We start from the raw sequence: 72,089 nt of genomic DNA on the forward strand, positions 1-72,089 counted from the left end.
CTGGATACAGAGGAATCTTTTCTCTGATTAGCAGGATGTCTTGGTAAGCTCATTACCTTATTGTAATGTAGTGCCTTCAGAAAGTATCCAGACCCCTTCACTTTTTCCACATTTTGTTACATTACAGTCTTATTCTAAAATGTATTAAATCTGTTTTTTTTCTCAGCAATCTACACCACACAATGACAAAGTGAAAACAAGTTTTTTGAAATCTTTTATTAAAAATATTATTTATTAAAAATGAAAAACAGAAATACCTTATTTACATAGGTATTCAGACCCTTTGCTCTGAGACTCGAAATTGAGCTCAGGTGCATCCTGTTTCCATTGATCATCCTTGATATTGTCACGTCCTGACCAGCAGAGGGAGTAGTTGTTTAGTATTTTGGTCGGGACGTGGCAGAGGGATGTTTGTTTTGTATGGTGGGGGTTTTGTGTGTGTTGTAAAGAGGTGTTTGATTTATGTGTTCCTGGGTTTTGGGTGTATGTTCTAGGTTAGTATATTCTAGGTTGTATTTCTGCATTCCGTCTAGTTTAGGTTTTCTATGTTTAGGTTTGGGTGCTGGACTCTCAATTGGAGGCAGGTGTTTAACGTTGCCTCTGATTGAGAGTCCTATATATGGGTAATTGTTTGGTGTAGTGTTTGTGGGAGATTGTTTCTTGTTTTGTTGAGTGTGCATGACAAGACTGTTTTGTTGTTCGTGAGTTCTTAGTTTTTGTTATTTTGGTGTTCACTTTATTTGATAATAAATACAAGATGAGCATCCACATTCCTGCTGCGTTTTGGTCCTCCGTTCCCGATGACAACCGTTACAGATATGCTTCAACAACTTGATTGGAGTCCACCTGTGGTAAATTCAATTGATTAGACATGATTTGAACATAACAAAATGTGGAAAATGTCAAGGGGTCTGAATACTTTCCGAAGGCACTGTATAACAGTAATAGCATTTCATATAATTAGGCTACTGACCCTTTCCCAATGTCTCAGTGAACCGTACTGGGGATAAAGGGATAAGCAGTGGCAAGGTCAGAGAACTGTCTCCCTGCCAGTAACCATCTTTAATTTAGTTTCTAGTGGAAATGTAATTATTGGGCCATCAACATTGTTAGTGACTACTGAAGCCAAGATTTACGACCTTATCGCAACAGGTCTCGGTAGTGCAGTAAGAAGATGCAATTAAATCATGTATGCATCTCAAGAACAGCAAATTTGCTGACAGCATATCTCCCCACGCCGTGCCGAGCTGCATGGCCGCCAGACAAATCAACGACAGCTCCACCACGGCCCAACCACAGACCACAGAAAGGGATTGATCACATTGCAAAATTATTTTATCAATCTGTCCGATTACTGTGCTATGTTTTGCTGTGTGCATGTCTTTTTTTCAATTTTTTTTTACTATCCTTGTGGGGACCAGAAGTCCTCAAAAGGATAGTAAAACAAGGAAAATTCGGACAAGTGGGGACATTTCGCCGCCCACAAGGAAAAAGGCTTTTTTAGGCTCATGGGTTAAATTTAGGGTTAGGGATTAGGGGTTATGGTTAGGGTTAGGAGTTATGGTTAAGTTCATGGCTAGGGTAATATTTAGGGTTATGTTAAGTGTGTGTGTGTGTGTGTGTGTGTGTGTGTGTGTGTGTGTGTGTGTGTGTGTGTGTGTGTGTCAAAACAGGTTCTCATATCCCAGGCCACCATACATACATGGCTATAACGGTTTAAATGTGTTCTTTATCTCAAATTAATCACAGCAAACCATAGGAAATCATTCAAAAGTATCAAATAAGGCACATACTATCTTAAATAAGGGATCTCTCTGTCTCTGCTTCTTGTTATTTTCTGTTGTCACTCGGTTTGTCTGTGCTTCTCCATGTTCTCCTCTGTTGTCACTCGGTTTGTCTGTGCTTCTCCTAGTTCTCCTCTGTTGTCACTCGGTTTGTCTGTGCTTCTCCTTGTTCTCCTCTGTTGTCACTCGGTTTGTCTGTGCTTCTCCTTGTTCTCCTCTGTTGTCACTCGGTTTGTCTGTGCTTCTCCTTGTTCTCCTCTGTTGTCACTCGGTTTGTCTGTGCTTCTCCATGTTCTCCTCTGTTGTCACTCGGTTTGTCTGTGCTTCTCCTTGTTCTCCTCTGTTGTCACTCGGTTTGTCTGTGCTTCTCCTAGTTCTCCTCTGTCACTCGGTTTGTCTGTGCTTCTCCTTGTTCTCCTCTGTTGTCACTCGGTTTGTCTGTGCTTCTCCTTGTTCTCCTCTGTTGTCACTCGGTTTGTCTGTGCTTCTCCTAGTTCTCCTCTGTTGTCACTCGGTTTGTCTGTGCTTCTCCTTGTTCTCCTCTGTTGTCACTCGGTTTGTCTGTGCTTCTCCTTGTTCTCCTCTGTTGTCACTCGGTTTGTCTGTGCTTCTCCTTGTTCTCCTCTGTTGTCACTCGGTTTGTCTGCGCTTCTTGTTCTCCTCTGCTTTCACTCTTGTCTGTCTGTGCTGAGCCCAGCCACATCCTCGTTGTGAATGAATAAACACATATATACTGTATGTTTTATTGTACTACATGATGACTTGTGTTTAATAAAAGCACTGTATTAATGTCTAGTAGATGTTTATTGGCTTCTGTGTTATAAAACTACTTTTTAGGCTATATTGCAAGTTAGTGCCTGTCATATGTGTTCCCCTGAATCCCCCTTCCTTAATTAAGTGTTAATTAGCCTCCTATTTCATACAATATACAGCCAAAATATGAACTGGCAGCAGTAGGCTACATCTGTGTCAGTTTGTGTGACAGTGTGCCCCCCTCTGTTTTCTTCCTACAGCGACTGCACTGTCCTGTGCTGCCACAGCAGCTGATGATCTGTCTGTGCTAAAGCCTGGCATCATTTCTCAGTCACAGCACTCAGACCAGCAGAATAACCAGAACTTTTAGAAAATAAGTTGTTCAATTTTACACACTCAGCAGTGTTGGCCTCAATAGCCATTTTTTGGTCTCTAACTTTTTTCGACACCACCTTTTACAATCCATGATCTTGGCTGACTAACTGATGACAGAGCGTCAGAGTGGGTCTCTTTTCTGATGAACTGTTTGACTGAATGTGAATTTGTGCAACATCAGTTCAGCCAATCAGAAAACCGGGGACCAGTCATTGCACACTGATCAGCCAAATGCTCATTATAGATTATGACAACAGAGAAAATGTGAAAAAATCATTAAAAAAAATCTTAACAGGCCCTTGGGCCATAGGCAATGACACTTTTTTGCCGGCCCATCTGGCATTTGCCAGAATTGCCAGGTGGCTAATCCGACCCTGTGTGTGTGTGTGTGTGTGTGTGTGTGTCTTCTATTTCAATCCCACTGCAGAGTGATGTGTCGCTGGACTCTCCTCATTCACCCCACCGGCCCTGCCAACCCATAACTCTCTCCATGGCACACGGACAACAGCGAATCAGTCATTCTGTGCCTTGGCTTGCGTACAGATGCAAAGGTTGATGTTTGCATGGCCACACATGCACTGTATACACACACGTGGGGAAGCTACTCTGAAAATCAAGTTTACCAAGCTACCAATTACTTCACACTGGAAGAAGTTAAGCTACATTAAAGCAACCCTTAAGATAACTATAGTTTACTTCACTAAAGTTACTTTGAAAAAGTAGCTCATTACATCCAAACTACTTTGTAAATATTTATCACATGTACAGTGGGGGAAAAAAGTATTTGATCCCCTGCTGATTTTGTACGTTTGCCCACTGACAAAGAAAGGATCAGTCTAATTTTAATGGTATGTTTATTTGAACAGTGAGAGACAATAACAACAAAAATATCCAGAAAAACGCATGTCAGAAATGTTATAAATTGGTTTGCATTTTTATGAGGGAAATAAGTATTTGACCCCTCTGTAAAACATGACTTAGTACTTGGTGGCAAAACCCATGTTTTGAGGTATGGACCAATGTCATAGATGACCAATTGCAAGAACAGTTCACTTTGGGGTCATAATGTTAACAGAATGTGTAATTTAGCCAATTAAAAGTGTGAGAAAAGAAGGTCTGATGCTGAAAAAGAAAGGAAATTATTGCCTACTTCACCCATATTTGATTTTTGCGAGAAAAAAAGTAGTGTGTAGTTCCAGTAGTTAGCTACACCACTACATGGCAAAAAAACTACTAAAAACACTACCTAGATTAGAATTTAGTTCAACTACCACCAAACTACTGCAAAATGTAGTTAAATTATTAGTTGAACTACATATAGTTCACTAATCCCCAACACTGACACACGCATACACAGAGAGAGCAAGAGACAGATGCATAGAGGAGTTGTTTTACAGTACATTTAGACTGTCGCTATAAGCGTTCTCACAGTACAGTTTACCATAATCTAGTTCATATGATACCAAGGTCTTACGTTTCCTCTTACAGGAGTCGTCTTGTTTTCTGTTTCATTGATCTGGCCTTTTTGCTGATGATGGCCTTTTGCCAATGCGCTGATGCCTATTTGCCCACACAGTATTACTGAGTGGCTGTGCAAGGAGTAAAGATTTCCGTTCTGAGATAAAGTATTTGCTTCTGACAGCAGCGCTGGTGGATACTCTGCTACTGTCATCCATCTTGCGTTCTCCTCCCATCCTATACCTTCGAGTCAGACAGGCAGCAGAGAAAGAGAATGCTGAGATGGGGAGATATCGTTTGCGTCCCAAATGGCACCCTATTCCCCATAGGCCCTGGTCAAAAGTAGTGCACTAAATAGGGAATATGGTGACATTTGGGACAAAGACATCCAACTCATCTAGAGACCCAACTGACTTCATACAATACATCACTTTAAGTTCGGTGGGGCAGTTTGTAGAACTTTCCCCCAACTAACTACACGACAGTAATACATCATGTCTACTTCACATTATCATAGCAACCTGTCAGTGAGTGATATGTAACTGTGATGTGTTATTGTATGGTATAGTCATTACTGGTTGGACAACCCAAATTGCTATATCATATCAGCTATTATAGTTTATTCTAGGTTTGCCTATTGCTCTCAGGTCAGTGAGTTGGTGAAATTAGTTGTCAGCAGCATGACTGCCAATAATATATGCTATGTCATCCTAATGGTTCAGCAAAGCAGGATGGGCAGGCAGTTCAAGTAAAGTCCATGTATTGATTTGTTCTTTTTGTGGACTATTATTTATCTCTTTTGCCATGTCCATTAGTGAAGTAATGAGTTGATATCATAGTATGTTTCACTTTACAGCTAGAATCCTGAGTTGCTACATCAATTTTTTTACTTTTAAATTAATAATATAGTACATACCCATCTATTCTTGAAGAATATAACTTAGAAATACTTCATGAGTTGAGAACCTACTCATTCAAGGGTTTTGTCTTTATTTGTACTATTTTCTACATTGTAGAATAATAGTGAAGACATCAAAACTATGAAATAACATATATGGAATCATGTAGAAACCAAAAAAGCGTTAAACAAATCAAAATATATTTTATATTTGAGATTCTTCAAAGTAGCCACCCATTGTCATGATGACAGCTTTACACACTCTTGGCATTCTCTCAACCAACTTCACCTGGAATGCTTTTCCAACAGTCTTGAAGGAGTTCCCACATATGCTGAGCAATTGTTGGCTGCTTTTTCTTCACTCATCCCAAACTATCTCAATTGGGTTGAGGTCGGATGATTGTGGAGGCCAGGTCATCTGATGCAGCATCACTCTCATTCTTGATCAAATTTCCCTTACGCAGCCTGGAGGTGTGTTGTGTCATTGTTCTGTTGAAAACAAATGATAGTCCCACTAAGCGCAAACCAGATGGGATGGCGTATCGCTGCAGAATGCTGTGTTAGCCATGCTGTTTAAGTGCGCCTTGAATTCTAAATAAATCACTGACAGTGTCACCAGCAAAGCACCCCCACACCATCACACCTCCTCCTCCATGCTTCACGGTGGGAACTACACATGCGGATATCATCCATTCACCTACTCCGCGTCTCACAAAGACACTGCGGTTGGTCATCTGACCAAAGGACAGATTTCCACTGGTCTAATGTCCATTAATTGTGTTTCTTGGCCCAAGCAAGTCTCTTCTTCTTATTGGCTAATACTATAATTCCTATATAATAGATGGTCAGTCCTTGCATCCATAGAATGAATTTGAGACAGGTTTGCTCCAGGTCCATACCTCAGCTTTTTACCAAACTGAGGTGGGATTAACGCTTTATTATTGTTTCAACAAAGGATTCTAGCTTTAACATTTGTCATGTATACTGCATGCATTTTCAATGCAAAATGCTACAAATATTATAGTATTGTTTTTCGATTTGCCCTTCTTGTTCTAACCTGGCTGTGCCCAGTCAGAAAATGTTTAAAGTTTTAATGTCACATATACTCTTAGAAAAAAAGTTGCTATCCATAACCTTAAAGGGTTCTTCGGCTGTCCCCATAGGAGAACCCTTTGAAGAACCCTTTTTGGTTGCAGGTAGAACCTGTTTGGGTCCATGTAGAACCCTTTCTACAGAAGGTTCTACCTGGAAACAAAAACAGGTCTACCTTGAACCAAAAGGGGTTCTACCTAGAACAAAAAAAGTGTTCTCCAATTGGGACAGCCAAAGAACCCTTTTGGAACCCTTTTTCTAGGAGTCTACACAAGTACAGTGGAATGTCTTTCTTGCAAGCTTTAACCCCAACAATGCAGTAATCACTAACAACGTAATACAAAAAAATAACAAGGTAGAACAAAAACACACAAGATCTAAAAGTAAGAAAGAAGAAGAATACAATGAAGTAAGTAAGAATACTATATACAGGGTCAGTTCCAGTACCACATGTACAATGTACAGAGAAACTGTAGCTTATGTAGTATGGTTTTGATGTTACCATAATAATTGAAGACACTGACGATGGTTGTGAGTGTTTGGTTAATAAATCGCTTTATTTGGCTTTGGGAGGAATATCACTGCATGAGACAGCAGCACATAGTCACAGTAGAGTAGCAGAATGAATGGTCTGTGTCAACACTCCTGAACCACCTCGGAAGCATGTGTACTGCAAGTGAAAAGGTTGTTTTATTGTTTTGATCATGGTTAAGGCAATTATCTTTTTTTACACTCAACAAGCAAAATCTATCCCATCCCCAGTTTTCAAGCTCCCAAGAATCAGGCCATGCAGTCAATGCTTGTCAATTGATTCATTTCTCAAGGAAAGGAAAAAGGAGTGATATCTACAACGGTTAAGGATAAGGCCTTCCACAGTGTGTGCCAGTCTCAAAAAAAGAACATTTAACATTCTGTGAAGCTATACATTTGCCCATGGTAAGTTTACAAAAATTTTGGAGGACAGGTAATTTTACTACAGTATAGGATTCTAGAGTACATTCCATTTGGGGTTTTCCATGTATTTTTCTTTCCCTAAACATACTTCCTGCAACACTATTCCTTTTATCACTGTAAATCATAAATGTCTCCTTCTTTAACATTTTCACTCATTCTTTATGACCTTACATATCCGTGCAGTCACTCACTGTATCCTGACCCACAGATAGTCCTGATATCGATAGCTTAGCACCATGATGGAAGCTAGCCAGCCATACAACTTACAGTATGCTATTATGGTCCTTCTCGTGCAGCTATGATATGTCTGCCTAGGGTACCCTGTGTACATACTGTTGCTGTCCATCTCAGACTGCAGTGGTGGTTGTGGTAGTGGTGCTGGTGGGGGGGGTTATATGGTGATAATAGCCCTTATCTGTGGCGCAGCACCATGTGACCGCCCATGACCCCAGTGGCGTCTGCACCGTCTGCCACTTGGTCCTGCAGTCCACATGAGGCTGCTTAAGGGGAGGACGGCTCATACTGACTGGAATGGAGTGAATGGAATGGTATCAACCACATGGAAACCATGTGTTTGGTGTGTTTGATACCATTCCATTCCAGGCATTACTATGAGACCGTACTCCCCAATTAAGGTGCCACCGGCCGGCCGCCTGTGATGCAGTCAGAATGGAGGCCTGTCTCTCACTCATTGTCACCTCCAGCTGTCCTTCACAGCAGCCACAGGCCTCTTAACTGTCTGGAGCAGAGCACACTGCTAAAAGCAAACACAGGCTGCATCCCGATGGGCTCTGATCAAAAGTAGTGCAGAAAATACGGAATATGGTACCGTTTGGGACTTAACAACACACACTCTACCACTCAAACCACCAGCCAGAAGGTTGAAGGGTACAGAGCACTAAACGACCACAGATAGTAAACAAACAAGACTTAGACCACTCTGGGGAAAGGAAGGGACTAGGAGAGACATTTACCTCAGGTTTAGAGAGAGTTATCTTACTTTGAGGGCATATCTATTCAGTGACAAATGAATCAATCAAGAGAGGGTATTTCAACATCAAATATAAGGGTATAGTGTGATAAATAGCAGCATTTTAAAACTCTAAATTTTTCATTCCTGAAAGGTGTGCTTCTGAACACAGAAGAGGTGCTGCACAATGCACTTATCTCCTACCTTTGAAATTAGAACCCTCCCAAATAAACGCTATGATTTCATGTACTTTTTTCTAGAATCCATGTTGTCATGCCGTGCTATGACATTCGCAGTGACAGAGAGAGGGGGGAAGGTGAGCGGTGAAATATTTACTTTTCTGGTGATGAAAAGTGATGGAAAAGAAAGTGGGTCAATGGACAGAACATTCTATATCTTTCTCCTGTGAATGAAAAAGAGAGGAGGGAGGAGCATTCAGTGTGCCAGTTTGTATCTTCAGCTCAGAATACGGTATTGCACCCATGGGCATAATGTGGATTTCTGTGTCCCCAATATTATACGCTAACATTCATGAAAAGGTTTAAAGGGCATTTTCTACAATGAAATTCCCTTAGATGTTTCCAACTTTTTTTTAAATGTATTTCTTCAAAAAGCACCTTAAATGTTGGACTGGTAAAAGTTGGTAAAGCTCTATGCTCTAGACCTCTGTGCATATAGTAGGCATAGTCTGTGTGCTGCTACCAGTATCCTACTATTACTTTCAAGATTACAATTGAATTGCTCTTAATAACCACATCTCATATCATTAATGGCACATAAAGCCGGGACCTTACTGGGCGATATCATCCCTGACTTCTTAATCTGACGTCATACTTGCTTTAAGGCATTCTCTTTTGCTGACTGATTGGCTTAATACTGTAATGTTGACCACCTTCTCTCTGCTCCCTGTGGTAACCATCATCTATGGAGTAAAACCGTGACATAGAATCCTGGGAAAATGTAGCTACAGATTTATCTTCTGGCAGGGTAATACACCTCTCTGCATTGTCTGTCTTTCTATTTTCCACCACACAGCTGATTATTGATACCCAGAGAACGAGAGGAGAAGGTACATGTGTATGAGGCATCTGGCGTGAGTACGGTGTGTGTGCGTGTGTGTCCTTGTGAATCAGAAATGAGGTGACAGCGAAGGGATCCATATGAGTGAATGAGTGGACTGTAGTAGGGCAAAAGGCATTGATGATCAATGACACAACCAGTTTAGCTCTTGGTGCTCTTGCTGGGAGCACCCCCCTTCTCTTCCTTCTTCTTTTGAACATCCTCCTCCTCTTCCTCATCTTCCTCCTCATCTCCCTCTCCATTCTCCACCGCATTCTCATCTCCATTCTCCTCTCCATCCCCTCCCTCCTCTCCTTCCTCCTCTTCCTCCTTCTCTTCCTCATCCTCCTCCTTCTCTGGTTCCTCAGGCTTGGCTCCCCTCATCCTGTAAGGGGCGGAGGAACCCAGGGCGTAGGAGCGGCTGGACGAATACGAGAAGCCAGAGTAGCCTGACTGCAAGATATTTCCGCCAACTGTACTCAGACGGCACTCTTCACCTTCCAGCAGCTTCCTGAAGAGGGGGGTGAAGATGGAGAGATGTAGAGGAAGAGAGAGTCAGTTTACAAACATTTATTAAATTCTATTGCTGTGCTGACTAGGTATTCAAATGTTTAGAAAAGGGGGGGTGCTCATAAATCTTTTCAAAGAGACACTGTGGTGCATCAACAGTGGCCTGATTGCTGAGCTGACTAAAATACTGACTAAATCAGAGGAAGAGAGTCAGTTTACAAATGTATCAAACTCCAACCGTTCATACTTTTCAAAGCACTCTGCTGACTTGGAATTCAGATGTTTAAAAGGTGTTCAGAGTACAGGAAAGGCACTGTGGTTTGGATCAACGATATGCTGAATGCAGACTTAACATTATCAGACATATAGACTCAGACTAGGTGATGACTAACCTGTAAGCAGCGATCTCAATGTCCAGGGCCATCTTGACATTCAACAGGTCCTGGTACTCACGCAAGTGACGGGACATCTCCCCCTTGGTGCTGCGGAGGGCAGACTCAAGCTCTTGGATGGTTTCCTGCAGGCCGATTAACATCAGAATGTGTTACTAATGATAAATACTTCACTATGTTCATTTCCTAATACCTCACAACGTACATTTCCTAATATCATTTTACATGTGTTGTGCTACAGAGCAATTGAAATGCCATCACACATACCATCTGTGATATACACCTGTTACTTAGGAGGGGATAATTCTGTAGAATCCACAGGGTAAACCCTGTACTGTAGCAATTATTGTAGTATACAGTAATAGCCAGCCTGTCCTACTCCACATACCTGCATCTCTCCCATCTCGTTGCTATGGCGGTCCTCCATCTCAGCCATCTGCCTCTCCAGGGCCTCATTGTGGCCCCTGAGAGCCTCGATCTCCAGGCTGCGGGCCTGCACCTGCCTGCGATATTCATTTAGCTCCTCCCTGCTATGCTTCACCTGGTCCTGGTTGCGGGAGGCCGCCTCATTCACACTAGCAAACTTAGAGCGGTACCACTCCTCGGCCTGGTTCTGATTCTTGGCTGACAGGACCTCGTACTGGGCACGGATGTCCTTCAGGGCCACAGCCAGGTCGGGTTTACCATCCCTCATGTCCATCTCCACTGAAACCTGGGACCAGGCAGGGACAGAGGGGTTAGTTAGGGTTGGGTATGGTTACCAGGTGTGAAGAGAATGCGTCAATGGCTAAATATATACATATTTGTTGTGTAGTGGAGATTCAAATATGATAATATTTTGCTTTAGTATTCGTTATTATATTATTATTTTTATGTTCGTATTAATTCTAATTTACTGTAAATGTGAAGTAGGCTATTATAATAAATCCAAACCAAAATTGTTGCAACATCCATTTTTTCCCCCAATTTTTTTTTCTTTAACTAAATATAGTAAAAGATTTGATAATCACTATTGAAATCTACGTCAAACCCCACAGACCATCATGGGCTTATAGTAGACACATGGGAGCTATGAGCCTTGGGCTAATGTGATCTATCTAGTGAGGTAAAATACTGAGAGCTGATGTATTGAGCGCTGAGTCAGGGCTCTGTGCACCATCATGGGTGTTGCTTTCAATCGCTTCCATGGCAATTATATCTCCAGCAGGGCAATAGAAAGGCCCCTGGAGAAAACAAACACTTAATTATCTTTCCAATAATGAAGATCCTCTGTTGCATCAATTGATATTAAATTGTACATCAGACTTATTTTTTTATTTAAAGAAAAGCATTTAGAGTACTATCACCTTATCCAATGATCTATCCAAAATGCCAGTGCCTTCTAAAACACTGTACGCTACAATAGTGTTGTTTAATTGTTACCTTGATGAATGATTATATTGCAATGAACCTTGTGTGGGACAACATGAATCAATACCATGTTGACAATCTTGTAAATAACAACAGCTAGGCTATGTGCCAGCGGTAATTAACCTATAGAAATCGTCCTGTAAAATGTGTTCACAAAGTGGGATTGTGATAGTTGATCATCATGAGATTGACTACGTAAAATTCAACAAGGGCATTGATTCATCTTCATTTGTTTTATACGTCCTGAGTTGACCCTATGCTAGGTCGACCACACCTAGATATTGCGCTACTATTTCTCGGCATCATCAGCGGGAGCACTAGCATCCCTATCAACCCAAATGCTCCCCCCCCCCCTCTCTCTCTCCCTCCCTCTCGATCTCCCTCCCATTCCCTCTCTTTTTAGCACACTGGGTCTTGCTTTAGACTGTATAACACTTTCAGACTATGCACATAATCGATTTTCAGTAACCATTTACACCATTTCAATTCTATTTTATAGTTAAACAACTTCCCTCATAGTTTATGTATAGTTAGTGTCCTATGTCAATGCTGGGTTTGAATTGGCAGAGGAGAGGGACTACTACATGGTGCTGTTTTACGCAGAACCGCAGTGCCGTAAAATGTACTGCCACTTATCGCAGTGCGCAGTGTTCACTGGCTTCAGCACCAAGGACAGCGCATGTGCTGTGAATTAACTTTGACTCGGTGAATGTGGAGCCACAGTGAATGTGAATGATAAGATAGCCATATGATAACACGCTATATGAACAGTGTTAGTTATTTGGCACTGGTTATCACCATAAATGATACAAGTTATCATCAAAACATACATTGCCTAACTTTTCCCTTGGTGTATATTTGGTAGGATATTTGGAGGCGGCGTGATGAGGAGATGAGGGTGACAAGTGACAACTGATGGGGGTCATGAAGGGTGAAGTGATGTCGGCACCTGTGTGGCTTGCAGGGAAACCTGCAGCTCTTGCTGCTCCTCCTCGTGCACTTTCCTGAGGAAGGCGATCTCATCCAGCAGTGACTCGACTTTCTTCTCCAGCTCGAGTCGGGACATCGTGGCGTCATCCACGTCCTTACGGTAGCTCTTCAGGGTGCCCTCCGCCTCCTCGCGGAGCCTCGTCTCCTCGTCCAGCTTCTCCTTCATGCGGTCCAGCATCTCGTTCATCTGCACGCAGTCCAGGTGCATCTGGCTCTTTTCGTGGGTCAGCTCCTCGACCCGCGCCCTCAGCTCCCGGATCTCCTGCTCGTACAAGTCGTGCAGACGGGAGGGCTCTGTGTGGCGCTGGCGCAGTAGAGTCACCTCGGCTTCCAGAACCTTGTTCTGCTGCTCCAGGTTGTGGACCTTCTCAATGAAGGAGACGAAGCGGTCGTTCAAGCCCTGGAGCTGCTCCTTCTCGTTGGTGCGGATGATTTTCATCTCGTTGGTGACGGCCGTGGACTGGGTCAAGTCCATGGAGTCGGGCATGGAGGAGTGGAAGTTGCGCCCGGCACCCACCTTGCGGTAGCCGGAGGATGTGACCATGGATGGGGAGCCATAGTTGCGGTGTGAGCCGCTGGAGCGGTACCCGCCGGACAGGCGAGAGGGGCTGCTGCCCACCGACATGCGGCCGGAGCTCCGGGGCGCATCCCCGAAGATCTTCCGATAGGAACTGCTGGAGTAGACGTCGCCAGAGTAACTCATGTTTGCAGGTGGAGAAGTGGAACGCGAGTCTGACCTTTGCTGCTTGCGGAGTCCCGTCTCACTGCCCCGTGTGAGAGTGTGTGTGGAGTGTGGGAGTGTGGGAGAGAGAAAGAGAGAGGAAGTGAGATACGAGTGATGTCTGGCAAGACAGGTGCTTTTATAGTGATGAAACTCGAGCATCATTTGACGCAGGGGCAGGAGCAGGGTGAGGGAAACCTGCAAACTCCTGCAAAAAGAACTATTCTCAGGGGAACACGAATTCAACTTGAAAGTATTTCAGGCTAATCCATGCTGTACAGACAAGCCAAGATAGACCTTTGGTCAATGCGAGAGCATAAAATGATGACTTACAGGGGACATGTTAAATAGTTATTTATAATAAGACCAAACGGCCAGGCCTACTAATATCCTGATGATAATGATTATACTAATTAAAGCGAAAAATGACTTTATTATTAAATGTTGATACTGAGGCCAACGTAGGACATAATAGGCCAAATTGACATTGCCTAGACTTTTTCTGATTAAGTTTTGTGAAACGTCCCATGCAGGTTATCCGATCCCACTAAACACTGGCATTACAGTGTTGCCGTGCTGTCCCAGCAGTCCAGGCATGGGGTCGATGCATGTGAACTGTGTGACAGGACTGAGTACGTCTAAACGGTACTGCTGTATTGCAGTCTGCAGCCATGCACCTTTCGTGCCGGACCACCGCAGTGTCTGAATACAGGAAGAGACACAGACACAAAGGTCTGTTTGCATAAACTCCCCAATGCCCGCACATCATATTAAATAAATGCAAGTCACTTAATAGCCTAACACCTATTATCAAGTTTAGCCTATACTACATTGAAAACATAAGCCTGTGAAATGGGTCAGTCCTGCAAACATTTTCCAGGATCACAAGGCACTTTTAGGCGATGATTCAGCACATGAGAGAGGACTATTGATGGTGCAGCGCTGTCTTCTTCTCGCGCGATGACTCGACATGCTGGATCTGGCCTTGGCCCTGATCCAGGTTACCGACCAACTAACTAATTTAGAGGGTAAAACACACTCGCCCATAGCTGTCGGGACTGCAGAATGCATAGCCCAATAGCTATCTTATCCCATATAGTAAACGTTCAACACATTTTGAATTTGCATTTCCAATCACTTTTACATTTTTTAAGTATTCAGGAAGATAATAACACATTCTAAGCTAGTTGTTTCGTCACTTTTAATGTTGATAAGGTGGCCTTGCCCCTGAAGATTTATGAGATATTGATCTCTTGAACTATATGCTATGTCATGATGGTCAAGTTATTCCTAATAAAATGTAATCCGTGTCACTGAGGCTTTACATATGGATCCACAAATGCACGAACAAGGAGTGATCATGGTTATTATCTGAACAGAAAATAAAATACTGTTGAAAAAAGTAAAAAATATTTACACTGTAGATGCCTTGTTTACCATGATGTAATACAAACGTTAAAGTCGATGCAACGCATTTGCAAACGTCCCATTTTAACCACTAGAGGGCAGAATATTCTTAGTAATGTGCAACATCTCCACTTGGCTTTGAGAGACGCCAGGCCATGTAAACAATGGGATAACCTCATCTCTACTTCGACACTGATCAATCACCATCAGCAGCTAGACAGGCTGTCTATCCTGAGCTCTTCCTTCATAAGAAAAAAGGATTGTCCTTATTTCTTTCTTTCATACCATTCATTCTTTCACTCACAGCGGTCTCTTCATAGACATCACATTGTTTGCTTATGGAATGTATTTGAATCCTCTCTCAGTTTTATAGCAGGCAACTCTCAGCTCATATGCTCCCAGACATAATCACCAGACTTCTACCAAAGTCACCTTGACATCCAGAACACAGTGTCACCCACATGTACAGACATGTACCTTCAGCACTCCCACATAGTTCCAGCCTACACCTCCTCTTTCAAAAACACCTCATCATTAGTGTGTGAGACATACACACATCCCACACCCCTACCTATACCAGTGGAGGCTGCTGAGGGGAGGACAGCTCATAATAATGGCTGGAACGGAGTCAATGGAATGGCATCAAACACATGGAAACAATGTGTTTGATGTATTTGATACCATTCCACTAATTCCGCTCCAGCCATTACCACGAGCCCGCCCTCCCCAATTAAGGTGCCACCAACCTCCTGTGCTACACACACCCTGCCGCACCTCACCAGCGAGCTCAGGCCAGCCATTTCCAGCAGCTCCAACAGCAGGCAGCAACAAAAGGCCCATTGAGACAGGAGACGACCGTGAGTGACTCAGCAGCAAATGACAGGTAGAGGTATCACCTCTTTCTAGACCAACGTTTGTGTCTTCCAGTCTTCCTTTCTCCTGCTCCAGCTCAGCAAGTTAGGGAACATCGAAATGGGAACATTTGTTGTACTGAAAGAGAGAAACTGAAAACAACTGTAAAGAGGATGCTTTTTTTTTTTTTATCTATGAGATTTGTAAATTAAATGTGTGATTCACATGCATTCACTTTGCAGTCTGCAGTTTCTTTCCTGTTGGGACAAATGCCATTTTTGAAAAGCAGTACCACTTTGAGAGCAATTTCCTTTGAATGCTGCAGTGTTGCTCTACAATGTCTGTAGTATCTCCATGCTTAGGATCTCACTCAAAAGGCTCCTTTAAAACGTTCCTATCCCAGGTGCTTTGATTTGCCAGGTGCTCATGAAGTAGCTGTACCAAGACCAACTGTATGTTACTGGCCGGTAACCATTCTGTTCATCTTTATTTCTTCCTTAAAAACAACTGATCCCGTCTGATGTGCACTACCTCGTCCCTCTGGTCCCATGAGACCCTCCTCCTAATGCAGACCATCAGCTCCATCTGTCAACAAGCCCCCTCATTCCCAGCACGGCCCCTACCTTACCTACATTTCTTTTTCTCAGTGTAGGGATGGGATTGTCAGTCACCTCCTCTGTCTCGCTTAACACATCTGTTATATTCTACGATACGTAATCATTATGAGACAGAAGGATCCTTCTACCAATTCGGCAACATTTGTATTTCACTTTTTTTTAAACCTAATTTTAACATTTGTCATAAAGAACATGTTCAACTACATGAAAATACGTTTTCCCATCTCAAGGGTGATTAAGTGTCAAATAAAGTAACACGGTTGACCGTAACAGGGTTGCCGATTTCATCTTAATAAATTATAAGGAATAAGGTTTTGAAGTGTCTGTCCTATATCTAGGACATAAAAGAAAACACAGGAAATGCACTTTTTTTTTATACATACAGGTATTCAGAAAGTATTCAGACCCCTAAAATGGAGAATATAAATACAAATCCTCATCAATCTACACACAATACCCCATAATGACAAAGTGAAAACAGGTTTTTAGACATTTTAGCAAATTTATAAAAAAAACAAACAGAAATACCTTATTTACATAAGTATTCAAACCTTTTGCTATGACACTCAAATCAAATCAAATTTTATTTGCCACATGCGCCGAATACAACAAGTGTAGACTTTACCGTGAAATGCTTACTTACAAGCTCTCAACCAACAGTGCAGTTCAAGTAGAACACATTTTTTTTACCAAGTAGGCTAAAATAAAAAGTAGCACAATAAGAATAACAATAAATAGGCTATATACAGGGTGCACAAGTACCGAGTCAGTGTGCAGGGGTACCGGTAATCTGTACATGGAGGTGGGGGCGAAGTGACTATTCATAGGTAACAAACAAACAGCAAGTAGCAGCAGTGTACAGAAGGGGGGGGGGGGGGGTCAATGTCCGGTGCAGATTTCCTTTGACACCGCTTATTATATAGGTACTGGATGGCAGGAATCTTGGCCCCAGTGATGTACTGGGCCGTTTGCACTACCCTCTGTAGCGCCTTACGGTCAGATGCCGAGCAGTTGCCATACCAGGCGGTGATGCAACCGGTCAGGATGATCTCGATGGTGCAGCTGTAGAACCTTTTGAGGATCTCGGGGCCCATGCCAAATCTTTTCAGTCTCCTGAGGGGGAAAAGGTTTTGTCGTGCCCTCTTCACGACTGTCTTGGTATGTTTGGACCATGATAGTTCGTTGGAGATGTGGACACTAAGGAACTTGAAAACTCTCGACCCGCTCCACTACAGCCCCATCGATGTTAATGGGGGCCTGTTCGGCCCACCTTTTCCTGTAGTCCACGATCAGCTCCTTTGTCTTGCTCACATTGAGGGAGAGGTTGTTGTCCTGGCACCACACTGCCAGTTCTCTGACCTCCTCCCTATAGGCCGTCTCATCATTGTCGGTGATCAGGCCTACCACTGTTGTGTCGTCAGAAAATTGAATGATGGTGTTGGAGTCGTGTTTGACCACGCAGTCGTGGGTGAACAGGGAATACAGGAGGGGACTAAGTACACACCCCTGAGGGGCCCCAGTGTTAAGAATCAGCGTGGCAGATGTATTGTTGCCTACTCTTACCACCTGGGGGTCGGCCCGTCAGGAAGTACAGGATTCAGTTGCAGAGGGAGGTGTTTAGTCCCAGAGTCCTTAGCTTAGTGATGAGCTTCGTGGGCACTATGGTGTTGAACGCTGAGCTGTAGTCGATGAACAGCATTCTCACATAGGTGTTCCTTTTGTCCAGGTGAGAAAGGGCGGTGTGGACTGCGATTGAGATTGCGTCATCTGTGGATCTGTTGGGGCGGTATGCGAATTGGAGTGGATCTAGGGTGTCCGGGAGGATGCTGTTGATGTGAGCCATGACAAGCCTTTCAAGCACTTCATGGCTACCGACGTGAGTGCCACGGGGTGGTAATCATTTAGGCAGGTTACCTTAGTGTTCTTCGGCACAGGGACTATGGTGGTCTGCTTGAAACATGTTGGTATTACAGACTCAGACAAGGAGAGGTTGAAAATGTCAGTGAAGACACTTGCCAGTTGGTCAGCGCATGCTCGGAGTACACATCCTTGTAATCCATCTGGCCCTGCGGCCTTGTGAATGTTGACCTGTTTAAAGGTCTTACTCACATCAGCTGCGGAGAGCATGATCACACAGTCGTCCGGAACAGCTGATTCTCTCATGCATGTTTCAGTGTTACTTGCCTTGAAGCGAGCATAGAAGTTATTTAGCTCATCTGGTAGGCTCATCTGTCACTGGGTAGCTCTCAGCTGTGCTTCCCTTTGTAGTCTGTAATAGTTTGCAAGCCCTCCCACATCCGATGAGCGTCGGAGCAGGTGTAGTACGATTCGATCTTAGTCCCGTATTGACGCTTTGCCTGCTTGATGGTTCGTCGGAGGGCATACCGGGATTTCTTATAAGCTTCTGGGTTAGAGTCCCGCTCCTTGAAAGCAGTAGCTCTACCCTTTAGCTCATTGCGAAAATTGCCTGTATTCTTGTTGGGGTATGTACATACAGTCACTGTGGGGGACGATGTTGTCGATGCACTTATTGATAAAGCCAGTGACTGATGTGGTGTACTCCTCAATGCCATCGGAAAGAATCCCGGAATATATTCCATTCTGTGCTAGCAAAACTGTCCTGCAGTTTAGCATCTCCTTCATCTGACCACTTTTTTATAGACTGAGTCACTGGTGCTTCCTGCTTTAATTTTAGCTTGTAAGCAGGAATCAGGAGGATAGAATTATGGTCAGATTTGCCAAATGGATGGTGAGGGAGAGCTTTGTACACGTCTCTGTGTGTGGAGTAAAGGTGGTCTAGAATTATCCCCCCTCTGGTTGCACATTTAACATGCTGATAGAAATGAGGTAAAACAGATTTAAGTTTCCCTGCATTAAAGTCCCCGGCCACTAGGAGCGCCGCCTCTGGATGAGCGTTTTCCTGTTAGCTTATGGAGGTATACAGCACATTGAGTGTGGTTTTAGTACCAGCATTGGTCTGTGGTGGTATGTAGACCGCTATGAAAAATACAGATGAGAACTCTCTTGGTAGATAATGTGGTCTACAGATTATCATGACATACTCTACCTCAGGCGAGCAAAACCTTGAGACTTCCTTAGATATCATGCACCAGCTGTTGTTTACATATATGCATAGGCCCCCGCACCGTGTCTTACCAGAGGCATTTGTTCTATCCTGCCGATAGAGTGTTTAACCCGCCAGCTCTATGTTCTTTATGTTGTCGTTCAGCCACAACTCGGGGGAACATAAGATATTACAGTTTTTAATGTCCCGTTCGTAGGATATACGTGCTTTCAGTTTGTCCCATTTATTTTCCAGCGATTGAACGTTAGCTAGCAGGATGGAAGGCAAAGGCAGATTAGCCACTCGTCACCGGATCCTCACAAGGCACCCTGATCTTGTTCCGCAAAATTTCCTTTTCCAGCGAATGACGGGGATCTGGGCCTGGTCGGGTGTCTGTGGTATCTCCCTCCCATCCGACTCATTGAAGAAAAACTCTTAGTCTAATCTGAGGTGAGTAATCGCAGTTCTGATGTCCAGAAGCTCTTTTCGGTCATAAGAGACGGTAGCAGCAACATTATGTACAAAACAAGTTACGAACAACGTGACGTCATACCCAAGAAGACTCGAGGCTGTAATCGCTGCCAAAGGTGCTTCAACAAAGTACTGAGTAAATGGTCTGAATACTTACGCAAATATGTTATTTCAGTTTTTTATTTTTTATAAATTTGCAATACAAAATAAGAAAACTGTTTTTGATTTGTTATTATGGGGTATTGTGTGTAGTTTGATGAGGGTTTGGATGCTACAAACAGAAGTTGGCACATTGACGGTTACGACTTCAGATGCGTCCCGTTTTTGTGAGAATACCAATTTTTGGGATGTCTCATGGTCTGACAAACATAACTGTAGCTCGGCCACCTCCCACCGCAGATGTGGAAGGCCGCCATAATCGGATGCGGTGGATTGAGTTGCAGCCCATGCAGATATCTCTAGCTTAAACTGAACAATTTTGATGTTTTTTTTTAACATTCATTAGATTGACGCACCGATGATTCAATAGACTCCAGGGACTTAAATCAGCCATAAATCCCCTAGTGACAGGAGGAATGGAAGCTTGTGTGCAAAAGTTTTCCACCTCAATACACCAGAAAACTGCCAAAAAGAGTAGAACCAACTCACCTGCTTTTACACTATGATTTGACTATCAGATGTTCAACGTTTCTTTTGAAGTAAATATTTAAAATGGAATAGTTTCAACATATAAGAGTTCAGTTCACGTAACAGTGTCCCTCATTTTAGGGCCAACAGATGTACACTGAGTGTACAAAAGATTAAGAACACCTGCTCTTTCCATGACATAGACTTCACCTGGTGAGTCTATGATCCCTTATTGATATCGCTTGTTAAATCCACTTCAATCAGCGTAGATGAAGGGGAGGAGATTTTTAAGCCTTGGATCGGGTATGTGTGCAAGTCTGAGGGGTGAATGGGCAAGTCAAAAGATGTAAATGCTTTTGAACAAGGTATGGTAAGTGCAATGTGCACAGGTTTGTGTCAAGAGCTGCAGTGCTGCTGGGTTTTTTACACTCAACAGTTTCCCGTGTGTATCAAGAATGGTCCACCACCCAAAGGACATCGAGCCAACTTGACACAACTGTGGGAATCATTGGCGTCAACATGGGCCAGCATCCCTGTGGAGCACTTTCGACACCTTGTCGAGTCCATGCGACAAATTGAGGCTGTTCTGAGGGCAAGTCATCTTCAGAAATTACTTGGAGAAAGCGGATTAAAATCCTCCTAGAAGTCACAGAGGGAGCACAGACGGACAGGTCAAAATGCTGAATTTTGGCACTATAGCAAGTCTTTATTCATATAAAAAAAATCTGATTGATTGAATTCTACATGTGGTCTATAGGGCACTTCATTTAATATAACAGGCTTTTAAAATTCAATATTGGTGGACAATTTTTACTTAAATTATAAAAGGGCATTCCATTTGTGGAACGACCCAGAATTCTGTCTGTATGTATTTTTCTGCTGTAAAATAGGCCATTTGCTCTCACAGAGAGAATACTTCCTAAGTGCAGCTATCTGTTTTGTTTCATATGCCAGTGTTTACATTTGAATAAGAGGGTGTGATCTGGCATGACTGTTGTGTGAGTCTCTCAACATATTAGGGATAATGCCAAAAGCAAGCATCTGCAGCGGTGATTCAAAGCACATAAACGATAGAGTCGTGTACTCAATGTTTATTTCCCAAGGGCATGTTGCAATTCTATTGCAAAGTGTTATTCGGGCCTAGGTGTGTGTCCGTGTGTGTGTGCGTGCAAAGGTTGTGGTTCGTTGGGTCTGCCGGGTTGGGATAAACTGATGGATTTGCCTAATCTGACAGCCAGGGGGATGGAGGGGTTACAGGGACTCGGACCCCACTGACAGAATGTAGACACACGACACACACATTTGTCATGGCATGCACACACGTCAATGATAAAGCCATCTTTGTACACTCGCCATCAATACACTGTCACGATAGGGGACCTGCAAACCAGTAACAGCTGCAAGTAGAGAGTAGTCTAGTCTAGCTATTGCAGCAATAACAAAGACGACACTATATCAGGTAGCGTAGTGTTGTGGGAAAGCATTTAGGGTCAGAACTGCAATGCAAAACATGTACGCCCCATGAGACAATGACACTGATGGCATTCAAAGACTGTCCATTCATGTCTTTTGTTTGGAGTCTATATTATATTCAAGGTTTCCTTGAAAGTTGTTGCTCCCCCACCAGATCTACAACCACCTGGGAGGGTAGACTCACTCCACCTATAAGAATATCCCCTGTAGACTCACTCACCTTCAAGAACATCCCATGTAGACTCACTCCCCTTTAAGAATATCCAATGTAAACTCACCCCCTTTTAAGAATATCGCCTGAGGAAAGTGCTGGGGGGGGTCAAACAGGTCAGATCAAAATACTGTAAAGCACCAATGCTTCTTCTGCTATACTAGTTCAGAACAGAATAAACCTGGAGTGAAAAAGTCTTCAATAATATAACAATTTAACATATGCCATTTAGCATTCACTTTTATCCAAAGCGATTTAGTCATGCGGGCATACATTTTATGTATAGCTGATCCCGGGAATCGAACCCACTACGTTGGCATTACAAGCACCTTGCTCTACCAACGAGCTACAAAGGACCTCCACTTCAGATTTCCTTTGGCCAATAGGCTATAAGCAGTGAGCATCTCACACAGACTGACCTGGACACATATTATTCCAGTCTGAATTAGATACGGGAAGAATAATTAATCTCAGTCACCAGGGAGGAGAAGGGTCAGAGGCGTGCTAGAATCATATCAGAGGGTGTAAGAACAGTAATCCATAGTAGAATATCCACACTGCACTCTCCATCTTCCTCCCGCTGAGTTGGCAGCCAGACAAGGACAGACTGCATCACAAAGGTGCCAAGATAAAGAAATTGCTTTGCGATGTGTCATTTGTGACTATGTGCAAGTGTGTGTGCATACCAGTGTGCGTGTGTACCAGTGTGTGTGTGTGTCTTGCTTTAGCAGTGAGCAAAAGGACAACAGACTTTTGAGAGGAAGGATGCTGATCAAGGTTCCATCACTCCCTTCCTCTCCTCCCTTCCATCCCGGTTATTAAACAGCCGCAGATTTATCTGGTCAAACCAGGGATTTAGGCAGGAGATTACTGTCAGAAAAGAGTTATTCTGCCTGCCAGAGCTAGCTCTGATTACCTCCCAAGATGATGGCTTTGTTTTCCTGTCTGGCATCATTCCACATTGAAAAAGGTCTCATCAAACCCCAAGCGGATTATTGCTACTATGGAATATAGGCACTAGAGGCATGTGCTCTGCATTAGATTTACATTACATTTTGGTCCTTTAGCAGACACCCTTTTCCAGAGTAACTTACAGCCTGAGTATTCAATTAAGGTAAGACAGACATAACTGCTATCAGCATAATCATAGATAAATACATATTTCAAATCATCCGACCAAGTCATAAATACAAAGACAAGGAAAGTAGCTAGGTAAACAAGGTTGGGAGATGTTTTATTCCTTTCATATCACTGGCAAATATAAATTACTGTTCCACATTTCCCCCTTCCCCCCCCCCCTTCCTCCGAAATGTTTAAGTGCTTTCTTTTAAAGTCAATATTCAAATTCCCCAATTCTAAAATGTAAGTGCGCAAAATATCCACCTTTTTAATAGTTGAACAAACCCTTAAGCCATTGTTTTTCTGACGTGCGTGTATGACAACGTGTGTGCGCGTATGAGGGAGAGCAACACACCCGAGACAGTTACAATGAAAATAATGACATTCGTAATAACACGTCTACACTTACATTATATACATTCATATATAATATACTTTACTATGGTTCTCTTACAGTTGTCTGTTTTAAGGCTTAAGCCACTTCGTACGAACCTAACCCAAATATACACTAAAATAAAATATAAAATTGAATTCCCAGGGTGATATCCCATATAGCTTACACAGGACTACACAGAAGCCAACTGCAGTGATCTGCTTGTTCTTTAAGAATCCACACCTGCTATTAAGGCAGATGCTGAAGCACCAGGGGTGTTAAAGTGTAATACAGGGAGGGAGGAGAGCTGCAGCTATACTGTACAAACAGCCCAGTCTGCTCCCTCAGGCTCCCTCTGCACCATGGTGGCTGGCCCACAGCATGTGGAGAGGGGGGGGGACCACCATAGAAATGAATCAGGGTCTCTTCTCTATGGGAGCCACATTCACACACGAGGAGTGGAAGACACAGAAAAACAGGCCATGGACGGAGGGAAAGAGAAGAGTGTGTGGCCCCCGAATAACAGACAATGCTTAGGTTAAAGTGATGCTACAGAGGTTTCGTATATTTTCAACCAGTAGTTTAGAAAGTAGCACTCAAGACAAAACGGGTCCCAGAAAATTGTGCACGCCATCCTTTTTCTTTTTTTTGCAATTCGTATGATACAGTATGTTACGAATTCCAATTCCTACAATATGTTATGAATTTGTAAGTGCTTAAGATCCCATTTGATCTTTTAATAATACATGAGGTCTTCTTTGAAGACGTGGGCTTTTTGTTGTTGTTGTGTGTGCACCTTTTTACTTGTAAACAACAAAAAACATCCATACAAGTGCTAATCTTCCCCCCCCCCATTCAAAACAACCCTCCCCCTCCCAAACCCTTATAGTTTCTCTCTGAAGACAGTGACGGGACATACACACACCCCGACTCAAACCTACAGCATTCCAGCACACACACCTGCCCCATAACACCAGTTTCAGCCAGGGGCACAATTCACAACAATCCCCTTTCTAGCATGGTTACATCGTTCCTCTCCTTTTGGATACGTTTTTTTAAGTGACACAGAAGTGCAGCATTCCACACAAGACACTAAACAACCCTAATCCTATATTTCATATATTTTTTTTTTGTCTGTGTATCGACCATCTTCCCATTCTAACGAGATTCTGCATGTGACACACGTTCGAGGTTCGCCATTGCGCTGCAACAGTGCAGGAGATCGATTATAGGCTAGTCAACTACATTCAACCGCTGCTGCAATCCTCTCCAGTTTATCCCCAGGTTATTGAACCCACCATTTCCTCCTCTCGCTACACTATGTTATAATCTCTTGGGTCAAGGAGCCATTTTATTTCAGGCTCTCAGGCACAAAGAAGGGTGAAAACCCACTGTAGCTTCCCATCGTCACAGCAATGCCAAAGCACCAACACCAGCTCCTCTAAAATTATATACATTTTTATATTCATTTTTTTTTGAAATTATATTATTTTAAATTATTTCCCTATTGACAGAGGATGTATTTATTTTTTTTTATTTTTTTAATATAATCAACCACAAAACAATTTCATTCATTTCTAGGAGCACCGTGCCAATTTCTGAAAGGACACAAAAGTCTATAGGCACAAAAGACAGTTCTAAAAAGCTATGGATTGACTATGATGTGCAAAGCGACCACACATAGAAAACCTCACAAGAATAACATAACTAAAGCGATAACTAATTAAATAGATATATCTATATATTTAGATCTAATATAAATACTTTTTATTCAATATACATAGAGCTCTTTCTGTGTAAACTATTTACATAAACATGACTACATCTTGCTAAAAATAATAAATAGCTCTATAGGCCAGGCAGAGTATATTACAGTAACCTTTCTGCTCTTTTCAGAGGTGAACTAACTCAATAGACGTTGACCTTCCTTGTACTGTGTTTTGACTGAAAGGCAAAGCAAGTCACCAAATCGGTTGTGTTCTGCTTGTGGGTAACCTGAAGCAGATAGCTAGATCCTTCCTGGCATTAAAACTGCAAAACGCTCTCCCTCATAAATATGGGGGAAGGTAATTCTCCACTAACATACCTTACTTTCTCTCTAACATGGAATGTGGTTTATTTCAACAGTTAATGTACTGTCTGTCTGTGTGACTTCCCTTCAGACACATTTAAGTGATTACCACTGGCTACAGTGCGTGACCAGCAGCAACACAGACACGTACATTAAAACACAAGCTAGACGCCACCGTCATCAGAGAGAGGAAGATACAAGTTGCCTTAAACCCAATCCCCCCCAACCCTTAATCTCATGCTGCACATTGTTCTACTCCCCGCCCAATCATAAAAAATCTGAAATGGCAGGTGTGGACAAAACAAATGACAGCTTAATAACCCCCCACCCCATAAGAGCCATAAACATGGAGGTATGTATCCAGCCGCTAAGCCTGGTAGAGAAGAGAGGGATGGATGTATTGCTGCCGACCACAACAACGAAGAGGTTGTGGAACATGGATGACGTCACAGCCGTGCTTAGCGTCGTAGAACTCCCAGTGAGGCTTCACGTGCACAGTGCAGGTAGACGATTATTTACCATAAAGACTTACTGAAAGACTACACCTGATAACATTACTACAACAGCTGCAGTGTAGATTGTTTAAAATGACCACGCCACAGCTCTTTGACCAAGACCATCCATTCCTATACTCCGTTCCAAAATACCATGCTGTGATTGGTTAGTCAGGTGGCACAGCTCTGCTGTCTGTACCACCACCACCTATGGAGGGGCGTCTCATGGGAGAAATGGGCGAGATGGGATTTAGAGCTGGGGGGTCGAGAGGGGTTCTCATGATGACTGGATTGCTTCAGATGGCTTCTGAACAAGAGAGAGAGGCAGTGGGGTGTAGGTGTGGTGTTGTAATCACATTCTCTAGCTGTCTTAAGTTTTCGGACGCTGGAAGGGGGACACTGCATGGATATGTGAAAAGTCAGTCACCTCTACTTGGCTCTTACACTGAAACAGACAGCAGAGCAGGAAGGAAGGAAGGAAGGACAGAAGGAAGGAAGGAAGGGGGAGGGCTGGTGGACACAAAGGGATGGACGGAGTGTCTTGTCTTCCTAATCCCACTCATCAAAAAGCTCTGATTGGGCAGTGCCACAGACTGATCCTCCATTCTGGTTGGCCGATGGATGGTTGAGATAGGACGGTGGGTGTGTCTAAGAGGTGTTGCATTGGGGGTTTCAGGGGGGAAAGAGGTGGAATACAGCTGGAAAGGAGGGGGCTTGGTCAGAGCAGGCCAGTCCTGCTGGGAGTGAGGTCTGATTGGCAGAGACTGGTTGGAGGGCGGGAGTTAACTGGACGATAGAAGGACAGGATTGGATGAGGGCTGGGGGGGAGGGGTCAGAGGTTGAGGGCTGTGCTCTTATAGGCTGCAGCCCAGCTGCTCGGCCTTCTCCTGAGTGTTCTGGTTCTGCATGCGCAGGCGCAGGCTGGCGCTGGAGTAGCCCTCGTCACTGCAGCTGCTGCGCAGGCTGCCCCGCTCATCAGAGTCACTGACACTGCTGGTGCTCCACTCCAGATCCCCCAGCAGGTAGTCAGTCCCCTCCACATCCACATCCAGCTCCTCCTCTGCAACACACAACACAGGTCAATATTATGCAGGTACCACAATCAGCACCAATGTGGTCTCTACTGAGCTCATATTCAAATTCAATAACTTTGGTTAACATAAAGCCCCATCACATAGAGTGGGCGGAAGGATTGGTGGAAGAGAATGGACACCATTGTATTATAGTGTGGTTTGATGGAAAAACTTGAAACTTTGACAAATGAAGAAAAAAACAACATGTTATACTGTAAACCTCCACAAAGCATTAATGATCCCAGTTCAGTTTGTAATGTAGGAGAGGGATTCCCTTGAGTGCTCACCCTGGTCTGAGTCAGGATTGTCGGAGGAGACAATGGATCCTGTGCTGTCCATGCGTGTTCTCTCCACCCCCAGCTGCTCCAGACGCCGTTGCAGGTGCCTCTGCTCTCTCTGCAGCTGGTCTAAGGTATGCTGGGCTCTCCGCTCGCTCTCCTCCAACCTCTACAGCAGACACACATACAGCAATAGACACTGGTCCTCACTTTGTGTGTGTGCTGTGACAGCTGCTCTAAGACATGCTGATATCGCCTTTTGCCCTCCTGCAACCTCTGACCTCAGTATGTACAGTGCCTTCAGAAAGTATTCGTACCACTTGACTTATTCCACATTCTGTTCTGTCAGAGACATTTTTTTTTCTCTCACCCATCTACACAATGCCTCATAATGACAAAGTGAAAACATTAAGACATTTTTGCTAATGTATTGAAAATTAAACAAATCTCATTTACATAAGTATTCACATCGATGAGTCATGTTGTAGAAGCACCTTTTGCAGTGATAACAGCTGTGAGTCTTTCTGGGTGTCTAAAAGCTTTCCACACCTGGATTGTGCAACATTTGCACATAATTATTTTCAAAATTCTTCAAGCTCTGTCAAATTGGTTGTTGATTATTGCTAGACCCCAATTTTCAGGTCTTGCCCTAGATTTATCTCCCAGTGTCTGGCGGAAAGCAGACAACCAGGTTGTCCTCTAGGATTTTGCCTGTGCGTAGCTCCATTCAGTTTCTTTTTTATCCTGAAAAACTCCCCAGTCCTTAACAATTTCAAGCATGCCAATAACATGATGCAGCCACCACTATGCTTGAAAATATGGAGAGTTGTACTCAGTAATGTGTTGTATTGGATTTGCCCCAAACATATATATTTTTTGCAGTATTACTTTAGTACCTTGTTGCAAACAGGATGCATGTTTTGGAAAATTCCTTCTCACTTTGTCAATTAAGTTAGAATTGGGGAGTAACTACAATGTGGATCCATCCACAGTTCTCCCCCATCACAGCCATTAAACTCTGTTTTAAAGTCACCATTGGTCTCATGGTGAAATCCCTGAGCGGTTTCCTTCCTCTCTGGCAACTGAGTTAGGAAGGACGCCATTATCTGTGCAGTGATATACCATTCGAAGTGTAATTAATAACTTCACCATGCTGAAAGGGATATTCAGTGTCTGCTTTATATAAATCTACCAATATGTGCCCTTTTTTGCTAGGCTTTGGAAAACGTCCCTGGACTTTGTGGTTGAATCGGTGTTTGAAATTCACTGCTTGACTGAGGGACCTTACAGATAATTGTATGGGTTGGGTGCAGGGATGAGGTAGTAATTGAAAAATCATGATAAAACACTAGAGTGAATACATGCAATTTACGGCTTAAGCAACTATTCACTCCTGAACTCATTTCGGCTTGCCATAACAAGGTTGAATACTTATTGACTAAATACAAACAGTGATTAATTAATATACTGGCCTCTTACCAACCACACATAGTTAACCATAGACAGGTTCCTCAACAGTCTAGTCTACTAAGTAGGTAAACTTGGTCCTGGAGTGATGCAGGGTTTAGTTTTTACCAGGCGCCGCTTTACTCTACCTCATCAAACCCTGAACTAGTCGCTCACCCGAGTTAGCACTACACCAATTACCCTCTAGACCACGAGGGTAACAGACATAGAATTAGGAATTAGAATACTAGAATTAATTTGAACCTTCTTATGATGGTATTAAAAGGTCAGCCATTTGGGTCAGGAAGTTGGTCAACCATGGTTTGCCAGTGCTGCGATAAGATAATGTAAAACAATGCATTTGAAGAATTTATCTGCACTCCGTTTGTTAGCCTAGCTAGCCAGACAGTTTTAGAGGAATGATCAAGAATTTTCCAAATTAACTGCCAATATACCATTCAAACGATGCAGCCAATCCAGTCATACACTAGTAGAAATCAGTTGATGATAGGACTCAGACAAGTACAGATATCTGAACATAATAGTGCTCACAGCTTTCCAAGAAAACAACAATGGAGACTTTTATGGTCTATTCACATATTTTAGAGGCTATTTATACAGAAGCTTTATATAAAACCTGTATGAACTGTATAATTACTTGACAATAATTCTATTACACAATTTCTGATATATCATATGCCTTACTTTTATTTTCCAACATAAGTCAAATGGGGATTACGCCTCTACTGCCATTAATTCCAATTAGATTGGTTTGGATTTCTCCCGGACCAACATGGCTGCCATTTTCACCCCTTTCTGGAACTAAGGGTTTATTACATAGCCCCCTCTAGTAATTTAATAGGGTCTCCATGGTAACAGATTTCTTTCTATTTTAGTCAACTCTGTTGCTGTAACCACGCCAAACGTTGCCATGACAGTAAAAAGGGAGTTGGCTGAGGCAGAAACAGAGTGGCACCGTCTATTAACCTCCTCCAATGGTAGAATAAAATTGCCATCTTAAAACTGTAAACACTTTAAACTGATTTCTCATTACTTCTCCGCCCACCATCACCCACCACGATGTGTTTCTTGGCCCTCATCAGCAGGCTGAGGGTGGTATGCCTGTTGGAGTCTGGTCCCAATGGAACGAGGGATTTCAGTCGCTCTAAACACAGCCGTAGGTGTGCGCGTCTGGAGAGAAAGAGAGATGCATCATTTCATCAGCCACCTACAAAAAGGCCCAGTGCAGTCCAAATTCAGTTTTTCCCTGTGCTTTGTATCATATTCTGCAACAGCTGATGAAACTAACACTGTAAAAGTGAGAGAGAAAAAAAGAGGGTTATTTCCTGATTGTATTTTCATCCAGGCAATCCTGGTGATGTCACCAGCCCATAAATTGGTTAATAGACCTCACTGCCAATAACAGCTAGCTTTCAGTTTTCACCTCCCCACTCAGAGCTAAATTCTTGCTTGAGAAATGGTTTGAAATTTTTTAATGGAAAACTAAGAATTGTTACGCAGAAATGATATTGACATGAAAATGACCGCATTGGGCCTTTAAACCCCCTCAGACGTCATTGTTCACCTTATATGGTGTGAGATCTCTAGCTCTCCTGCAGTCATTTCACCCCTGAATGATCACTTTCATCCACAAACACTTGTCTGCCTAGGGCCTGCACCTGCCCGGTGTGGTGATCACAACATTTACATTAAGCTGCTCGAGATCTCTTTATTTATCCCCCCCTTATCTCCTCTCTTTCTCCTCCCTCAGCTTGGCAGCTGAAGGGGAATAGTGGGTGTCGATGGGTGACCACATGACCCCTGTTACACACACACACACACACACACACACAACAAACACACCTCCAACTAGAGGCTGCTACATGCACACAGGCAGGCAAGGGGCACGACCTCACTATTTACTGCAGGTGTGTGTAGCTATCTTAAGATGAATTCTCTGGATAAGACCGTATGCTACATGACTAAAATGTGCGTACCAAAGGCCAACGCATGAGTGGGGCGAACTTCAAATGAAAACAACTGCACAAAATGTGGGATAGTTGAGAACATCTGAAATGTTGTTTGTAGCTCAAGGCTAAGAGTATGAAGAATATTTAGTACTGGGAGTACTCCAGAGAGATATGATATAGTATGCGTTTATCCCTTCCAACTGCAGTGTGAATGACTAAAGAAAATTCTAATGTTCGAGAGAGAGAGAGAGACACAAACAAAGCCAACATGACACACACATGCTGTGTAGATAAACAAGTACATAAGATTGGGACATATCCAGGTGTGTTCCTCTGCTAGCCTAAAGCTTAGCTTAATATTAACTATTCTAAAGGGCAGGAAACTGGCATGACATAATGTGACAGAGTCCGAGCAGGAGCAGCAACACTGTTGTGATAAAAATCAGGATGTACAGGGAGGCTAATGTTTGTTAAACAATGTCAACTGACGGCAGGGCAGAGTCATGCATGTAACAGTAAGCAGGCCTACAGTACTAAGCCGGTGTTGTGGTCTGACTAGGGTTGCAAAGCTACTGGTAATTTACAAAAAAAAAAGTTACCAGAATCTTCAGTAGTTTTGGTAATTAACAGAAAATCTATGGCAAGCTATCGTAACTTTGGTAACTTAGACTTGAATGTTTTATTTTTTATTCATATATAGTATTATTATTTTTTAAATATCTGTGTCCATATTGCCCATGAGTTTCTAGTAGATAAACCATCTGGTCTAAGAGGAACTTGCCTAATTAATGGGGGGAGAAAGCATCTAATCAAGAATGGCATCATTTTAAATTTACCTCTGCAACTCACCCAACGATTTACTTTTTTCCAAAACTGCCATCAGTTTGACACCAAAACATTAACAGTGCGTAAAAAAGGAAATTTCAGGCTGAAACTCAATCACCAATGATATTTAATAAGTTGATTTATATTTAGTTAAAGTTTTACAGCTTTGTAATTATATATATATATATATATATATATATTTTTATATCATCATATTTAATATGTTTTAAATGTGATAAGGTCAGAGATACAGTTGAAGTAAAAAGTTTACATATCCAAATACATAAACTTCATTTTTCACAATTCCTGACATTTAATCCTAGTAAAAATTCCCTGTCTTAGTTCAGTTAGGATCACCACTTTATTTAAGAATGTGAAATGTCAGAATAATAGTTGAAAGAAATAAAAGCTGAAATCATTCTCATCACATTCCCAGTGGGTCAGAAGTTCACATACACTCAATTAGTATTTGGTAGCATTGCCTTCAAATTGTTTAACTTGGGTAAAACGTTTCAGGTAGCCTTCCACAAGCTTCCTACAATAAGTTGGGTGAATTTTGGCCCATTCCTCCTGACAGAGCTGGTGTAACTGAGTCAGGTTTGTAGGCCTCCTTGCTCGCACACGCTTTTTCAGTTCTGCCCACACATTTTCTATACGATTGAGGTCAGGGCTTTTTGATGGCCACTCCAATACCTTGACTTGGTTGTCCTTATTCCATTTTGCCACAACTTTGGAAGTATGCTTGAGGTCATCCTCGGCTTCCAAGCCTCCCCCTTTTTCCTCCAAACATAACGATGGTCATTTTGGCCAAACAGTTCTGTTTTTGTTTCATCAGACCAGAGGACATTTCTCCAAAAAGTACGATCTTTGTCCCCATGTGCAGTTGCACACCGTAGTCTGGCTTTTTAATGGTGGCTTTGGAGCAGTGGCTTCTTCCTTGCTGAGCGGCCTTTCAGGTTATGTCAATATAGGACTCGTTTTACTGTGGATATAGATACTTTGTACCCGTTTCCTCCAGCATCTTTACAAGGTCCTTTGCTGTTGTTCTGGGATTGATTTGCACTTTTCGCACCAAAGTACATTCATCTCTAGGAGACAGAACGCATCTCCTTCCTGAGCGGTATGACGGCTGCGTGGTCCCATGGTGTTTATACTTGCATATTATTGTTTGTACAGATGAACGTGGTACCTTCAGGCGTTTGGAAATTGCTCCCAAGGATGAACCAGACTTGTGGAGGTCTACAATTTATTTTCTGAGGTCTTGGCTGATTTTTGATTTTCCCATGATGTCAAGCAAAGAGGCGCTGAGTTTGAAGGTAGGCCTTGAAATACATGCACAGGTACACCTCCAATTGACACAAATGATGTCAATTAGCCTATCATAAGCTTTTAAAGCCATGACATAATTTTCTAAGCTGTTTAAAGGCACAGTCAACTTAGTGTATGTACATTTCTGACCCGCTGGAATTGTGATACAGCGAATTAGAAGTGAAATAATCTGTCTATAAACAATTGTTGGAAACATTACTTGTGTCATGCACAAAGTAGATATCCTAACCGACTTGGCAAAACTATAGTTTGTTTACAAGAAATGTGTGGAGTGGTTGAAAAACGAGTTTTAATGACTCCAACCTAAGTGTATGTAAACTTCCGACTTCAACTAGAAATTGAAGACACCTGTGATAAGCGGAAGTACCCAAAGGGCCCACTAGAAGTTTTGTGATAGATTACATAAAATCCTTGAAAGTTACCAAAATTCTGGTAGTTTACTGGTAAACTTAGAAAGTTTATATAACCCATATTTGCAACACTAGGTCTGACTGAATGGCAGGACTGTAAGGGTGTGGTAAGAAGGACACAAAAACAAGGCTATTTCTGCAACATGATATTCCAGGGATGTATACACTTACAACGTATCAATGAGGTGACTGTTTATGGGTCTGTGTTCATGTAGCCTATATTTCTGTGAGCCTGTACCTTACCCTTTGACAAATCCCACCAACAACGTCCAGCATTTAAGTCCAGACAAGGGTTTCCGTTTGGAAAATGTGGTGCCGGACAACATGACCGGGAAGATTTTAATTTAACGGCCATTTGAGAAATTTACCAGACCCATATGCATTGGGTGTGTAACCCATTAGGGCATCCACCCACCATGCTCAGAAAGACACAGATCCCATTTTAGATTATGGTAATTCATCTGAACAGAACTTGCAACTCCTGTAATAAAGCAGCCAATAAGACATCTTCAAAACATTTGCCAAAATGCAATTTGTGGGAAATATATGTGACAGAGATTCAAATTCTCTGTTAGGATGGGTCGCTAATATGACTAGGATTGTGCCTTTGGCTTCTGGACAAGGAAAGAAAGTTGATCTGAAAACCAATAGAACAGGAGAGAAATGACATACAGTGAGGGAAAAAAGTATTTGATCCCCTGCTGATTTTGTACGTTTGCCCACTGACAAAGAAACGATCAGTCTATAATTTTAATGGTAGGTTTATTTGAACAGTGAGAGACAATAACAAAAAAAATCCAGAAAAACGCATGTCAAAAATGTTAGAAATTGATTTGCATTATTTTACAATGGAAGCTCATTTAGGCTATTTAGCCACCAATGAATCACGGTGTATCAATGTGTCCATATGGCAGAAGCTGGTGCGCTCGCATTAGTAGAATTTTGACTTTTATATTTGAAGATTTTTATGATTAACCACGACAATTTTGAGAAACAAAAACGTTATTGAAATTAAACCACATGCGCATATGAAAATCATAACAGGAACGCAGATAGGTATAAATAGTAGGATATTGTATCCTTCCCAAAACTTGAAACTCACGTGCCCCTTATGAAGTCTTTATGAAATAATTGCCATGTTTCAACGGTCGGATTTTCAAATAAGTGAAGACATGCCTCATAATATGGAAGTAAAACATTCAGGTTTCAAACCATTAAGCATGTTTTCAAATGCATACTGCCTCCAGCTCAAATTGTAAAGGTGACGTGCTGATAGCCTGCCTACCTTTTTCTCAGTCAATTTTGCCGGCAACAGTTGTATTTAAAAAATATATATATTTCAAAATGCGGCCATTACCGGCTAACGGAAACCCTGGTCCAGACATTTCAGTGTTGTGTAATATATAGACCAGAGACAAGACCATGCACGGGCAACTCCCTACGCTCCAACCAACATGGTCTTTTACACGGGCAACCAGGCCTCCTGAACGCAGGCCTTCCACTTGCCCTGCAGCCTGTAAATCATCCTCCTGTACCGTCTCTGACCTCAGGCTAATTGCCCCGGGCAGAGGGATGAGGACAGTAATGCAATCCATACATTCCATTTCTATGGGGACGAGTTTGCACGCAAAAGGTGTGGTGGAGAGGAGTGAGGTTACACAGATGGCCAGCTCCAGCAGGCAGATTCAGCTAAGGGACTCACTAACAGAGGACTTGTGGTAGAAGTGTAGGATTCCTTTGAGCAAACATAGGAGTAGAAAACATTGAGCCCCCATTGCTTGAGTCTATCTAGACACACACAACGACTGACAGACGGATCTAGTCTCACCGTCCTCTGGCTGGCAGTGTGTTTGTGTTTCATCATTGGCCAAACAAAAATGTCGCCTGGCAATAACTGCCATCTTATGTGTCGGAACAAGGGGCCATGCTGGTTATAATTTGTAGAATATTTGTCATACCCGTTGTCAGTGGTGTGAGGGGTATAGCGGTACGCGTATTTGTACCGAACCATTTGGTACGGGGACCTTGGTTCGGTTCGCACTGTAAACCCGAATGAATACATCAAATGAATATTTACAGCAGAAACACTAGGCCTACGCCTCGAGTAAATCTGAGCTGATAAATATCTCAGGTCATTTCGTTAAAACAATTAGAGCCTATGTGCACGTTGGAAATCAACATTTCAATCTTAAATTGCCGCATTTCAAAACTGTACTTTTGTGAGGCGCAGCTGGGAACTAGTTCTATACAATGGTGAGGTCAAGAAACCAGAATTGGAGGATCCTCCATCATCGTTTAAATCTCGCTTGGGAACGGCTTCCCAGTAGATTACAATGACGACGGACAGAGAGTTGTGGATAAAACGTTAACAGTATGTCGCCACGCTCTACGATAACAGCCTACGTAGCTGCCAACACCTCAAATATGTTGTCACATTTACGCAGACATCCCCACAGTAGACCGAAACGCAAAGAAACATCGTCTCCCCTCTGCACTCAAGCAGCCCTTGGCAGCTGATTCTGACTGGGCCAAAGAAATTACAAGAGCGATAGATAAACTGTGTTAAGATAAAAAAATAAAAAATAAAATACAGTCTTTGGTTTATTGACACAGATATGCGCCGATTCTCAGTGGTTGAGAATTGGGGGTTTCAGTCAGCACCTCGTAAACGTACTCGAGCATCCATCTTTCACTCATTTCAGCAAACGTAGTAGCCGCTCTATATAAGAAAGCCAAAGCTTCAATGAACTGACCAATGCACCCTGTGTCGCGCTTACTTAACAGTGACCGCCCATCACATTACCCCCAGAGGGGGAGATGTACTGTGCTACAGACACGCCCCCACTGACAGAGGCAGTGTCATGGTGCGTTCGTAACCAAGATGGAAGTGGGAATTTACCACATACGGCTGGGGGGGGAAATCCACTTGAACGGCCCTCCAACTGGTAATTACTGGTGGGAAACTCGTCTAGCGTCGTGAGCACCCACACGGTGACCTCGGACTTCATCTACTAAGTAAATGGCCCCTATAACCGCATTTTCACCAGTTAAAATTTAACAAAAGATTTATAAAAAGGAATCTATTAAATGTAGTTTTTGAACTCTATAAATTTGTTTACAAGCATGATAGCTGTACTTTTAGTTTATGGTTGACGCAGTTTGTTGGCCATTAGCCAAATCGGCATTTCTCAACGAGTTCAAATCACATGAACGCGTCAAACTGGTATTTACGACTTCACAACTGGTAAATTCCTACCTCCCACATGGTTACAAACACAGAATCAAGAGTGGAAACTTGAGGCCCAACATAACAATAGTCACAACAGACAATGCCAGGAACATTGTGAATGCTGAACATTGTGAATGGCATTTCATTTTCCTGCTGTACCAAAACCGAACCAAACATTGACCCCAAAAACACAATACGAACCATGGGTTTGGTGAAGTGTTACACACCTAGGAGGGATGCAATGATAGAGGCAATAGGCAGCAGGAGTGAAATGGCTGCCTTCCTTCCAGTTATGGGAATGTGTATGGGTTTATAAAGCCTGAGAATCACACACACACACTCTTATGCTGTGCTGCTGTTCCCAGGCCTAAGCTCCAGAGCCATGCATTATTCAGTCAGTCTGCCTGCCACTGAGTCATTAGCCCTGGTTGAAACAGAACACCACTCAGACCCTGCCTAGAACACCAGAGGGACAGGGACACCTCCAGGGAGAGACTATGGAAACAGGGAGACTCCAGGGACAGCCAGGTAGAGGTCAAAGAGAGACCAGGGATGAGGCCTGTAGTCCCTTGTAGGATAAGCTGCATTCTGCACCGTTCATTTCACTCTCATTACTCCTTTCTAACCATGTGGGACTGAGGAGAGATTCATTGTCTAATAGGGTGATCTGACAGAGCTAAGAGAGGGACAGTGATGTGGGATTCAACGTACCTGTTTTTCTCCATCTCGTTGTGTGTGGATCTGTGAACAGACAGACAGAGGTTAGAAAGTGTCCTTACACATCACACAGTAGATTCAGCGTGCTTCAGTAAAGTGCTTTAATAATAGACGATCCCTCTCCGTTTGCCACCACTGCAGTCAGCCAGGGAGTTATTGCGGAGAGGGAGAGGCCTGTGTTGTGTGGGAGTTTATGAAGCGCCAAAAAGCACAGAGAAGTTAAACTCTACGAAATGAGAAAAAGCAGGGAGATAGATATATATCTATATTCAGGAGGCACACACGTGTACACACACAGAGGCCCGGTGGGGGGGGTATAGACTTAGCAACAGTAACTAGAAACAGCCTGCTGCCTGATACCAGCCAGGCTATAGAGTGAGTGAAGGGTGAAAAGAGAGTAGCGGTTGGAAGAGGGACAGACAGACAGACAGACAAGGCACAGAGACGATTTAAAAGGTCTTGTAGTGATTGTGTATTGGTGGCCACCTTGCCTCCTACATTGCAGTGTAAACTGCATTGTTCACCAACAGCCTATGGTCCTACCAGCTCTACCGGGATGAGGCCTGTTGTCCCTTGTAGGATAAGGGCACACAGATACGCACCCCTCTCTCCAAGCTCCACACAGGGCCAGGAAGCTGGCCAGGTCTCTTTTTCATAAAGAATCTGCAATGGGGTGAGAGGGAAAGGGCACTAGGCAGAGGGAGAGGGACAGGAGCAAAGTCCTCTTCTCTCCACTACACCGGAACTCCCCAACCTCCAGTCCCAAAATAGACCAACCTGCGCTCTGCAGGCTGACTACTGTCAGCACCCCGACAGCCTTGGACCCCCTCCGAAAGATCAACCACGCACTACAGACAACACAAATACGAGTGCTTGCTTGCCCCAGCCAGAGAGTACAGTTCATATGACAGCACAGTAGAGCTGACTGGTAGAGAAGACTAGGATATGAATAGGGCTACCAGTGTAACCCATTTCCCATGTGATAGGGGTGGGAGGAGGGAGGCATGCCACTGCCAGAGACCTTTCCTCTCCTCTCCTCTGCCAGGTCGTATTACTGTACAGGACAAAGCCACCTCCCCCATCTACTCTAGGTGCCATATACCTGGCATGCTGTACATGAGGAGCCCATGCATTACCGTACAGTTATAAAATAGAACAAATCATTACAGACCTATTGACTTGAATGGGGATTAACGGTCTAGTGATTGTGTGTACAATACAGCAGTCATATGATCAATGTAATAAGCAGTGAATTAGGCTACACAGTATTCCAGCTATGTAGTACTACACACAATGGAAGAGCGTAAGAATAAGGATAAACATAGCTGCATTGTTGTCGTTAGCTTTATATATAGTCTCATCAGTCAGTGTTTCCCCTGGGTTCTCCTAAGGCGGAGAGAGCTAAGGACATCCTGGGCAAAATGTTCAACTGAGCCCAAGAGGCCATACAATCAATAAGACGGATAAGATGGATATTAAAAAACATCTTTCTCTCCATGACTTCATAATAGAGTGGAACAAACAGGTCTACAGAGTCTAGTCCACCAACACAATAGCATGTCAGGCCTGTTTCTGTGTGCACAGGGAGCAGGGGAGAGAAAGAAGAGGACCATTTCTGTAATGGAGGAGCTGAAGCAGCATTGACTGCCCAGAGTGAACAGTAGAACAAAAGGGGAGAGAGAGGGGAGCGAGAGAAAAAGAGGAGAGAGGAGACGAGTACATTCATAAAAAGTGCCAGCATTTACGTTGCTCCTAGCAACACACTACTACTTTTACAGATCCACTGCCCAGCCATGCAATTTATAAAACTTGATCACCACTGTAAGAAGCATTTAAACCAGGGATGGGCAACTAGCGGAACTCAGTCAGGCCCTCTGATTGTTAGTCAATCTCACTCAGATATATTAAAACCTTCAAACATTAGGGCCTCTCGAGTGGCGCAGCGGTCTAAGGCACTGCAGTGCTTGAGGCGTCACTACAGAGCCGGGTTTTATCCCGGGTTTGTGTCGCAGCTGGCCGTGACCGGGAGACCGATGAGGCAATGCACAACTGGACCAGCGTCGTCCGGGATAGGGGAGGGTTTGGCCGGCCGGGATGTTCTTGTCCCATCGCTCTCTAGTGACTCCTGTGGTGGGCGCATGCACACTGACACAGTCACCAGTTGTACGGTGTTTCCTCCGACACATTGGTGCGGCTGGCTTCTGGGTTAAGCGAGCAGTGTGTCAAAAAGCAGTGCAGCTTGGCAGGGACGTGTACCGGAGGACGTATGGCTCTCGACCTTTGCCTCTCCCAAGTCCGTACGGGAGTTGCAGCGACAGGACAAGACTAATTACCAATTGGATATCACAAAAATTGTGGAAAAAGGGGTAAAAATTATAATAAAATAAAACTGCTAACATTTCTCTCCATCCTATAGAAAAATTGGTAGAATTGCAGGAAATTAGTTAGAGCAAATGTTCCACTCCGGAAAAATGTGCAGAATTGCAGCAAACCCACTCTAGAGGGAGACTGCTCAAATGTGTTGCTCACAATGTGGTGTGGTGGTGGGGGGGATTTCGCACACCTCAAACACAGCAAATAGATGACTGAAAAAGACAGATCCTGAGGTGGGCGGGGCATACACATCAAATAAAAGTGTATTTGTCACATGCACCGAATACTACAAGTGTAGACCTTACAGTGAAGTGCTTACTTACAAGTCCTAAACAACAACGCAGTTTAAAAAAAGTAACCTAAATAAATAAATAAAAAAGAGCAGTAAAATAATAATAGCGAGGCTACATACAGGGGGGTACCGGTACAGAGTCAATGCACAGGGGCACCGGTTAGTCGAGGTAATATGTACATTTAGGTAGAATTATTAAAGTGGCTATGCATAGATAATAACAGAGTAGCAGCAGTGTAAAGGGGAAGGGGGGGCAATGCAAATAGTCTGGGTTGCCATTTGATTAGATGTTCAGGGGGCTTACGGCTTGGGCTAGAAGCTGTTAAGAAGCCTTTTGGACCTAGACTTGGCGCTCCGGTACCGCTTGCCATGCGGTAGCAGAGAGAACAGTTTATGACTAGGCTGGCTGGAGTCTGACCATTTTTAAGGCCTTCCTCTGACACCGCATGGTATAGAGGTCTTGGATGGCAGGAAGCTGGGCCGCACTGTAGTAGCTTGCGGTCGGAGGCCGAGCAGTTGCCATACCAGGCAGTGATGCAACCAGTCAGGATGCTCTCAATGGTGCAGCTGTAGAACCTTTTGAGGATCTGAGGACCCACGGCAAATCTTTTCAGTCTCCTGAGGTGGAAAAGGTTTTGTCGTGCCCGCGTCACAACTGTCTTGGTGTACTTGGACCATGTTAGTTTGTTGGTGATGTGGACACCAAGGAACTTGAAGCTCTCAACATGCTCCACTACAGCCCCGTCGATGAGAATGGGGGCGTGCTCGGTCCTCCTTTTCCTGTAGTCCACAATCATCTCCTTTGATCACGTTGAGAGAGACGTTGTCATGGCACCACACTGCCAGGTCTCTGACCTCCTCCCTATAGGCTGTCGTGTCGTTGTCAGTGATCAGGCCAACCGCTGCTGTGTCATCAGCAAACTTAATGAAGGTGTTGGAGTCGTGCCTGGCCGTGCAGTTATGAGTGAACAGGGAGTACAGGAGGGGACTGAGCACGCACACCTGAGGGGCCTCCGTCTTGTGGATCAGTGTGGCGGATGTGCCGTTACCTACCCTTACCACCTGGGTGCAGTCCATCAGGAAGTCCAGGATCCAGTTGCAGAAGGTGGTGTTTAGTCCCAGGGTCATTAGCTTAGTGATGAGTATTGAGGGCACTATGGAGTTGAACGCTGAACTGTAGTCAATGAATAGCATTCTTACATAGGTGTTAATTTTGTCCAGGTGTGAAAGGGCAGTGTGGAGAGCAATAGAGATTGCATCATCTGTGGATCTGTTAGGGCAGTACGCAAACTGGAGTGGGTCTAGGGTTTATGGGATAGTGGTGTTGATGTGAGCCATGACCAGCCTTTCAAAGCACTTCATGGCTACAGATGAGTGCTACGGGCCGGTAGTCATTTAGGCAGGTTACCTTGGTGTTCTTGGGCACAGGGACTATTGTGGTCTGCTTGAAGAGTGTTGGTATTACAGACTCGGACAGGGTGAGGTTGAAAATGTCAGTGAAGAAACTTGCCAGTTGGTCAAAGCGTGATGGGGTACACGTCCTGGTAATCTGTCTGGCCCTGCGGCATTGTGAATGTTGACCTTACTCACATCAGCTGCGGAGAGCATGATCACACAGTCATCCAGAACAGCTGATGCTCTCATGCATGTTTCAGTTACTTGCCTCGAAGCGAGCATAGAAGTAATTTAGTTTGTCTGGTAGGCTTGTGTCACTGGGAAGCTCTAGGCTGGGCTTCCCTTTGTAGTCTGTAATAGTTTGCAAGCCCTGTCAAATCCGACGAGCGTTCGGAGACGGTGTAATACGATTGGATGTTAGTCCTGTATTGACGGTTCATCGGAGGGCATAGCGGGATTTCTTATAAGCTTCTGGGTTAGAGTCCCGCTCCTTGAAAGCGGCAGCTCTACCCTTTAGCTCAGTGCGAATGTTGCCTATAATCCATGGCTTCTTGTTGGGGTATGTACGTACAGTCACTGTGGGGACGACGTTGTCGATGCACTTATTGATGAAGCCAGTGACTGATGTGGTGCACTCCTTAATGCCATCGGAAGAGTCCTGGAACATATTCCAATCTCTGATAGCAAAACAGTCCTGGAGCTTAGCATCTGCTTCATCTGACCACTTTTTTTTTTATTTACCGAGTCACTTGTGCTTCCTGCTTAAATTTTTGCTTGTAAGCAGGAATCAGGAGGATAGAATTATGGTTAGATTTGCCAAATGGAGGGCTAGGGGGAGCTTTGTACGCGTCTCTGTTTGGGAGTAAAGGTGGTCTAGAGTTTAACATGCTGGTGGAAATTTGGTATAAACGGATGCGTTTCCCTGCATAGTCCCCGGCCACTAGGAGCGCCGCCACTGGATGAGCGTTTTCCTGTTTGCTTATGGCGGTATACAGCTTATTGAGTGTGGTCTTAGTGCCAGCATCAGCCTGTGGTGGTATGTAGACAGCTACAAAAAATACAGATAAACTCTAGGTAGATAGTGTGGTCTACAGCTTATCATGAGATACCCAGGAGAGCAAAACCTCAAGACTTCCTTAGATATCATGCACCAGCTGTTGTTTACAAATATACACAGACCACCACCCCTTATCTTACCAGAGGCTGCTGTTCTATCCTGCCAATACAGTAAAACCCACCAGCTGTATGTTGTTCATGTCGTCGTTCATCCATGACTCGGTGAAACATAAGAAATTACAGTTTTTAATGTCCCATTGGTAATTTAATCTTGCGTGTAGATCGATTTTAGTTTCCAATAATTGCATGTTTGCCAATAGAACGGATGGCAGTGGGGGTTTACTCGCTCGCCTATGAATTCTCAGAAGGGAGCCCGATCTCCGCCCCCTTTTTGTCTGTCTTCTCTTCATGCAAATACGCAAATGATGGGGATTTGGGCCTGTTCCCGGGAGAGCAGTATATCCTTCACGTCGGACTCATTAAAGGAAAATGCTTCTACCAGTTTGTGGTGAGTAATTGCTGTTCTGATGTTCCGAAGTTATTTTTGGTCATAAGAGACTGTAGCAGCAACATTATGTACAAAATAAGTTTAAAAACAAGTTAAACGCAAAACAAAAATTGAACAAAATAACAGTTGTTAGGAGAACGTAAAATGTCATCCATCCTCTCCGGCGCTATTCTACTTTGCTACAGTCATTAGAATTTATTATCAACATTTGACTAGTGCTAAAACTACCTATGTAGCCTAATATCTAATATGAATCAGGTTCCTATTACAACAGACTGAGGCATAAATAGACCCATGCGACCCCTCCTTACCGGTTTAGATTTAATATCCAGTTATCTCGAGTTACTGCCTCGCCCGGCCACCCAGACATACTGCTTAATCTCTGTCAGGGTTAGGTAGGAGGACTACCGTAGGAGGCTGTTTCTTCATAGCTAGGTGTCTTGATAAGCTGGATAACAACAGACAGCTGGCCAGGCGAGGGTGTCCTGTCCTTCCAGGAGGAGAACTGTCTATCAGGGTGAACTGCTTGACTGGTGCAGTCTGTCCTTGGACACCCTGATCAACCTCAATCTGCTTGGATTCCCCACTACTGCATGTTGCTACTTGCTTAACTCTGCCTAATTCTGATTGATGTTTTTCGTGTCTGGGATACTGCAAGGGCAAAATGCTATTAAAAATGCTCAAAGCAAATTTACAGGCACAAACACACTCACAGACACAAACTCAAAGCATCAGTTTTATAGAGTTGCAGAAGGACTGGGTTGTTATAGATTATAATAATACAGTTAAAGATTATTATTGGCTGCAAACAGACTAGCTTGTCCAGCATTGAGAGCATAACATTGAAGATCAGAACACAATCCCAATGGACAGCAAAGCAACAACCCAACAGAGCCCCTGCAAGTTGGTAAAGTCGAGTTGGTTTTGTCAGTGCTGCATGCCTACACCGTGCCACCACGCCTATATGACATTCACTACATGAGTGAATGTAGGACGAGGGGGGCTCTGCCTGCACATGGATGAATAACACAGCCTGATGAGGGGGTGCTTCAAAACTGGACCACACAAACTGCTTGTTTTCTGAAAAACTGATCTTGCCATTACAGCTGAATCACTGAGGGGGTCTACAGTACACAGGGGATTATACACTACTGTTAGTGAAATGACTACCTGCTATTGGAGTTCTTCTTGTTTTTGTTTTTCCGTTTCAAGCTGTCCTTCTCTTTGCTGCTGGTGAACGGTAACATGGAGGCGTAACCATGTTCTGCTTCTGCAAATAAATGAGCAGGATACAAGTCAATCACATCATCATAATTCTCAACAGTGCAAGGAATGCATTCAATGCAGCCATACACATTCCAATGAAAATTGATGAGGGCCAGAAAAGTTAGATGAGGGAATACTGTATTTTTGCCTAGGGAAGATGAGACAATTTGTACAAAATATCGATTTATTTTTTCCCCTTCAGCCAATGATGTCATCTGAACTAGAGTAAACCCTACCAGCTACCCTGCAAACCACAACAGAGAAGTGAAGGGGTCGCTTGGAGAAAACATCAAGATCAAATTCAATGAAGCAAGCATGAACCATGTAAATGTGACAAATAATAATTATTTTTTAAATAAAATACGGTAATTTTTGCATTTCAGTAAGATTGCAAACACTATACTTAAAAGGTGTCTAGATAAATACCATGGTAGTGTCGACTGTAATTATTGCTGTACATTTGTTGTTGCTGTGAACATACTGCTGCCAACTTCCCCTATTTGTCGATGTAGCCTAGTTACAATGCAATTACTTAACTATGCATTCATGTTTAATATGTGGTCTGCAATAATAATCAATACATTATTTATAGCTAATCAACCTGACAAATTGATTATAACAGGTGCGTCCACCAGCAATGCAATTGAGGCACGGCAGTTCTAACTCAATCATTAATTTAAAAAAAAATAAGAATGCAAAACATGTTATCACTACTGTACCTCTTTCTCTGCGATCAAGGTATTCTGCTGCTTCGATCAACATCTGCACCATTTCGATCGCCGCCATTTTCAACAATAGCACCGACAAAAAGATGACACTTCGGGTATGAATTTGGATACACAACTACTTCTGTGGGTTAACGTTAACTACTTCACGTTTTTTTGGTAATGATTAAAATAAGCAAGAGATTATATATCTCCCACAAGGCAATTTATCGATAACAAGTCAGTTATCGCTGTGATACTGCTCTGATCAGCTTGATAGCTTATTTATTGGCTAAATTGTTTTTGTCAAATTCGCTTGAATGAGGCTGGCTCGCGGTTACAATCGCTGTCAGTGATGGCAAACTAACGTAAATGCTAGCCAACGTTTGTGGAAGTCACCAACAAAAATCTTGCAGGCAGAATTAGTGTTGAACCAAACGTCACGCCTTGTTGTTGACAAAGTAAAATGACAACCGGTAGCTAGTTAGTTATTAGTAGATGGCTTTCAAAAACAATGTACGTTCAAACTTAGCCGCACAGAAAAAAAAGTATAGCTTTCTTGCTAGCGTGTGAAGCTAACAAATGAACCCGTCTTAAAATGTGATGTCTGTTCGAAATTTCCAACCAGCGAATGTAGCTAGCTATCCAACGTCAAAACAGCCTTGTCAAATTCAAATACTGTAGTAACAAGCTGGCTAGTTATGCTGCTCGGTCTCGAGCTGCAAAGGCTGACACAAAAAATAAGTTATACAAAATGTTTGAAAAGAGCGGCTAGCCAAACTGCTACCTTACAACAGTGTTGATCAGACCGCAATTATATTGGCAAATTAACTCCTGTATTTTTGCCAAAAAGCTTCTGTGAACGGTGATGCGATTGGGTACCCTAAATAGTAAATGCATTTCTTATTGGACCTAGCAACTGTCGCTTCAACCAATAGGGCTGTCACATACTCCGAGTCATATGCGACTGGTCAACATGTTTCGCCATTTTGGCTCAATCATATCCTAGGGGGAAATCGCAATTGCATTATCCTCCTTCTCAAAAGAGAAGGTAAGAGCAACCTCTGACTTGCTTATGCAATGGGTTTTGAGGAGAGAGGACGTGAGGGGTATTTAATTAAGATTCTCCCCCATCAGTCTAGCGTTGTTACAATACATGATCCACAATGGAGTCTTGTTTCGCTAATGTTGGCACCAATAAGTGTTTTAGCGTTCCACCATTGGTTGTTCTCACCGAGACTGGTCACGATTTATCAACAACTCGCACGAGCTGCGGTGGCAACACCCCTTTTTTGTGCGTAATACCACGCCCCGTGGACATGCTGCTTTCGCTGTGTACATCGGTGATTGGTTTCTCAGTGTTGTTTGCCGTATTTCAAGATCAGTGATAGGCCGAATTCACATGCTGTTCCACTATTGGTCTGTCTCGTTTAGTGACAAGTACCTTTGTTTTCCTGATGAGATAATATGGACCGCAGTAATAATTAAGCACCTTTAACCATAAAAATTACTGATAAAATATTGATATATTGATAAAAACATAATTGAATTCTAGAAAGCATGACAGTGGAGAGCCGACCTTAATTCAATCAACACTTTTTACCACTTGGAAATCTCCAAATATGCTTGGAAACTAGATTGGTAGATTGATTCATAACAGGTTATGCAATTGGCATACTAGCTATGAGGGAAAAAACATTGCACATGTTGCGGCAAGACTACACAAAATATATTTTGTGCATGATTGACAGGACCATTGTTGACGATCCTCTGGTAAGATTAAGTTGAGATATTCCATCAGAGTCGGACCAAAATGCCCAGAATCAAATCTATTTCATTGGACTGCAACTGTTTTTGTATGCGAGAAAGATTAAGACAGACCAACAAGAACTTTGGCCATGCGAGGTAGATCACATGGGAGGCATTCACTAGGAACCAAACGGAATGAAACCATTATTATATATAGGAGTGAACGAAAAAACAACAACATTTTGAACCTTAAAGGAACCTTCAAAAACATTCTCAGACCTTCCAGCGCTGAAAACTATCCCACTTAGAACCCACATCTCAATCTAATATTTATATATTTGTTAATTCCATTCTTTTACTTTTAGATTTGTGTGTATTGTTTTTAGATACTACTGTACTGTTGGAGCTAGGAACACAAGCATTTCGCTACACCCGCAATAAAGCCTGCTAAATAATTGTATGTGACCAATAACATTCGATTTGGTTTGATTAGAGCACTACATTTCAACAATTTGTTTGCTTACATGAATCATAAAAATGAGAAGGGGCCATGATCTGAATTTAAGTTTTTAGTCTGAATCAAAAACACCTTAAAATGCATGCTGAATGGCATGTTGTTAACAAGGCTCATTCTTAAAATAAATAAACAAAACTGATATTACAAAAACATTTACTTATTCAGTCGCATGAGTATTTGCAGAACTTATATGCAGTGCAGGGAGTCAATAAATGTGAAAGAAACACACTATACCATTTTTTATTTTTTTACTTTATCACCAAAACACACAGTGTCACAGTAAAGAGAGACCACAAGGCTAGTACATTTTAGGTAACTTTAATGAGTCTGTTGTTTATCCTACTTCAAGCAATGAAGTCCAAAGGTCTGTTGAATCCACCTTTTCTGTTCATGTACTGCCTGAAAAGAGAGGGGGAAACATTACATCACTGCTACCCTTGCAGCACTTGTACATTACATCATCATCCACCAATAGGAGAGACGGTCTGTCTGTATAGAAACACCTGCAGAAGTGATTGGCTCCAGTGAGAATGAGCACTCTTCAGACTGCTCAATATCAGCCAGAACCTTGTGTCTTGCAGTTGCAACTGTTGATGTATAATCAAACCATGCTATTTGGTGCATGCATCAACAAGATATGCTACTTAATTACAGGTGGCCAGAATGTGATGGAAAATAAAGAATAGCCAAACATGAAGGACTAGATACTGAATATGCAGTCCCACTCATTTGCAATATTATGAAAACTAGATGCAGTCTATATTACAGCATTTACACGACTACATGTGGGCAGTTTTGAATGTTATTTGTGAAGTGATAAACCACAACACCTCTTGTAGTTTCTAAAGACAATGAATCAGCATACCTGTATTTCCTCTTCTGAGACACATTGATAGCATGTGCATTGACCGCTCCATCGATCTTCCTTCCCTGTTGGCAAAGACACCCACATTAACACATCACACTGGAAGTAGGTCAAGGCTTCATCCAAAAACAAGAGATTGACACCATTGAATGAATAGTGAACAATCAAGACTTAAATTGTTTCAAATGAAAACATGTTCTCGCAATAAAAACTGCTACACACAAATGGAGACCTACCCATTTGATAAGAATCACAGCCCTAACAGATTCCCTTAGTCTTATAAACTGTGAAGTGTCACAGGTTCCTTATAATCACTATTATTGCCATATGGTTCTTAGATCTGTGATTGTTGTTAGTGAAGAGCACTGTACAATCAGTTTGGTTTATGAACCTGAGCAAACTGCGCCATCCTGTGGCGAGTTGGACAACTTGGACGCTTCCCTGCCTACAGCAGTGGTTCTCAAACTTCTCCTCCGGGACCTTCACACATTTAATCATTTTGTGGTAGGGTGTAATGATGACGCTGATCGTGTCGCAAAATGTCTCGTCTGTTGCGAAACCGTTAACTCCAAATGGAAAACGCGCAAACAAGTGTTTCTATTGGACAAATTCAGTTCGGTCCCTCCCCGTTTGCTTCTTAAACGGTAAAAGGTTACCGTAATGAATACACCCCTGAACTAGCATACTTGATTCACTAATCAAGGGTTTGGTGTTAGTTGATAACTCAAATACGTGGAACGGCTAGGGGTCACCAAGGAGAGGTTTGAGAACCAGAGGCCTTACGGTATAATACAAATAATATAATATCTATGGATATCTTTGACAAGCCCAACCAGGAACCTCTAGGTTTGAGACAAGTCGACAGAATCCTTACTTTTGTGGTGTCAAAGTTGCCGAAGCCCATAATCTTCATCATCTCAATCTCCTCTTCGGTCTTGCCCTGCATGTCTTCCTCTGTAAACAATACACACATTTTGACACTAAGCAGGTTTCCATTCAACCTTTTTATGCGAGTAAAGTACATTGGATAAAAAAGTGTACTGATGGAAACAGAAAACTTGTCCATAAACATTACAAATTGACAAACCATGCCAGACAAGGTTGGATCTTTATGTCTGTAAAATTAATTATGCAAGAAATGGCAGTGGAAATGCTTTTATGTGCAAATATTGAAATAACCATCCTTTCTAAGTAAATTTGGAGTCACACGATGAAAGCCTATGTTGTGTGATCCGCCCACTATGAACTTTCAAGGGTAGTGAAAGCGTACAGTGATGAGCTTGATGCTTCTTTCCAATAAATATCGAGGGTTTAATTTTGGTGACATGGATGTGTAACAGTGTAGGTTCCGTCCCTCTCTTCGCCCCAACCCGGGCTCGAACCAGGGACCCTTCAACAACTGACACCCCACGAAGCATCGTTACCCATCGCGCCACAAAAGCTGCGGCCCTTGCAACGCAAGGGGAACAACCACTTCAGGTCTCAGAGCGAGTGACGTCACTGATTGAAACGCTATTAGCGCGCACCACCGCTAACTAACTAGCCATTTCACATCGGTTACAGATGCTTGCCTGCTGTTTGACAAATAAAAATAATATTTTGTCCATAATAATCTCATCATGTAGTAGGCTATACCCATAATGTATCTGTAAATTGTTGGCTAGAGTGCACGTGCCAATACTATTTTTAGTTACATTTTTAGCTCTACTGATTATTTTGTAACGCAAACACTGAGAATGGCTTACCAAGAAAAAGCATGACTAATTCGAGGTAAAAAGGAGTTGGAGCACTCAACAACAAAAAAGAGCAGAGTGATTTATTTTTGCTCACTTTAATCTACTTTACAGGATGCGAACTGGTGACCCATTTAACTTGTCTTTTTTAAATTTGATTCGGTACATGGGAATTTAACCGCTAAAGTTATTATGTGCACTTCGTTATCACGCACAAGTACACATGTTTTAATATTCACATTGAAATCTGTCGCCAATTGATTGGAAACCTAGCTAGTGACATGGAACAATAGTATTTATCCATATCCTCACAGAAGGGGTGCGTCCCAAATGGCAGACTTTTCACCATTTGAAACGCATCCAAGTTCATAGCGGATAAACCACCCGAGATCTGATGCTCCTTAATCCGCTTATCCTTGGAATCATTTTGATCATCGTCACGCCTGTCCTTCTGCATGGAGGGGGAGCCAGAGGAAGAGCGTAGCCTGCGAAGAGACCTAAAGAAAAGAGACAGCGATAGCTAGAGGACGGGTTATCTAGGCAGAGATCCTATCCTGTATCATCTTCTTGATGTGTGCACTAATCATTTCCCCTAATGGACTGGTTTAAGAAAATATTATGGAAACTGGAAACACCCTCCAGCCCATTCTAACACCAACGCAATGCTTTTAAATTCTTGAGGATTAGGTGAACAAGTGCACATTTTGGGGAGAAGCATAGGGAATCAGAACGCTAGTGACACTTTTGAAGTACATAAATTGACAAATTATAGTTAGTCCAATTTCACCCATAAGCACAAAGATATCAGTGTCTTTAGCCAGAGATACTTCTGTCAATGGGTGTGTAGCCTGTGAGGTTACACCACATATAGTAGTAACCAATGACCCTGTCAGTCTCCTTTCAGTTGAGTTGGCTCACTGGCCTTGTCTCTCACCTTGAGCGTCGCCTGCGGGCTGTAGAACGCGAGCGGCTCCTTCGCCTTTCCCTGTCTCGAGAACGGGACCGTTCCCTTTCCCTGCGCTTTCGTTCGCGGTCCCTAGAACCCGAGCGAGAGCGCCGTCTCTCTGCAGAATATGAGGAACAAAGACCAAGACAATACTTAGTAGGGCAGGGTACGAAGCATCCATGTTATGAATTGTTCCACGATTCCCCCATAGGGAATTTTGTTTAGTAACTGGTTTGGGTTTAATATACTTTCGTACTAACTCAACAAAATAAAGATGCTGCTAAAGTGTTGGGAGAACTTCTCTGTGTGTGCAGGGTGTCATGTCTCCAAAATAATAAAGTAAATAACTTATTTTGAGCACAATGTTTACCGCCAGACTAGCTCTGGTACATGTGCATACGTCGGAGGGGCATGCAAGTAGTAGCACATATCCGACGCATGTTCGCGGACTAGAGCTAATCTGGTCGTTATATTCCTATTTGACTAACGACACCCTACGCATACAGACAAAAGTTATCCAACACTAGCAACATCTTAACTTTACTGAGTAACAATTATTTCGAAACAACTCAAATTCGTGGGGAAAACTGAAATAATCAATTGAACGTTCCAGAGCATAGAGGCAACTCGTTATTGTCGGGCGATGGACCAGATAAATACGCACTAGCTAGAATGTACACAAACTAAAGTTAACCCAATTAGCATAGTTTATCTACAATGTTTAGAGTTAAACATCTCAATGGTAATTGCGAGACCAAAATGGTGTAGTTATTATCACCAATTTGCTAGCTAGAACAAATATGGACTGTTTGTAACTACAATGCTGAACGTTAGCGAATTGCTCTTATTATTGCTTATTCGTTGCTGAAGCAAACCTCGTTTTGGTGGGGATCGGCTTCTACTTCTGCCCATTTTAGTGCCTTCTTGTGAAGGTCTTCAACCAATAAGCAAAGTCAAAACCTCGACAATTTTACAGATTTCTTCTGTTTGATTTCAGTAACCCCAAGTCCGCAGATGAAAAATACAGGACAGAAAAACGGAAGCCCTCAACACAGAAATCTGTTGACTGCCCCCTAGTGGGTGGAATCGATATGAATGAACATTGCCTGTGGATTTCGGTAATTAATTTCTATTTCTATTTCTATTTCTTCTTCTTCTTCTTCTTCTTCGGGATTGGGTTGGTTGATCGCGTCCAACTTTTATGGTGTATACACACTGCCACCTACTGTACTGGTGTGGGAGGCCAGTGACGGCCTACCTAAATTAAATTATATTCATTAGTCCTGCTCCTCTAAGAAAGTGAAATAGAGCCCTAGACATCACTTTCCTCCCCCCAGTACACCACCCAAACTCCATCCAGCTTCTCTAAGCCTTTCACACAATCTCTCATTATCTACGTCATACAGTTCCCAAAATATGTGTGCCCAAACCATAGTCTACTCCACATAACTTCCTCTGTCCTTCATCCCACCTCTTCCTTTACTGATCGGTGCACGCAACAAAATTGCCTCCCCTTACTACTAGCATCCCACTCCCTTTGCCAAAGATCTAACCCATTTCCCAGATCAAGGACTTGACCGGCGGCCCAGCGGAACCTGAATATCTATCCCCTCTCTCCGCACAGCACTCTTAGCCACCACATCGGCCTTCTCATTACCCTCCATACCCACATGGGCCGGAACCCAGCAAAAGCTTAGCATCACTCCCATCCTCTCCAATCCCACTAACCTCACCATCATCTAAACAAACAAGTCTCCCCAATCCGACCTGCTCGTCTTCAGTACTCAACATTGCAGGCGAATCAGAGCAGATCACCACTCTGAGTGGTTTCACGTCCTCCACCCATCTCAAACCTATCTGGGATATACACCCACCCTACCACTGACTGGATCCTTTAAACCATCTATATCCTTAAAAACGAATAAAAACTACTATCTCTAGCTCTCCACACACAGTCTGACGTCCTCACCCCATTCTCTCCTGCCGTCAATCATGTCCACATCTACACTTGGTTTCAGAAACAGACGCAGAGGAATGGTCCCCAATGCAATTGCCGGCCCTATCTCTCTCTCACCCAGTCCATATTCTACCACCTTCTGCCTGATTGTCCACCCGTACGACCTCTGCTTACCCACTCCTCGCTCCCAGCATTCCCCAGTTGCCGTGACCGCAGGATGTCCTTCTGAACTCCCTTTCAACCTCCCCCAGTATGCTAATGCCAGTTTGTCCCGCCTTATCCTCAGTGGGAGTTCCCCACTATCCACCTACAATGCCTCAACAGGTGTCGTCCTGAAGGCACCCACACACAATCTCAGGGCCCTTGACTGTATCCTATCCAGGCGCTGTAGTACCGTTTTAGCTGCCAATCCATATACAAAGCACCCATAATCCAAAGATGACCTGATCAATGCCTGGTACATACAGTATACAACAGTGTTTGTCTATTCGACGTCCAATCATATCCTGCCACTGCCCTCATGAGGTCCAGCGCCTTTCCTACACTTTATTTCAATATACTCAACATGTCTCTTCCACGTAAGCCTCTCATCAAACCCCATACCTAAATACTTAAACTTAGACATCCTACCTATATCCTGACCGTATATTTGCAGCCTAACATCTTTAACATTCCAATATATTCTTCTTCTTCTTCTTTGGTATTATGGTGGTCCGCAAACAAATGTTTTAGTTGCATCCCGCCGCCTACTGCATTGGCTGTGTATCAGCCTACTATTCTGTAGTATGAATTCATTACACTGTGAAAAAATTGCCCTACCAACTAACCCAACACCCATTAAAACATCATCACTTTTCCACTACTTTGGCCCTATCTGATCCTGCACCAGGCCAGCAGCCTGGGAGGATGGGACAGTATCGTTCAAAACACCTTGTAACTCTTCTGCAGTAAAATATCGTACACCCAAGTACTTCTCTGTAGCTGCCACCACAATATCTATCATCTGTGAATTACGTTCTATTCATGCGGTACAGTTGACAACCATGGCCATGGAGGCAAAAAAAAAAAAAACGTATTGAAGCACATGTTATTCCTATCACACGTGAGATCATGTCTTGATAAGGCATATCTAACCAAGATGAATTATAAAAAAGTTAGGCAAGGTATATCAGAATGGCGACTTTACAGTACCTGAATCTCACATGATTAAGTGCAGTTGCTAGTGTAACGAACAACAGATCAAACCAAACTGGATTGAAATCAACTTTGATCTTTAATGACTGGTACATTTTAACCTTGCAACTTTTCACTTTACATTCTAATATGAAATAATACATTAAAAACCAACAAATATCACACATCAGCATTTTGATAACAGCTACTGATCATAAAAATAATTACAGCTGTAGAGGTATTTTGTACACATATCTCAAAGAAAAATTTGGGGAAGAGTGGAATGTTTAGTACCTTTTAGTTTGGCTTCAGTTTGCAACATCAAGCAACACGTTTCTTCCACAATGCTTAGATCATATCCTTGCTTGGTATTAGTGGCATTTATAACTGTCAGCTTAATGTTGGGGACTTTTTTTTTTAAGCATTTATTTTCTTATTTGTCCCTGCTGTCTATGACTTGAATAGTTAGTTTAATTGGAAAAAGAGCACGTTATTATACCTGCATAATTCTACATGTACTGCACCTGTGCTCGTATGTACATGCCTGTCACCTTCGTTTGACTATTAAAAACGAATAAACATGACCAGGCCAGGGGGTGCCTATGAGGATACTTCAATGCAACATTGGTTTATATACATACATGTGACAAGTGCATTACTTCTTATAATAAATAGGGAGTGCATAATTCAGGTGATGTTGTTGATTCTATTTCATTTAGAATGATTGTGGATTGTTTCAAGATCATTTGAGAGTTGTACAGAAACAATATCGCCCCCCCAAAAAAAAACAGAATTAGAATTACTTCTAGACGTGATGAGTGACTGAGCTATACATACAGGAGACTTGAGTGCGAGTTAGTGTGTTTGCCTCCGTGTATTTGGCTAGAAGTGGAGGGTGTGTGTCGGAATCATTTTACATGTCCCCTCAAGTTTCAGCTTTCTCTTTCTGCTCTTTCTTCTTGCTCTTCTTTAGGAACGAGGGGGCCTTGAACTTCTTTTTCTTCTTAGAGGGGGACTTGGAGGGGGATCCCTCAGGGGTGTTGCTGGGCGGTTTAGCGGGTGGGGCAGCAGGGGTGGTGGAGGGGGGTGTAGAAGTGTCATTGGTAGACAAAGCCTTCATCCCTTTCTCCAGCTCCTCCGTGGTATGCTTCTCCTCCTCTCCTTTCCCGTTCTGAACTGCTGTGGAGTCTTTCTTTGTCTCATCTTGTTCATTTATTATTGGAGTAAAACAAAGCAAAGGGAAAAGAAACAATCAGCGTAAATAGATTTTTTTTGTGTTAGCTGCATGGAACAGTAGGGGAGAGTGGGGTAAGTCCATAGTATAAAGGAAGTACAAAAAAATATACAACCCCCACCATTGATATAGCCGTCTGTAGCGCATGCAAAAAAAACATCTTCCTGCTGCTATGGGTAAATGGAACCATTTTTTACATTTACCATCACTCCGTCAAGGGAAATAATATTATTCTTTCTAACAAAGATATATACATATATTTTAGGATGTTGTGTATCCCTGGAAATAAGCAGAATTCATGTAAAAACATAGCTTGCCCCCCAAAAAAGTGATATGGGTATGGGGTAAGTTGAGCCGCGGGACAGGGTAAGTTAAGCCACCTTCTGCCCTGAATTAAATATTACCGCTCCCTTTTTAAAACTCTATCTTTATTTCCCACAATTCAACACAATCCCTTTAGTCTTTTAATAATTTTAAGCATATTTTAACACAGGCTTAACACCTAATAAACACTTTGTACTTTTAAAAAACACTTTTAAATAGGCCAGGCCCTGTTGTTACATCATATCCCAGCGATAATGCCTTGCATTACGCCTGGGAAGAAAACACTTACATTTGCTCAACTTGCTATTAACTTACCCCATGCCCACTGGCTCAAATAAACCCAAGGGAAACATTTTGAATATATTAGCCCACACAGCTACAAAGATGCACTTTCATGCTCGGACATGTTTAGGACCTCATATTGAAGCTTATAGAGACCCCAACTGATGTATAACAATCTTAAAATGATCTACTTTGGTTTAGATGCAAGCATCATGGAACACAATAATTTAATTAGACTTTTTTGGACCTAACTTGCTTCCCACTTTTTCCACGTGGTTTCTTCCTTCACAGACTCGATGAAATGACGACCTCTTTCTAAATATTTGGTCAAATTATTTTTGGGGTATGGTTTCTGAGAAAAAAGGGTGGCTCAACTTACCCTTTTGGCTCAATTTACCCCACTCTACCCTTCACTGCAGACATGTCATGTCATTGCAGTTGTGCCCAACAAAACATATTTGGTTAATGAGAGTGCAACCATGTCTTACAGTTTGCTTCTCAGTACTTACTTACTATTGAGACAAGATCTCAGTACCAGAGGGGTGCCCTATGAGTCAGTATAGAGGAGCATAGACAAAGACGAACACAGAGACAGAAGGAGAGAGGTACATACAGTAGTTGTGAAGACAGATGGGCGTCACAAGACGGCGCTGAAATGTGACACATTTACAACAACAACAAACACCACCACACACACACACATCACTCAGCCACTGAGCTTATCGTACAATATTCTCCTAATTGAGATCCATGCACGTAACTCCATACATTGATATCAATGCATGTTTAATGCGAACGTCCATGTTACATATCTCAAGTTAGGATTGAAATATTTTGGGAAATATTCAATGATGGTGAGCGCAACAGGGGTTGTGGAGACAACAGTACAGGGTCCCACATATTGTCATGTAGGAATTTGAGTGGTCCTTCTCCCCTGTATGCAAGGCAAGCAAAGACAGCTGTGTGTGTTCAGCACTGCAGGCCGAGTCTCACCTGAGGGTGGGGGATTGCAGGGGGTAGGGTTGTTGGTAGGGGGGGTAGCTGGGAGAGACTCCTTCTCGTTCTCCACCTCCTCCCCTACTGACGCACAGAACGACAGACAGACACAGGAGAACAGTGCATAGAGCTAATTCTAGTAAGCCGCGTGCAAGAGTTGTGAGGCAGAGTGAGAAGTTAATTAGGAATTGGTGAAAGAAAGGCACATTAACTGTACAGTCTGAGGTTTCATTGCTGTGAGTATAGCGAGCCTTGCCTGGCTACCCAAACTCCTTGCTCCGGCCAAATGCTACACCACGCCCACGGACGTTAGTTTCTTCTCCGCAATGAGTCTGGATCTGAGTGCCTCTCCAAAGATTTATGGAAGGCAAACACATTCTAACCGTTCTGATTGTTGTCAGAAAACGATGGGTTGGGCCAGAGCCATAACACACATGGGTAAATACTCTGATTGGTTAGAGATGAACCAATCGCTGATGATTTTGTACAACACCCCTCATTTGGACGTCACCACAAACGACTTCAACGACGGCGGTCTCAGACTGAAGTATGTAGCGAAAATAGAGGAGCGGAAGAATTCTTTTGAGTCATAAGGCAATAAGGCCAGTAGTAAGACACATTTAGAGTGAGGGATAGTGTTAAGGCAACATTTCGAGAGCTTAGGACTATAAGGTTCTATCTGCAAAAAGATTATTCTGAGATAATTGGTTTTAAAGTTCCAAACCCTCATTGGTTTGAACTTTTGAACTTAACAACATTAATTGGGATATTTAGAGAAGTATACACACTGTAGGTAGAGAACATTGAACAGAACAAAGCTATGTCAATAACAACATTTTGACAAAAATGCAGATAGAACCTAATAGTCCAAGCTCTGGATTTAGTGTGAGGGATAGCTTTTGGTAGCAATGCACTTACCATCTGTTTGACCTCCTGCTTTCCTCTGCACCTCCTTGCGGTACTCCTCCAGCTCCGTGTCTGTCAGCTGGTTAAACGGGTTAGGGGTCTCCGGCTCAAGTATCGCAAGTTCTGCCGGGTCTGGAGACTAGGATGAAAAGGAGAAGGAAAGGATATTACAATTGTTTTGATAATCATAGTCGACCCAAGAGGCTTCCCATCTCATTTCAATTTCACACTCAAATGATTCATTCCCAGGAAAGTTGAACATTGCAATATCTTCCAAGTCTTCTTTGTGTTTGCTCTAAGAAGAGCTCCTTGGTTTAATCGTCTTCATGGTTCATCATTCCCTCTCTCTCTCAGACCATCTTATTTTTTTTTACCTTTACTTTGATGCTTGTGTTGACTGAGAGCACACTCTTTTTTACAGCAACATGCAGTTTTTTCTGGACCTGGGGAAGATTAGCAGGGTGGAGGATGAGGGGTTGAATGAATGAATGAATGAATGGACTTTACAATGAGAAACAGGGGAGAAAGGATGATTAGTGGGGATGGTTGGGTGGCCAAAGTAGCTTCTGCAGCTGGGTTAGGAATCGTATTTAACCAAGACAACAGGGTAAACAACCCATCTCTTGCGACAAGACCATAGGGCCTCAGTTTAACACCAAAGACAGAAATACAGTACCTCAAATGAAAATGTAAAAAGCAAGCATTCATACATACTCCAGCACTAGTAGCCACATCACTGTAGACCTAGTACTTGAGCCTTACCAGTGGACTACCATCCGTTATGACACTGGCTAGTACTTGGGACTGGGGTCCTGCTGTCTTCATGTCCTGAAGGTTCTGCTGCCGGATCTGGAGATACACAACAAGAACCTGAAAGGCTGAAAACCCAACACCAAACCATGTGATCCCTGTAATACATCCATACTGTGACATCATCGCTCACTGGGAGCAGTAAGGCAGACGTACCTTATTTCGTGTTTCCAGCACCTCTTGAGGGTTGGTAAAAAGAGGAACAAACTGATTTGTGTTCTCAATCTTGATGGCTCCTTGTTGCATCTCCTCTGTCTTCAGCCACTGAAGAAAGAGAGATGAGTGTTGAGGGTCAGCAGTTCTGCTGCATGACCCATCCTATAAGCATTGCTTCAAATGCTTTTGCCCCATCAACACGTCTGTGCTTTCAATTACATTTTTTGGGGACAAAGTTGATCTGATATATGACAGAGCGTGAGCGAGAGAGAGAGAAAGGCATTGGGCTGGGCAATATGCCTTTCTCGAATGACATCCTCCTAATACTCCATTGAATCCAGTAAAGAATGTTTGCACCATGGTCATTTGACTCTGAATGCATGTTTAACTGAAATCAAGATGCAACAATAACCATTATTTTAAACCAGTGTGTTATACAGTGTTGTTGTCATTCTGAGTGCAGTGTTATTATTATCACGTGTTCTCAGACAGAGAAACACCCCTGCGGTGACTTTCTTTTCCGCCACCAGAGGGCAGATAGCATTGCAGTAATCAACACCAGCACTGGGCTTTCCCCTGCAATGCAGAGGACAGGAGAAAGAGAGGTTGGGAGGTACAGGAGAGAGAGAGAGACAGGGAGAGTGAGAGCTAGTCTCCTCCCCCTGCCTGATGTAAGAGGGTCTCTGCCTGCCTGGTATTGTTCTGTCTGAAAGGACTCCATTGCTGGAGTCCTCTATAACAATCTCTCTCCCTGAGGTACTATAGCAAACACCCTGTTTTAAACACCTTTTCACGCAAACTAATAAAGGTTGCATCTGCGTCCATTAATTAGCCACACACACACATAGCCTTTAATGGCTGTTCAATTCAATTGCATAGTGGAAATTCTAATATAATAGATATTTGAAATAAAAGCACAAATGTTGAGGGAACATTTCCCTCAGATACTTACTATTGTGCGCTGGTGTCCGGGGCTGGCCGTCAGATACTTACTGTGGTGCGCTGGTATCCGGGGCTGGCCCTCAGATACTTACTGTGGTGCGCTGGTATCCGGGGCTGGCCCTCAGGTACTTACTGTGGTGCGCTGGTATCCCCTGGCTGGCCCTCAGATACTTACTGTGGTGCGCTGGTGTCCGGGGCTGGCCCTCAGGTACTTACTGTGGTGCGCTGGTGTCCGGGGCTGGCCCTCAGATACTTACTGTGGTGCGCTGGTATCCGGGGCTGGCCCTCAGATACTTACTGTGGTGCGCTGGTATCCGGGGCTGGCCCTCAGATACTTACTGTGGTGCGCTGGTGTCCGGGGCTGGCCCTCAGATACTTACTGTGGTGTGCTGGTGTCCGGGGCTGGCCCTCAGATACTTACTGTGGTGCGCTGGTGTCCGGGGCTGGTCCTCAGATACTTACTGTGGTGCGCTGGTGTCCGGGGCTGGCCCTCAGGTACTTACTGTGGTGCGCTGGTGTCCGGGGCTGGCTTGGTCTTGGTTCACCCTCAGGTAGGAGTTGGGGGTGTTGAGCCAGCGGGTCTTCTCCTGTTGCTGCCGCTGGGCGTAGGGGTGCTGGCGGGGTAACGGGTGCACTCCCTCCTCCTCAAACTGGAAGGAGTGGACTGTGGCAGGGACTTCCACCTCCCTCCGTGTCCGAGAGCGCTCCAGCAGCACGGGGAAGCGGTAGGCGTAGCCGGTACGGTAACCCTGGAGGGTGGGGAGAGGGAGGTTTATAGGAAGGTTTTTGTCTGATTGATGTATTGTAAATGTCCAATGTCCAGGGGTAGAAGTGATCCATATGATCCACATCCTGGAGGGTTAAAGTAGGTAAGACCTGTGTCTGGAGCCCTCTTAGTCTCTGCATATTCTAAGTACTGTTGATCCATTATTGTGTGTGGTGGATGTTAATGGATTCGTGCAGGGAGACACGCGTGACCTGTTTGATAAGATCCAGAGCAGTGCATGTCATAAACAACATTTTACCTGCCCTATTCGTAATGACTTTCCCCATTCCACAAAATTGACAATGCTTATAGCATTGTAAAGCAGTACTCTACATTGAATTGTTCCGCTAAATTGAAAATAATTTAGCATTGCAAATGTGCTTCTGTCTTTTGATCTCACCAGGTTGTCCAGAGTCCTCATGAGAGCCTCAAACTCGTGCTCCCCGAGTCGACTCTTGGTCAGGGGGCCGAAGGTGGATCCGGCCCAGCCCACGGTGCCTGCAGCGTTGGGTTTGTGGGTGGAGCGGTCCAGCATGATCAGGTTCTGCTCTCCTCCAGCGCTGCACAATGCTGACACCTGTCAGCACAACACAGGATTGCAGCAGTGCGTTATGCTTTGTGTTTGGCAAGCGTACAGTTACAGTACTGCACATACAACAGGCACAGTACAAGGGTACTAAGGCAAGGACACGCATTCAGGAGTGAAACTGTCAAAGCTGTGCATGTGTGTGCTGTTACTCTCTCTCATACACACACATACACAGACATTGAGCTATGAGTCTGGCAGTTCTCTCCCTCTCCCTCACCCTCTCCCTCTGTCTTTCTCTGTCACGCACACACAGTCACTGAGCTATGAGTCTGGGAGTCCTCCTTCTCTCTCTCAGTGTGGTTGTCAGAGTTGTGCCTCAAGCCTTTGGCAGGAGGGAGCAGCAAAAGCGATGTCAGTATGTGTGTCTCTGTACCTGGATCTGACAGGCAGCCTGTATGTGGTAGATGGTGTAGAAAGCCTCCTCTACTGACTCCCCCAGGGCCACGATGCCATGGTTTCGAAGCAACAGCACCTAGGAATAAAGATAGACTTCAGCAAGAGAAAAAAAACATAGTAAAACCCTCTTTTGCCTCAGAGTACACTCTTATTTTTGTTAATTATTCTCATTTCCTCCTCTATCTTCGGCCCTGTCATTGCAATTGTTATTGTTTTACAAATATATTGAGTAAAAGTAACTCATGTTTTCCCTATTTATGGTGCCATTCTTTTCTCAAGCAGCACATTAGCAGTATCAGGACAATCACAAGCCTGTTCCGTTAACCCTTGCTCTGCCCTAATCTTGTCACCTTGCAGGTAGGCCCGAGACTCTTCTGAAGCTCCACCCGGTCCTCCTCGTTCTCCATCAGCCCATTGTAGTCGTAGGACGCCACCTCACCCACCAGCAGAGCCTCATGGGACAGTGGCAGCAGGCCACACTTCATGGCGGACACCTGCACACACAGACAACTTTAAGTCACATTCTGGAATGAAGGATTTTGACATGTTTTTTCAACACTGGTCATCATTAAATGTGAATAATGTCTATCTTACACTAAAAAGTATCATCTCTAGTGCTCCCTAGTCCTAAAACTCCATTATTTCAGAAAAAACATTTGAGACTGTGTGAAAATATGTTAATGATAGTTCTGAGTATGCCCTGTCCCCTAGGCAGGGCCCCAGCCTCAGTGTACGTGTGACTCACTGCGGCGGTGGCGGGGGTGTGGAGGTGCACCAGACAGCGTACGTCTGGCCGGGTAGAATAGATGGCTGAGTGGAGGCTGAAGGAATCCAGGTCTACCCCCAGGGTGGTGCTGCCCCTCTCCACCACCTCCCCAAGGATATTCACCTTCGCCTGGGAGGACAACAACGCAGAGCAACACTAGCATCAGCGCTCAGTGTCACATTCATTTATATTTGTGGAATGCTTATTGCAGTCCGTATTGTTTATTACAATGTTTAACTGTTAAGCCCTTGTTGAAGGAGTTGTGTGATAACAGGGGCAAGTTAAACTAAGCATCGGTGAGATGACTGAATAGTTAGTGCTTATGTGCATCGGCCAGTATAAAAGTACCGTTTACGTTAGCAGCTAAACTCAAATGTGGACCAGGCTATTTACATAATAACCCACAGCACGGAGAGGTTCGCTTTATGACTGTGGAGCAGAATTAGTAGTGAACTCACCAGGCTAGAGGCAGTGACCTCACCATAGGCCAGGCCATTGGGCAGAACCAGGAAGTGCTCCTGTTCCTTACTGACACGCAGCTGACAGGAGACAACACACACACACACACACACACAGCTCTGTCAGATACCAAACTTTACAAACAGAGAGAGGGATAGAGAAAAGGAAGGGATGGATAGAATACAAACAGAGAGAGAATAAGGCCGAAGGTAAAAAATAAAACAAACAAAGATAGAGTGGGAGAAAGTAAAGGTAAAAACTGAGATGTTGTCCTTTTAAAATGAGTTACACAACAGCATAGTCAAGTATCTGCTCCAAACTTTCAAAACCAGCATACAATTTTACCCTCATTGATAGGGCTGTGGCGGTCAGCCGGTGATTTGTCAAGCAAATAACTGTCAGTCTCACGGTAATTGACAGTTAATTAACATAAACACATTTAGCATCTCCTGGCTTCCACGCATAGGTCTGGTGATGCAGACCTTTGGAACATCTACATTTTAGAAAGTCTAATAAATCAATGTAATATAGCCTACACCACATACAGCCTTCACAATAAATCCATTATTTATTTCAGACAGATCTAAAGAAACATGATATGAAGAAAATGTAGTCTATTTCAGAAGAACAGAATAGCATACTCTGAGTTGTCCTTATGTTAGGTCCTGATCTGGCTATGCCATATGGCTGTGGGCTACATTAGTTCATTAAGCAGGAAAGATTTGCTTAGAATTCCATGCCATTATTTTATAGTATGAAGAATACAATTGAACAAAGCTGAATAAAATAGAAAGGATATTTTCTGAAAACGATTTGAGGGAATGCGCACATGCGGCTATTCTGTGTTGAGCGGTTAACAAAGAAAATAGGTATTCCTATATGCTTAATTTAGAGTTATAAATGTCATGTTAGTTGTTCTATAAACATTGGGATATATATATATATTTAATACATTGTAAGGCTGCATGATGTGACTCTAATGATGATATGAAAAAAGTTGCTTGAAAAGGCATGAGCTCTGCTTTGTGTTTTGTGCAGGCTGTACACACTGCATCAGTCTCTCATTCACAATTTGACAAGGACTTGATAATGCCTCGAATTTCACGGCAGCATCCCCTTTCTGTGGCCGTAATGCCCCCTAAAACAAATCCATGCCTTTTGTGGCTAGTGGCCACTGTGCCCTTCTCCCTGAGTACTGCATGCTCCATCACATGATCGGGTCTTTCACACAGGCTACAAGTGAAGACAGACACATCAGGGATGCAACTGCGCACGTCCTTATCCAATTCCAAGGTGCATATTGAAGATATTGGAAGAACTGTCCACATTTACTTTTTGTCAGCCAACAAGATGAGTAGGCCTAACGAACCACAAAAGCACTAGCCTATGTCAATCTACCATCCCCCATAGTACAAAAGTCGACCTAATCTATTCTGTGCACAAAATAAATATAATCTGGGAAACATAGTCTGGGACAGTTGTGGGACGCGATATATCCCAAATTAATACAACCACTAGCATAAAAAAAATGTTTTTATGCAATGTGGCTGACTCAACAGATTAGAACATTTATCTTAAAATGTTGATAAACTATTAGGCTATTTCTTCACATTATAAGCGCAGCAATGAGCTCGTGTTAGTAGGCTATTAGCGCAAATGTTCCATTAGCAGGAAAACTTCATTATCAAAAGTGACCGCAAATGCAATTATGCATGTAATTATTTGGCCACTTTAGTTGTGATACAAACCTTATTAAAACATATAGCCCTATGGACTAGGCTACATGAGGTGTGTGACTATGATTAGAAAAAGTTGCAAAAAAAAGGTATTGTTTCTTATACTGGGCATCATTCACAAGTGATAATATATACTACAAGTGATAGGCTAATATTGTCACCCATCAGACTATTCTTGATTTAATCTTGTCTTTACATATACTAAATAATATATGTGTGTAATGGCCGTCGTATGAATTGGACCAAGGCGCAGCGGGTTGAGTGCTCATTTGGACGTTTATTTTAAATAACCACGAACACTTCACAAAAACAAGAAACCGGACGACAACATAACAGTTTGCAGGCTAACCCTAGCAGTGCAAAACAACCTCCCACAATACCCAAAACAAACATACTCCTAAATGTAGGACCTTCAATCAGAGGCAACGATAACCAGCTGCCTCCAATTGAAGGCCCCAATCCCAATTACTAAACATAGAAATAAACACCCTAGAAACAGACATAGAACTATACAACATAGAACTAAACCAAAAACCCCGGAAACATAAATCAAACGCCCCTCTACATAAACACACACTCAAAACCATATAAAACAAATACCCCCTGCAACGTCCTGACCAAACTCTAATTACAAATAACCCCTTTACTGGTCAGGACGTGACAATGTGTGAAATTTGTTTTGATTTAGAATGGACCATTATGATGCATCTGTATTGAAACAGGGACAGCGGGAAAAAATACATGTCATCTATTCACTTAAATAGCGAATGGAGGACGCTTTTCCCGTGGTTCATTTTCATGCCTGCCAGGTAGGCTATACACCTGTTGTAAAGATAAGCAATGTGCTTAATATTAGGAAAGTTGAGAAATAAATATAGTAGGCCTAGCCTATAGAAAGCGGATGGGATCCTCGTCTTTTTTACTAGAGGCCATCACTTTGTTTTCTCCCGCAATTACATAGCCTATAGAAATGTTGCGCAACATGAGCTCTCATGAAGTGTTTGATTAGATCTTCGATTACATTTGCGTTGATGTCAGAGTGATTAGAGGGACAATAGAGTGCTGAGTACCAGGCAGTTAGCAAGTTTTGTAGGCTACTAATGACCATCAGCAGCATCAGAGCTTGGAGAATCCTAAATACCGGCACTAAATGGTCATGTGGAATTTGACTGCCTTCATGACTCGTGACCGCCGGTGTGGCGGTAATACGGTCACCGCACCAGCCCTACTCATGGACATTGTAATGGTAATGATGGTACTAAAACCATCTCTTTGAACAGTAGTGCTTTTTGCATTGTCAAAATAGGGCTCTAAAAGAACAAAGCAAAAGAATGATAAAGAGAAAGAAACACAGAAAGAGAGTGTCAGCCAGGCAAGTCTACTCACGGTGAGGCAGGTGTGGCTGAGCTGGGCCCAGCCGTAAAGGTCCAGAAGACGGTGGACACTGGCCAGTTTACAACGCATCAGCCTCTCTCCCTTCACCATGCCGCTGGGCTCCAAGCCATGCAGGTCGTTGATGGGCGTCACCATCATCATGCCTACACAGAGACAGAAGTCAATAGCAGATCACAGAACATTATCTTGTGTGTGTTTGTTATCTGTTGGTGAGGTGATTCGGGGAGTTATTTGTCTGTGTCTTGATGTTAGAAATCGATTGCAAAATTGCCCTATTTGGCTCAGTGTCTGGGTGACGTGTATTTTAACAGGAGTATGTCTGTGAGTATGTGTGTGTGTGTGTGTGTGTGTGTGTGTGTGTGTGTGTGTGTGTGTGTGTGTGTGTGTGTGTGTGTGTGTGAATGTCCGTGCGCATGTATGCGTGTGTGTACCTGTACTGGAGGGGGAGGCGGACAGGGCGGCAGGTGAGCCGTGAGAGGCCATGTAGTCAGCTAGCTGCCTCAGAGCCCAGAGGTTGGAGCTGCTGCCTCCCTTCTTCATCTGTTCCTGGATCAGAACATCCAGCTCCTCACGGAACGACTGCACACACACACACACACACACACACACACACACACACACACACACACACACACACACACACACACACACACACACACACACACACACACACACACACACACACACACACACACACACACACACACACACACACACACACAACTATTAGTCTGCATGCTGCTAAAATGCACACTCAATTAGCCTGAGGGCTAAAACACTCACCCAAACACACTCACAAATACTGCATAGAGCAGCATAGTTCCTAGAGCAGACAGATACATCAAATGTTCACAATAAAAGGTTTTTAAACCGCATCATCTAATGCATTTCCCTCTCGCCATTCATTAGCACTGTCCGCTGCTACTGCCTATCTTCACAACTCCAGGCCTCCTTTTTGTGTCCCTCCCTCCCACACACACACACACACACACACACACACACACACACACACACCTATGGCAAAGGCTCCCGTCTGCAGCTGTCAAGTGGTGATTCAGAGCAGATTAAATCTGAGCTGTGGAGATAATCATATCTTTGGAGATCCAATGAGGGGGAAGGGAGAGTGGAGGGCAGAGGGATTGGACACAGGATGGAAATGAAAGGGTGGAACGATGGGATGAGGGGGAGGTCAGGTAGAGTGAGTAAGGGATGTCCATAATGCAAAACTGAAGTGGGACTTTTTAAAACCGCTCCTTGAAAAGTTATGTGCATATGCACAAACAGACACATGTGTGCGCTCACACAGACCCAAACAGACCGGACGCACACAGAAGAACACACATACGCACACACACACACGCACACACGCACACGCACACGCAGTGTGCTACTGACCGGGCTCTGCAGGAGGCTGGAGACTCGTTTCTTGTGTTGGGGCCCAGAGGAGCCAGGTGTAGAGTGCTGTGGAGACACAAGGGCCTCGAGGACCCCATCACTAGGGCCCCCATCGCTGGAGCTCTGCTGCACAGGCGTGCCCTTAGGGGTGGGCGAGGTGCTCATCTTCTACTGCTCACAAGGGGGTGCCACAGGACGAGGGGTGGGGAGAGCTGGGAAGAGGAAAAGAAGATTGATTAATTGCTGTTTCCAATAGATAGATATACATTTAGAAAATAGTACCAAAATAAGTCCTGCTAGTGACACACACACTCTGTATTTTTGGTTGTTTTTATTGTAATCTACTGTAGGTACCAAGCCTCAACTTTCAACATAGACACAGGAGCTTACCTCCCACCCCAAAACCAGGGATGAGATATTCCACAGAGTAAAGCCTGTGTGGGCTGTTGGCTAACGGAACCAATGGGAATTGGAGAAATGCAGCATTAGCAGTAAGAGCTCAGACAGCAACATTACAATGCCCGCCAGCAGGAAGTCAACTCAATCATAGAGGGCCAGTAATAGGAGAACCAGTAAAGACTTACCGTAAAGGTTTTCAAAAAGAGCCAACCAACCCTCCCCCAGTGAACATACACATTTCTGCTAACAGCAGATAAGACCACAAACACGCCCTCTCTCCTGTGCTATCTGAAACTACTCCGATTAGCCACATGCACAGTGCCTTCAGAAAGCATTCAGACCCCTTAACTTTTTCCACATTTTGTTACATTACAGCCTTATTCTAAAATTGATTAAATAAAATAATTTATGAGGTATTTAGAAATTTCTTAGAAATAAAAAACAGAAATACCTTATTTACATAAGTATTCAGACCATTTACTATGAGACTCGAAACAGAGAACCTTCCAGTAGGACAACCATCCCTGCAGCCCTCCACCAATCAGGCCTTTATGGTAGAGTGGCCACTCCTCAGTAAAAGGCACCTGACAGCCCGCTTGGAGTTTGCTAAATGTCCCCTAAAGACTCTCAGACCATGAGAAACAAGATTCTCTGGTCTGATGAAACCAAGATTGAACTCATTGGCCAGAATGCCAAGCGTCACGTCTGGAGGAAACCTGGCACCATCCCTACGATGAAGCATGGTGGTGGCAGCACCATGCTGTGGGGATGTTTTTCAGCAGCAGGGATTGCAAGACTAGTCAGGATCGAGGGAAAGATTAACAGAGCAAAGTACAGAGAGATCCTTGATGAAAATCTGCTCCAGAGCGCTCAGGACCTCGGACTAGGGCAAAGGTTCATCTTTTAACAGAACAATGACCCTAAGCACACAGCCAAGACAATGCAGGAGTGGCTTTGGGACAAGTCTCTGAACGTCCTTGATTGGCCCAGCCATAGCCCGGACTCAACCCAATCGAATATCTCTGGAGAGACGTTCTACATTTACATTTTTACATTTTAGTCATTTAGCAGACGCTCTTATCCAGAGCGACTTACAGTAGAGTTCTCACCCCCTTCTATAGACTTACACAGTAATTATGACAACTTCCGGAGGACATCCTCCAACCTATCAGAGCTCTTGCAGCATGAACTGGCATGTTGTCCACCCAATCAAAGGATCCGAGAATTAATCTAGCACTGAAAGCATAAGCTACAGCTAGCTAGCACTACAGAGCATAAAATGTTGTGAGTAGTTGACTCAAAGAGAGAGAAAGACAATAGTTGAACAGTTTTAAACGAATTAATTTATTCTAAAGTGTAGAAGCAAGAGAGAGAGAGAGATTTCCTTGTATTTCTTTCACTTTACTTACTTAGGTAGTTAATGCAGCTAGCTAGTTTAGCCTACTCACACCCAGCTCAAACAGCGAGGGATTCTATGTTAGCTAGCAAGCTATGGCTATCCAACACTTGAACTCTTCCAAGTCAAGGTAAGCTTTTGGTTTTACTAATTTATTGCCACCGGGGGCTCGCCAGTGTAACTGCTAAACTGCTTACTGACTGTACACTGTACTGCATGATTGTAGCGGGTTTACTAACGGGTTAGTTCTATTAACTGTGTTGACTATGACGTTACTTTAGCTAATATGGTGACAACAATGTAGGCTGTTTTTAGCGGTTATGATATGGTTTGACTTAGAAAGTATTTTTTGCCTGGTCACAGACATCTGATGTGTTGTGCATTGAAGTCCACAAGCGAAGGGAAAAGGTGAGAGGAAGAGAGCATGTAGATGCAAGAAGGAATAAAATGTGGCTGCTATGAAAGTGAACTGTGTTTACGTGTGATCATGGTTGTATTCTGTTGAAAAACGTTTCTTAAATGGAAGCAAACTGAGCGAAACGGAGACATACCTGCACGAGAAAGTCTTGTTTGCAACTTTTGGACTAATGATTACACCCTAGATTAGCTAGATGCAGGCAAAAGTGTGAAAGGCAGTATTGAATGTGTCACTGTCTGTCCATGTGTCACTGTCTTTCACCTCAAATTTTTCTCTCGACATGTGTGCACCTATGTTGTAAACTTTCATTCATAGGCTAGGTTGTAGCAACCTCATGATGGGTATAGAGAAAATTGAAGCATCATGTAGTAGCCTAAACCTATCAATGTTACATTGAACTGGGTGAATGGAATATGACTGACAGCCATCCAATTTGCTGTAATAGAAAAAAGGCCATGCTCATAAAAAAATAATCGCCCTCCCTCATCTTAAACTGCACCGACCGCCACTGATCTAAATGCACTCTTAATTCCTCCTCCCTAATGCATTAAATCTACTTCCAAATACCAAGTCACTCCCACCACCAGGCCTAAGAGTATGTATGAACTGCTGCCCATAATCTTTAATTCGAAGGATTTTATTCTGTGGTGGTACAAACCTGAATTAGTCTTGGTACACAGAAAGCATTGTGCACTATCACAGAAAACTCTTAATTATGTGTACTGTATCACCACATTCAGGTTGATTTTTCATCAGTTTTAATACAGGTTACTTATTTATTTGCCTAAGCTTTCCATCCATTCTCTCTTTCACTTCAGCAGTGATAAATTCATGAACTTATTTGACGAAAAGATCATGATCATTAGAAAGCAAATTACGGACTTCTCTTTAAACCTGCGTATTCCTCCAAAGCTCAGATGTCTTGAGTCTGCACAACACTGCCAGGACCTAGGATCAAGGGAGACACTCAAGTTTTTTAATACTATAACTCTTGACACATTGATTAAAATAATCATGGCCTCTAAACCTTCAAGCTGCGTACTGGACCCTATTCCAACTAAACTACTGAAAGGGCTGCTTCCTTTGATTGCCCCTCCTATGTTGAACATAATAAACGGCTCTCTATCCACCGGATGTGTACCAAACTCACTAAAAGTGGCAGTAATAAAGCCTCTCTTGAAAAACCAAACCTTAACCCAGAAAATATAAAAAACTATCGGCCTATATCGAATCTCCCATTCCTCTCAAAATGTTTTGAAAAAGCTGTTGCGCAGCAACTCACTGCCTTCCTGAAGACAAACAATGTATACGAAATGCTTCAGTCTGGTTTTAGACCCCATCATAGCACTGAGACTGCACTTGTGAAGGTGTCAGACCGAGGCTCTGCATCTGTCCTCGTGCTCCTAGACCTTAGTGCTGCTTTTGATACCATCGATCACCACATTCTTTTGGAAAGATTGGAAACCCAAATTGGTCTACATGGACAAGTTCTGGCCTGGTTTAGATCTTATCTTTCGGAAAGATATCAGTTTGTCTCTAGATGGTTTGTCCTCTGACAAATCAACTGTAAATTTCGGTGTTCCTCAAGGCTCCATTTTAGGACCACTATTGTTTTCACTATATATTTTACCTCTAGGTGATGTCATTCGGAAACATAATGTTAACTTTCACTGCTATGCGGACGACACACAGCTGTACATTTCGATGAAACATGGTGAAGCCCCAAAATTGCCCTCCCCGGAAGTCTGTGTTTCAGACATAAGGAAGTGGATGGCGACAAATGTTCTACTTTTAAACTCGGATAAAACAGAGATACTGGTTCTAGGTCCCAAGAAACAAAGAGATCTTCTGTTGAAGCTGACAATTAATCTTGATGGTTTTACAGTCGTCTCAAATAAAACTGTGAAGGACCTCTGCGTTACTCTGGACCCTGATCTCTCTTTTGACAAACATATCAAGACTGTTTCAAGGATAGCTTTTTTTTCCATCTACGTAACATTGCAAAAAATCTGAAACTTTCTGCTCAGAAATTATGCTGAAAAATGTATCCATGCTTTTGTCACTTCTAGGTTAGACTACTGCAACGCTCTACTTTCCAGCTACCCGGATAAAGCACCAAATAAACTTCAGTTAGCGCTAAACACGGCTGCTAGAATCTTGACTAGAACCCAAAAATGTGATCATATTACTCCAGTGCTAGCCTCTCTACACTGGCTTCCTGTTAAGGCAAGTGCTGATTTCCAGGTTTTACTGCTAACCTACAAAGCATTACATGGGCTTGCTCCTACCTATCTTTCAAAATTTGGTCCTGCTGTACATACCTACATGTACGCTACGGTCACAAGACGCAGGCCTCCTTACTGTCCATAGAATTTGTAAGCAAACAGCTGGAGGCAGGGCTTTCTCCTATAGAGCTCCATTTTTATGGAATGGTCTGCCTATCCATGTGGTCTGCCTATCCAATGGTCTGCCTATCCATTTCTTTCTCTCTTTCGGAGGACCTGAGCCCTAGGACCATGCCTCAGGACAACCTGGCCTGATGACTCCTTGCTGTCCCCAGTCCACCTGGTCGTGCTGCTGCTCCAGTTTTAACTGTTCTGGCTGCGGCTATGGAACCCTGACCTGTTCACCGGACGTGCTACCTGTCCCAGACCTGCTGTCTCTCTAGAGACAGCAGGAGCGGTAGAGATACTCTGAATGATCGGCTATAAAAAGTCAACTGACATTTACTCCTGAGGTGGTGACCTGTTGCACCCTCTACAACCACT

General features: G+C 43.3%; 4 protein-coding genes across 18 annotated transcripts in view; all 4 read right to left on the bottom strand.

Annotated features, from left to right (window-relative positions):
- Positions 1–6,889: 6,889 nt before the first annotated feature.
- On the bottom strand, positions 6,890–13,481 carry LOC106585106 (low molecular weight neuronal intermediate filament). Its single transcript, XM_014170948.2, has 4 exons — positions 12,605–13,481; positions 10,634–10,957; positions 10,246–10,370; positions 6,890–9,854 (listed from the first exon to the last, which is right to left on the bottom strand). The coding sequence occupies exons 1-4, from the start codon at positions 13,346–13,348 to the stop codon at positions 9,506–9,508; spliced, it is 1,542 nt and encodes a 513-aa protein (XP_014026423.1). The 5' UTR covers positions 13,349–13,481; the 3' UTR covers positions 6,890–9,505.
- Positions 13,482–23,293: 9,812 nt separating this feature from the next.
- On the bottom strand, positions 23,294–45,876 carry LOC106585105 (max dimerization protein 1). The gene is made up of 6 exons (XM_014170947.2): positions 45,032–45,876; positions 44,217–44,316; positions 37,417–37,446; positions 30,019–30,133; positions 27,506–27,665; positions 23,294–27,205 (listed from the first exon to the last, which is right to left on the bottom strand). The coding sequence occupies exons 1-6, from the start codon at positions 45,096–45,098 to the stop codon at positions 27,000–27,002; spliced, it is 678 nt and encodes a 225-aa protein (XP_014026422.1). The 5' UTR covers positions 45,099–45,876; the 3' UTR covers positions 23,294–26,999.
- A 1,708-nt stretch (positions 45,877–47,584) lies between these two features.
- LOC106585104 (U4/U6.U5 small nuclear ribonucleoprotein 27 kDa protein) lies at positions 47,585–51,917 on the bottom strand. The gene is made up of 6 exons (XM_014170944.2): positions 51,702–51,917; positions 50,815–50,944; positions 50,265–50,377; positions 49,022–49,101; positions 48,148–48,212; positions 47,585–47,681 (listed from the first exon to the last, which is right to left on the bottom strand). Exons 1-6 carry the CDS (start codon positions 51,736–51,738, stop codon positions 47,627–47,629), a joined length of 480 nt encoding a protein of 159 aa, XP_014026419.1. The 5' UTR covers positions 51,739–51,917; the 3' UTR covers positions 47,585–47,626.
- A 2,120-nt stretch (positions 51,918–54,037) lies between these two features.
- The window catches only part of addb (Beta-adducin), a 24,999-nt gene continuing 6,947 nt past the window's right edge, over positions 54,038–72,089 (bottom strand). Inside the window, exons 1-16 of one of the 15 annotated variants that reach the window (XM_045706581.1) lie at positions 67,959–67,978; positions 67,109–67,320; positions 66,145–66,292; positions 65,705–65,856; positions 62,582–62,662; positions 62,103–62,252; positions 61,708–61,851; positions 61,335–61,433; positions 60,773–60,949; positions 60,110–60,355; positions 58,665–58,772; positions 58,461–58,547; positions 58,073–58,141; positions 57,711–57,837; positions 56,790–56,876; positions 54,038–55,159 (exon numbers count right to left, since the gene is read on the bottom strand). In XM_045706581.1, the coding sequence (XP_045562537.1) occupies positions 54,882–55,159; positions 56,790–56,876; positions 57,711–57,837; positions 58,073–58,141; positions 58,461–58,547; positions 58,665–58,772; positions 60,110–60,355; positions 60,773–60,949; positions 61,335–61,433; positions 61,708–61,851; positions 62,103–62,252; positions 62,582–62,662; positions 65,705–65,856; positions 66,145–66,292; positions 67,109–67,273 (2,118 nt within the window). In that variant the 5' untranslated portion in view covers positions 67,274–67,320; positions 67,959–67,978 and the 3' untranslated portion in view covers positions 54,038–54,881. 15 annotated transcript variants of the gene reach the window in all.

Source organism: Salmo salar, chromosome ssa24 (genome assembly GCF_905237065.1).
Source record: "Salmo salar chromosome ssa24, Ssal_v3.1, whole genome shotgun sequence".
Classification (NCBI taxonomy): domain Eukaryota; kingdom Metazoa; phylum Chordata; class Actinopteri; order Salmoniformes; family Salmonidae; genus Salmo; species Salmo salar.

Coding starts and splice junctions, on each gene's coding strand:
- LOC106585105 (XM_014170947.2), bottom strand. CDS start 45,098: ATGGCGGCGATCGAAATGGTGCAGATGTTGATCGAAGCAGCAGAATAC. Junction 37,447..44,216: donor AAGAAGAACTCCAATAGCAG/GTAGTCATTTCA, acceptor GTCTGTTCACAG/ATCCACACACAACGAGATGG. Junction 30,134..37,416: donor AACGAGATGGAGAAAAACAG/GTACGTTGAATC, acceptor CTTTCTCTCCAG/ACGCGCACACCTACGGCTGT.
- LOC106585104 (XM_014170944.2), bottom strand. CDS start 51,738: ATGGGCAGAAGTAGAAGCCGATCCCCACCAAAACGAG. Junction 49,102..50,264: donor TAAGGAGCATCAGATCTCGG/GTGGTTTATCCG, acceptor TATTGTTTACAG/AGGAAGACATGCAGGGCAAG. Junction 47,682..48,147: donor TCTCAGAAGAGGAAATACAG/GTATGCTGATTC, acceptor CTCTCTTTTCAG/GCAGTACATGAACAGAAAAG.
- LOC106585106 (XM_014170948.2), bottom strand. CDS start 13,348: ATGAGTTACTCTGGCGACGTCTACTCCAGCAGTTCCTATCGGAAGATC. Junction 10,958..12,604: donor TTTCCCTGCAAGCCACACAG/GTGCCGACATCA, acceptor GCCTGGTCCCAG/GTTTCAGTGGAGATGGACAT. Junction 9,855..10,245: donor ATTGAGATCGCTGCTTACAG/GTTAGTCATCAC, acceptor CCCCCTCTTCAG/GAAGCTGCTGGAAGGTGAAG.